Source organism: Pituophis catenifer, unplaced genomic scaffold (assembly GCF_029215685.1).
Source record: "Pituophis catenifer annectens isolate HBS135680 unplaced genomic scaffold, rPitCat1.0.hap2 SCAF_2, whole genome shotgun sequence".
NCBI lineage: Eukaryota > Metazoa > Chordata > Lepidosauria > Squamata > Colubridae > Pituophis > Pituophis catenifer.
In genome coordinates this window covers 186352988-186422370 of record NW_027256882.1, presented here as the reverse complement: position 1 = coordinate 186422370, position 69383 = coordinate 186352988, and the positions used below count along the sequence as shown (strand labels likewise).

The 69383-nt window shown below is 42.7% G+C and overlaps 1 protein-coding gene across 1 annotated transcript; it reads left to right on the top strand.

The window, feature by feature from the left end:
- Nucleotides 1-8758: 8758 nt before the first annotated feature.
- Nucleotides 8759-40333, top strand: GABARAPL1 (GABA type A receptor associated protein like 1). The gene is made up of 4 exons (XM_070938330.1): nucleotides 8759-9053; nucleotides 15101-15179; nucleotides 36283-36401; nucleotides 38531-40333. Exons 1-4 carry the CDS (start codon nucleotides 8964-8966, stop codon nucleotides 38594-38596), a joined length of 354 nt encoding a protein of 117 aa, XP_070794431.1. The 5' UTR covers nucleotides 8759-8963; the 3' UTR covers nucleotides 38597-40333.
- Nucleotides 40334-69383: the final 29050 nt, after the last annotated feature.

Genomic DNA, 69383 nt, shown 5'->3' with positions numbered 1-69383 from the left:
GAAGCCGGACTGGAACGAGTCTAGATAGACAGCTTCAACCAGGTACTGTGGGAACTGTCGTGCCACCACACTTTTGACAACCTTCGCTAAAAAGCGAAGGTTGGAGACTGGACGGTAGTTTGCTAAAACAGCCGGATCCAGAGAGGGCTTCTTAAGGAGGGGTCTCACCAACGCCTCTTTCAAGGCGGGAGGTAAGAATCCCTCGCTCAGAGAAGTGTTAATAATTCTCTGGAGCCAGCTACGTGTAACCTCCCGGGTAGCCAGCACTAGCCAGGAAGGGCACGGGTCCAATAAACATGTGGTCGCTATTATTATTATTCATGACTATTGAATAGCTCATATGCTAACTATTTATAATCAGGCTTTTAGTTTTGTCTTCCATTCCTTGAAGTAAGGATCGAATTCTTAGGTGATTGAAATTTTGCATTATTATTTTAGAATCCTATGAAGTGACACCCACTATTTATGATTGGTGAATTTTGGATAGTGAATTACCTCTGGGAGCCAAAATCCTATCCAGAATCCCAGAATAGTGATGGGAGTGTCCCGACGCGCTCATGTTACACCCCTCCTGCGCGACCTGCATTGGTTACCAGTTGCCCTCCGTGTGAGATTCAAGGTGTTGGTGATTACCTATAAAGCCCTATGTGGCTTAGGACCGGGGTATTTGGCGGACTTTCTGCGGCCAGCAACAGCTCCCCATCGCCCGGTGCGTTCCCACAGAGAGGGCCTATTTGGGGTGCCGTCAGCCAGACAGTGTCAGCTGGTGACCCCGAGAGAGCGGGCCTTCTCTGTGGGCGCACCTACCCTCTGGAATCAGCTCCCCCTGGAGCTCCGGATGGCCCCCGACCTTCGCTCTTTCCGCCGCAAACTAAAAATGTGGCTATTTCGCCTGGCCGGCCTGGACTGATGGGGGTTTTTAAAATGGATTTTAATTGATTTTAGGGATTTTATTTGTAACTTTTAACCCGAAGTTTTTGTTTTATTTTTCTGTTTTATTGTTGTGAGCTGCCTTGAGTACTCTCGGAGAAAGGGCAGCATAATAAATGAATGAATGAATGAATGAATGAATGAATGAATAAAGTTTTAGGTGTGGCAGAGTAATTTCTAGGCCTGATCCAGAGTCCATCCATTTATTGCATGTTCTGCATTGCCTATTACTATATCTTGTTACCATATCTTATTAAGCCACTTCAATAAAAGAAAAATAGCTGACAAAAACTAAAAATATACTATCAAATCAACCAAAAAATCATGAAAATATCAACACATGCATCCACATATCAGAAACAGAAATGCCATAATATTTATAAGGCTATGAATTCTTTATTAATGGATGACTTACACTACAGATATTTCCTCTTTATGAATGTATGCTTAAATATTAATGTTAAAGTTAAGACTGTTTGTCTCTCTGTGCCTGAGAAGATGGAAAGAAAAAGACAGATGAATTGCCAACGATTCCTATAAATCTTTTAATTCTATCTCAATTTCTAAGAGAATAAACATTTAGAATAATTCTGCTGTTTGAGTCAGGCTTTATGGTATGATTAGGAATATTTGGAGAGTCAGAAGAAACTCACCCATTTGCTCTAATGAATACTTTCAAAGGTTAAATGCTGTATCACAAATGTAATATACTTTTCTTTTATGTTGGGACAACTGTGGTGGTTTATGTGAGCAGAAGTCCAATATACCTGGAATGTCAGATCTGCCAACAAACAGCTTCAGTGCTGCTTCATTTTGCTTTGATGGCAGCTTGCCATAAAATGCGGGGAGGTGAATTGGGAAAGTAGGGAGGGGACATGACAGGAATCAGAGGTGCCATCCAGAGACAATGGTTGAAAAATCCAAAGACACAGCCTGGGAATGGAATGCAAAATGCCCATTCAAAGAGGCGCCAAAATGTGGAACTATTATCAAAACACCTAATTGGAACTTTATGGGACACAACCAAGATGACCAAGAGGAGAGGGCATGGGAGAAGGAAAAATTACCAGGGTTACACGGGAAAGCCTCAGATCTGGCTTTGCTATGTTGTAACCAATTGGCTTCAGTAAAAATTATACTTTTCCCTACAAATGGAGTTGGTTTTTCCAAGCTAGGACAGGCCTGACATGGAGGGTGCTAGCCTCGATAAGACAGAAGTAATATAAAATACTGTACAAAAAATACAAAATATCGACACATTTCATTTATATAGCATTGCACATTATTGGGTTCATATAGTCTTCGACTTACAAGCACAATTGAAAATTTCTATTGTTAAGCAAGACAGTTGTTAAATGTTTTGTCCATTTTACAATCTTTCTTGTCACAGTTGCTAAGTGAATTACTGCAGTTAAGTTAGTAACATAATTGTTAAGTGGCTTCCCCATTGACTTTTCTCATCAGAAGTTTGCAAAAGGTGATCACATATCCCTGGGACACTGCCATAAATATGAGCCAGTTGCCAAAAATCCAAATTTGGTCACATAACCATAGGAACGCTGCAACAGTTCTGAGTGTGAAAAATGGTTGTTAGTTTGTCAGTGTAATTATGAGCTGGGATAGCCATAACAACAAGTCAGCCAATGGGAACTGTCTGGTGACTGAGAGTCAGGTCAGACAGCTTGGAACCTGGGCGTGGCTTGGCTTCACTGGACTGTATATATATATAAGGATTTTATTGCTTTAGTGATTATATAGATTCTGTGCTTCTGGATTCTGATTTCTGGTTCTGGCTTCTGCTGCATGGTTATTGTATACATGCATCATGATTTATATTATTGTATATAAATTGTATATAAACAAGTTTCTTCTATAAATGAATCCTGCTGAATTATCTACTTGTGTGTTGGTTGGATTGCTGCAAACTCTAACAAAGTTACTTTTTTCAGTGCTCTTGTAACTTTGAACAGTCACTAAATGAATAGTTGGAAGTCAACCAACCATCTGTCTCGGGGCGGAGAGAAAGTTGCGCATCTCCCCAAGTCTGAGATGCGTGCAACACCAACAAGGCCACTGACACTGGCCAGGCCCGGCTGCAGCTGATGCTCCACATTGTAATGGGCTCCAGGAGGAGCAGGGGGATGCCGTCTCCCCCATTGTGAAGCGCACTAAAATTAAGTATGTTGTGCAAGGCGCTGCAAGAGCAGCGAGCAGGCCATGGAGGCAGCAAGAACACCAGTGTCAGCAGCAGCTGGGCCGGGCCAGTGTCTTGGGGCAGAGAGAAAGTTGTGCATCTCCCCAAGCGACCAAGGTGTGTGCAGTACCAACAAGAAGAGGCAAGTACAGGGCCGCTTCGCTCCTGCTCTGGAATATGGAGCAAGTCTCCATCCACCGCCATCGCCCTTACCTTCTCAAGCGAGGAGTGACTGGGAGGATGAGGGGCGGGGCCAGCCAGTGGTGAGTTCAGCTGGCAGAAAGCCACAGCAGGGGGACAAAAGAGCTTCATTTATCTGGGAACCTGAAATGACTCTTGATTTAAATCATATGGTAAAAAACATCCAAAGAAGAAAGAACAACATCAGCAAAACAAAAAAACAAACAAACCCTCACCTGTTTTTGGAAATGGTTCAAGAGGGAACACACAGACACACACACACATAAGAAAAAGACAGAAAGAGATGAGAGAGAAAGAGAAAGACAGAGACAGAGATGAGATAGCGATGTGAGAGAATGAGAGAGATGAGAGAAATAGATGAGAGAGAGAGAGAGAGAGAGAGAGAGAGACCCGTTTCCCACAGAAAACACTGGGAGCCACAAGTGTGGCTGGGGGGTGTGTGTCATGTGACTGGGTGGGAGTGAGTGTTGTTGAGTTGGCCACGCCCATCCAGGTTTTGTGGCTCCCGGTGTTTCCTTTTCTGTGTGAAATGGGTCCAAATGGCTCTTTGAATGTTTAAGGTTGCAGACCCCTGATCTAGAATTACCTGTACATCTTTCATCCAAATAAGCTTGAATTTACTCATTTGCTGAGGAGAAGGCGAATAATGGATTCATGGACATAAAAATCCAAGAATAGAAACAAACCTTTCCAGTTTCAGTTAACCATCACTCATCTCTACGTGATATATACCCAAGCCTACTACACATAGGATTGTATATATATCTACTTGATATATACACAGCCTACACATAGGCTTTGGTTGTGTCCCAAAGTGGTTGTATGTTCATTCCAATTTTCCCTTGTGTTTGAGTGGTTGTATGTTCATTCCAATTTTCCCTTAGGAAAAACACTAGTTCTTTTTCTACATATTGGACATAGTTCTTTTCTTTCACAACTCTCTGGTTCATGGTCCTTTCCTATTTGCTTCTCCTTTTGATTTAACTATTAATGGGTTGTGGTCCGCCCAGATATTTGGTGCTATTTCTATTTCTGCTATATCTTTCTCCATTTCCAGGTCCATTCACACTATATCAATCCTGGACCATGAATTGTGAGGGTTGGAAAGAAAGTATATTGGTTCTTCTGTGGGTTGACTTCTCTCCATACGTCTTTTAGGTTTAATTCTTGGGTCATTTCAAAAAATGTGTTTGGTAATGTTCTCCTTTCATGATTTATTTTTGCCTGTTTTATAATCTTTCTTTGGATCTACTACCGCATTGAAGTCCCCTAGTAAACATACATTGTTCAACTCTAATTCTGCTATCTGTTTGTTTAATTTACTGTAGTATTCTATCTGATTTGTATTTGGTGCGTATATTAATACTCTTTTTTTTGATACTTCAATTAATAATGTTCTTCCCTCTTCATCTGTGTATAATTGTTTAGGTTTTAGCCATTCCCCTTTTCTTTGTTTCAGCCAAGGCTAGCTTGGGAAATTCCAGGATACCACCTTTTCCTTTTTTGATGTGAATCTCCTGTAGGCATGTGATGTCCATATTTTGTTTTTGGAGTTTGAAATTGTTTGTCTTCTTTTTATAGGTGAGTTTAGTTCATTTATATTAACCGATATTAATTTCACTTCTTCCTCCATTCTATTACTTGTTTGTTGCCCCTGTTCCTCTCCTTGATTTTATTTCCCTTTGGTTTCTTGTCCTCGCTCCTTCTCTTTCCTGGTCTTCTGTATCTGTCCTCTCTCTCACTTCTTGGTTCCTCAGTCTGTTGCTCCTCTTGGCTTTTAGTTTCTAACTCTCTGCTGTCCAATTCTTCCCCTATGTAATGTTCATAAAATTCCTGGGCTTTATCTATAGTGTCAACTTTTATTTTCTTATCTTGCCATGATATTAGCATGCCTTCAGATATCAACCAACAGAACATTATTTGATTTTTTATCAATTGTGAGGAGAGAAATTGCTCTTCTTTGCTCTCTAATTCTCATCGGTAACTGTTTGAGGGTTATGACTTCTTTTCCTTTATAGATCAACTGGTCATCTCTTGTTCTTTCGTAGATTTCATCTCTGACGACTTTTTTTGCAAGTCTTACATGTATTTCACGGGGTAATCTATATTGTCGTGAATAATTGGAATGCACTTTGTATATTTCATCAATGTTGTTCCTCAGTTCACATTTATCCATTTATTATTTGCAATGAGTCCGCTAACAATTCCGTCATAAATTTTGGTAGATCCTCTTCTTTAGTCTCTGTTATGTTTTAGAATCTCAAGTAAAATGAGGATCTTTCTAATTCTAGATGGATTATTGCCTCCTCAAGATCTCTGTTCGCTGCTGTCAGCCTTTCTTCCATTGCATCGTCTCTTTTCAGTTTGTTCTGTTATTGCTTCTACCATTTTTATCTTCTGCTCATTTTTGGCTATTGTTTCCTGAATCTTCCCTATTCTATCGTCCAATTTCTTTATATCTTCTTTCACTTCACCTAGTTCACCTTTCATTTCCTCATGGTTGTTGTTTATTGATTCTTGTATTTTCATCATAACCTCCTGAATCATATGTAATGTGGCTTGCATGTTTTGTAGGGTAAGTGCAGATCCTGGTTTTTCGCTGCTTGACATGTCTGTTGTTGACTTTTGACCTGCTGGAGAGGCTATTGTTGGCATTGTTTTCTTTACAGTTTTGGGAACTGTAGATGTGTTTGACATCTTTAGCTTTTTGAAGAGTTTATTCCCCAATACCATAAGTTTCTAATCTTTCACTCCAATAGGTCTTTTCCTAGTCACTACCCCTGCTTATATCCCTTTTTGTAACTGATAATTAACAATAGAAATGTAATATAATTCACTGATTAGGTCCAACAATTAATATCAATTTTCTATATAGTTTTATATATGTCACAGTTATAAATTACTATATTTATAATTACTATTGTTATAAATTTAATATGAATTGTCCTGACTTAACTATATTAAAAGGAAAGAAAAAAGAAGTAAATATATATAAGTTATTGAATAATCTATTACAGTTTTTTTGCTATATAAATCTATATTAAGTATATGTAAAATGTAAATATATATAAAATATTAAATTTGTAAAGCTAAAGATTCTATATAAATATCACAATAATAAATATCTCTAGATTATATAAAAAACTATAAAAAGTATTTGAGTAATCTTCTGATTACTGATTATAGATGAGTCCAATACAAAGTCCTTCATCGGAATCACCAAAGTTTTTTATTCTTCGATCTGTCTACTTCCTCTGCAACTTCCCTGTTCTCCACATTCAAGATGACAGCTTCCCTCAATTTGCACAGTCACTGTCCCCTCTCTTCACTTTTCTCTGTCTCTGTAACTAAGAAGACCCTTTCTTTTCTTCTTTTTCCAGTCCGTTCACCACCTACACAAACTCTCAACACATATCCCACAACTTCAGTATCAGAGATCTATATGAGTTTCCAACACAACAGTCGTTCGAATCACTGCTCGCAATCGCTTTCACTCTGCCAATTCTGTGCTGACTCCGTCTTCTTTTTCCACTCCTACCACTAAGGCGCGGCTCTTCCCACTTTGGAGACTCACTTGATTACTCGTTTGTAAATTCCACCAATTTAGAGAAGTAACTCGGTATCTCACTTTATTTTGGCAGTCTCCACTGATACTTCTTGCTGTTTCTCATGTTTTGCTTCCTCCGCCATTCAATCAGGCCGTCATGCCTCTGGACCTAACCATGACAGCTGGTCTCTTCCATGCAGGATTTCAGAGATTCCACCCTCTGCAACGGGGGGATCGCTCTTTTCCCTGTCACCCTTGGATTATCCCCTCTCTATCGTTGACCTCTCCAAGGTCCAACTTTGCCGTTGCTGGCCTCCAGACACAAATATCAGACAGAAAGAGCGGAGTCCTGTTCTCCTGTACAGCACCACCGTGACGTCACCCCAGAAGAATGGATTTCTATCTGCAATATTTGCGTTGCCTATAAATAGAGCTATCTAGATACTTGTCTTCCTCTTTCAATAAACTCTTTATCTCTTAAGTGCAGACATCTGCTGCAGGCTATTAAGGAAAGTGGGGGCTGCTTTCTGCCTAACAAAAACATGTTTCTCCATTTCTCCCTTTGGGGAAATATAATAATTCTGCTTTTTTTAAATATTTCCCAAAATATTTCATTCTTCGGGGGGGGGTGACTTTCTACACCATTTTTTCTTTAAGAAAGCAAAAGAAGCAACCAGGCCCTATCAGCAATTGAACTGCTGCTGATTTTTTATCTGTTTGGGCAATCAAGGGAGGACAGATGTTTTCTGCTACAAAGAAAAAAAAGAGGTGAAAAAGGCCTACTTCCCCTCAGATGCAAATGGTACTTTCATCTTCTGCCCCCAAGTGCTGGATGAACTGCTGTGTTACTGCTGCTAGCTACACTAACCAACAATGTTCTACAGTGGTGGGTTGCCCCTGATTCGCACCGGTTCTATAGAACCAGTAGTAAAAGTGGCGGGAGGCCCTGCCCACTGACCCTGACGTCATGAAAACGCTTCTGCGCATGCCCCATTGTGAACCGGTAGTAAAGGTAAGTAGAACCCACCCCTGATGTTCCATTGCCAAATACAGTCAGAATCCCACACAATCATAGTTACAACTGTGACTAAATTCTACTGAAAGTAATTTAAATTATTCTCTAATAAGTTTGTAAAACATCAGACAAACTCTAGGTGTTTGTGAGGAAGGGGTAGAAGGAGTTCTTATGTACAGTGTTTTATCTGGAAAAGAGGATCACACTCTTACCACTATAGAGGGCAGCATACAAAAACTTGTTGCCATTAATTCCGCTTTACTTCTGGCAACCAATTACTGGGGAAGATAGTACTGACTATTGGTAATCACGTGCACATTAGAACAGGCAGTCCGGCTGTTAAGCTGCAGGGGGTGGAGTTCCTCAGGAATGGCGTCCCAGTTCTGTTCTCGTTGAGATTGCCAAACTAAAGCAAATCCTATAAACTGAGTAATTCATACTGCTCTTTGAATTAGGAAAAATGTAACATGTACGATATAATGTGGCTTGAAATATTAATTTGATTCTTTTCATTGATTTATAATTAGTTTATATTTTAATAGTATGTTTAGACATAGTCTAAACTAAAGTCATTGTACAGAACGAGTAAATAAATAACTTCCTGATTCGGTCCTATATAAAATTACATTTTTATTGGAGTCAATATTTTCTTACTTCCTTCTATTATTCCTATGAAACGCAGAACGATTTGTAAAGTTTAAAAAACAACAAGAGTAATCTCAATCTTGCCTTTCCATCCGCAAAGATTTCGTCACTAACTGCAGCGTTCCATTAATCATCTGAATAACGATCTCAAATATGTCGCTTTTTGTCTTTCCCCACAAGTTGAAGTGGTGCAGTCTACGAAACAGGCGGGGGCGGATACTGATTTTACCCAGAGTGACGTCACAATGCACGTCTTGGACTGTGCGTGTTTATTGTGTATCCTTTGATCAGCTGGTCTAGAAGCAAGCGAATCGTTCCGAAAGTTGCAGTTCCCTGCAGCTGCGTTTTCTCATCGCGATTGTTAAGAGCGTTGGAACGGTCGATTAAGGAGACAGGGATAGTAGAAGACGCTGTCCGTATCTGCTCAAGCCATGAAATTCCAGTATAAGGAAGACCATCCTTTTGAATACAGAAAAAAAGAAGGAGAGAAAATCCGAAAGAAATACCCGGACCGAGTTCCTGTGAGTAGGGAGGCGTAAAAATCGCGCTTTTGTCGATAGAACGAATGGACCTTTGACGCGCCTTATTAGTCGGGGTGTTGAATCTTGTTGCCTGATTTTTTTCAGACCATAGGATCACTTCTTGATCCTTTCAACCTGTTAATATTGTGATACTGTAGCAGAGGTAGAGACTGGTGTATGTGTGTATATATATGTGTGTGTGACTGTGTGTCTGTGTGTGTAAAGTACATAGATACATTACATACATGTGTGTGTAATGTATGTAATGTAATATATCTTGATACTGTGTTGGTCAGTACTTAAAAAAAATGTAATCAGTGACACGATTAATAGAAATGTGAATGTATGGTAGACAAACAGCTGGGTTTTTCAAGCTTGTGAATTTTTTCAGGCATTTTTCTTCTACTAAATTATAAAAATACTGAAAGTGTCAGCATTCTCTAGATTTCTGCTAAGATTGTTCTTGTACAAGAGAAAAATCCTATGTTTGAACCAGACAAATTGCAAAATATGTAATTATGGTGCTGGGTTAATAAGCAACACTAGTCAACTTAATGTACAGGTCCTATGGTTGAATTAGAGCAATATTGCCAATGAGCAATATTGACCTTCCTGGTCAAGAAAGGAAATACTAGAACAGGAAACAATTTTGAGACTTTAATTATTTATTTAGCATATGGCACATGTTAGCCAGGGATCACCAAGGTGGCTGACTGCCTATGAAAGGAATTTTTTTCAGGCGGTGTTACCTTTACCTGCGGGACACTTGAATCAGGGGAGGCTCCTTTCTTGTCCCTCCATGGTTTGTTTGCTCATGGGAATCAAGCTGCCAAGTTGTCAACCTTAGCGGCGCGCAGACCTAGCGTCTTACCACATGAGCCACCGCGGCCCCATTTTGAGTGAGATAGGTTGAGGGCTTCAAGAATACAGCCATTTGTTTAGTGACCATGGGACAGAAAAAAATGGACTTATGATCAGTCTTCACACTTACAGCAGTATCCCATAGTCATGCATTCAAAATTTGTGCTTGGCTATGTATTTATGACAATATACAGGTAGTCCTCAAATTATGACCACAATTGAGCCCAAAATTTCTGTTGCTAAGCAAGATAGTTGTTAACTGAATTTTGCCCCATTTAATGAATTTTTTGCAACAGTTAAATAAGGTAGTAACACGGTTGTTAAGTGACTAGCTTCTCCATTGACTTCGTTTGTCAGAAAGTTGTAAAAAGGATCACATGAGCCTAGGAACAGGCAACAGTCATAAATATGAGTCAGTTGCCAAGCACCTGAATTTTGATTATGTGACTATGAGGATGCTGCAATGGTCGTAAGTTATAAATCACTTTTTTCAGTGCTGTTGTAACTTCAAACTGTCACTAACTGAACAGTTGTAAATCGAGGATTACCTGAACTGTTGTAGGATCATGTGATTGCCATTTGTGACCTTCCCTGCCAACAAACAAAGTCAATGGGGATTCAGATTTGCTTAATGTCTGCATGATTCACTTAGCAACTGCAGTGATTTGCTTAACAGCTGTGGCAAAAAAGGTTATAAAATGGGAGAAATTCGCTTAACAACTGCCTTGCTTAGCCACAGAAAGTTTGGGCTCAATTGTGGTGGTAAATTAAGGATTACATGTACAAAGTTGTCATGGGAACAGACTGATGGTTGAACTGGAGAGCAATGGGATAGCAGGGATTTTATATCTATTATATTTATTCTACCAGATCATTCTGTGATAGGATGAGTAGATAGATGGAGGTCATCTATGTGTTTATTGCTTTAGGTATAATGTTTAACACTCTCTGTAGCTAGAAGGGAAAGAGCCTGGTGCCTTTGAATATTTCATCTTCAGAAAAGTATATAAGCTTATAAGCTTAATGGGGCATATAATTTGCATTTCATGTACATTTTTAATATATAATATTTAGATGCTAGGTTAAGAAATGTTGGAGAAACTACAGTATTTTCTTAGGTCATCTTCCCCTGTTAATCCCTGTGAATGCAAAAGATTTGATTAATGTTATCATTATTGGTAATAAAACTGGTAGAACTACATTCTACCAATCACATGTAAGCGATAGGATGATTTACAAAGAATAATCACACTAATATCAGTTAGAATTTATCTATATAAAATAACAAAATAAATTATGCATTAGGTTCTCCCATAAAATATATTTAATATAGCCAATGCTGTTGGATTGTTTTCTGTTTTCTCTTACTGCTATTTTTTTCTTGTTCTACTTTATTAAATAAATAAAGGTATCAGACCTAGCAAGCCACCAGATGGCAGCAGAGACTTCCATCAAGGAGCTGCCATCTAGTGGCAGCCAGAATCTTTGCAATTCAAATTTGGTAGCCCTAATTTGGTGGAATTGATGAGTCTCAATAAAGACAAAACCAATTGCATAGCATGTCCTTCTAATCAATAGCAATTACATCTGTAAAATCTATCCTATGCACCCATCCCAGTAAGGGAGAGGCCTTGAGGCCTCTACCATGAGTTCCAGTCTGAAATTATATAAAGAGGAAAATCAATTGTTACATTAAGATAACCTTTCATTGACGGTTCAGAATGTGAACCAGGGGACACTGAACATGATTAGGAATCTGAAGGCTAAACCTCTCAATTCTTTGCTCCAGAGCCTGGGACACTTCAGGTGCCAAGGGCCCCGCCTCACGGATATATTGTTAACAGGCCAGGTGTCTTACTGTCATACCTGCCCCAACTTGATCCTTTAGGAAAGAACTTCATTTGGGTTGAAAGTATATTTTACTAAAAGCCAAGTGGAATACAGTATAGCAAAGCCAGAGCTGAAGTTTGTGCGTCAAAATTTTCCAGTTAATTTTCCCCGTTTAGATCCTCTCCTCAGCTGGTGGAAGAAAAAGAAATTATACAAATTGTTTTACTAGTCAGCTGTAAAATATAATTCTTCTCTAATGCTTTCTCAAAATGGACATTGGTTTATGAGATCAAATTATATACAGGTAGTCCTGTCAGATCCCTATCGTGATACTGCCATTCAAGTGAGGAAGGGACCCCAGATTCTTTTACTCACTTATTGCTCTCATCCTGTTTTCCTATGTATCCTGTAATTCCCTAGTTTATAACTTTTACCCTGTCACCTATTCTGCCCTGTGCTTTGATTTACCTTGGAGGATGTACAAGGGGGTAGGGCCATCTGTTTTCTTTCAGTTTGGAAGCCTCACAGAAGAAACGCATGGGAACAAATCCTTATCTCTTTTGCAGGAGGACCGTTTCCACAACATCTTCGCACCTGTGGATTGGCTCATTCAACATCAAACAGAGAGGAGTGGTTTCTAACCACTTTATCCTAACGGAATTGCCTGGGGGAAACTCAGACCCTGCTTTGCATTGTCTTGCATTCACTTCCTTTCAAAACTTTCCTTTTTAAATGCTAAAGTTTCAAGACTCCATGCTTTCTTGAACAGGAGGGAGAGGCAGGACCTTACAGTCCTCAACTTACAACCACAATTGAGCCTACAATTTATGTTGCTAAGTGAGAAATTTGCCTCATTTCATTACTTTTTTTGCTACATTTGTTTTTTTTTGTTTGTTTTTTTTAAATTGTAATTTTATTATAACATATATATGACGTTCACATAACATATAACATATACATATCTTATCTCTTTTAAACATTGTTTCTTCGTGGTCTTTCTGTTATTTTATCTTTCTTCCCCTATGTCTTCATTTCTTTCTTCTATTTTTTTCCCCCCATTGTCCATTTTTTCCCCCTAACAAAAAAAATGTTTTTTAGCTTTAACAAGCTTAACTTTATACATTTCTCTACAATTATTATATACATATTTTAATTATATCTTTAATATTATACATTTCTATATTCTTGTTATATCTTGTTCTATATTTTTCTTTTTTTATTTATACTACTTGGTTTTGTCCGTACCAATACATTTTTATTTCACTCCATACATTTGTTATGCATATATTTTATACTTCTAATTTTCTCCCCTGATAGTTATTATTCTTTATTTCTCGCCTTAAGCCATTTATACCATTTATTCCATATTCTATAATAATCTGTCTCTTCTTTTTCTTTAATTTATTTTGTTAATCTGTCCATCTCAGCACATTCTAAAATCTTATCTATCAATTCTTCCTCAGTTGGAATTCTTTCCTGTTTCCAGTTTTTTGCATATACTATTCATGCTGCTGTTAAGATGTGTAGCATCAAATATTTTATTTCCTTGGAATATGGTCTTGTAAAAATTCCTAACAGGAATGTTTCTGGTTTTCTTTCTATTTGTTGGTCTGTTATTTATTCTATCCACTTCTTAATATTTGCCCAATTTTTTTTTTGCTGCCGGGCATGTCCACCATAGATGGCAATATGTTCCTTGGGATTTCTTGCATTTCCAACATGTTGAGCTATTGTTTGAGTACATCTTTGCAAGTCTTGTCGGTGGCAAATGCCATCTATAAAACATCTTCAACTGGTTTTACTTGTATGCCGCCGATAATGTTAGTTTTGCGCTTACTTGCCACATTGTTTCCCATCTCTCCAGATCTATTGCATAATTAAAGTTTTGCGCCCATTTAATCATTGTATTCTTCACTATCTCTTCCTCCATTTTATATTGTAATAGAAATTTATAAATTTTGCTAATTAGCTTCTCTTCTGATCCTAATATAATTTTGTCTAATTTGTGTTTCTCTCTTTGTGTTTCGTATGTTTTTGTCTCTGCCTTATATTTAGATTGGATTTGTATGTACGTCCACCAATCAATTTCTCTATTTTTTTGCTACATTTGTTAAGTGAATCACTGCAGTTTTTTCAGTGCCATTGTAACTTCAAATAGTCACTAAATGAACTGTTGTGAGTTTATTAATACTTGAACTTCATCTAAATTAATGAATATACCTTTAAAGGTTTGTATCAGTTCATGACCATTGATTTTTTTCTTTCAAATATTAAAGTAATATTTTTCATATGCATATGTCATTTATCTGTTCAAAAAGATGGGGGAACATAGTGATAATGGGAGAGACTTGAATGCAAAGGTGCTATTCAGCAGGTTCTGATAGATCCTGGAGAATTGGTAGCAGAAATTTTGAGTAGTTCAGAGAACTGGCAAATGCCACCTGTGGCTGACCCCAGAGTGGGGTGGGAATGGAGATTTTGCAATATCCTTCCCCTGGAGTGGGGAGGAAATGGAGATTTTGCAGTATCCTTCCCCTGGAGTGGGGTTGTTCTGTCTCCTCCCACGAGTGGCCTTGCAGAAGCTCAAATAGCCCGGCACTAACAAACGCAGGCTAGAGAGATTGAAGCTAGCCCTTTAATAAACAGTTCTCTTTCAAAAGTATATCAGTTCAGTAATTACCAGCAATGTTCCAGAGGTCTTGGCAGGCGGCCAGCAAGCTAATGCAGGAATGCAGACTCCTTTTCAAAACTCAAAACTAGCAGTTCTAAACTCCACTACATCCAAAACGCCAACAAATTGTTCACTACGCTTTTCCAGCCCAGCCACACCCCTTTTATACTTTGTAGGGTGTGGCCCTACGTCTCCTGACCACACCTCTTGGGACGTGGCAATAGCTGTTCTCTATGACGTCTCCTATGTCTCTCTCTTGCATCCAATAGGGGCTCCCTCTCCTTGTTACCGGCCTCTGTTTCCTCCTCAATTTGGCTGGGGTCCAGAGCCACGTCAGCAGCTGTCAGTTCTTGCTGACTCACCAGTGAAGACGGCCCCTCCGGCACATAGCTCATGTCAGCTTCTTCCATATCATCCTCCGACCCAGCATGCGAAGATAAATCAGCCTCCAGGGCCAGAGTCACAACAGGGGTGGAAATGGAGATTTTGTAGTATCCTTCCCCTGCCACACCCACCAAGCCACACCACACCCACTAAGCCATGCCCACAGAACCAATAGTAAAAAATTTTGAATTCCACCACTGCTTGAATGGTTTACAACATTGTGATGAGAAGTCTCACACTTGTTTTATAAGGATATGGTCCCTTCAAAAGAAATTTATTTATTTTTTGTTCCTTTCTCTAGGTTATAGTAGAAAAGGCACCCAAAGCTAGAGTACCTGATCTGGACAAGAGGAAGTACCTTGTTCCATCAGATCTCACTGGTAAGAATATCTTGTTTCATACACTTTAACTATATTACCTGCTAAGTAGTTGGATTACCGCTTTCAGCTGAGCGGCAGCGATGCAGGGGGTAATGTTCCCGGCTTTTGGGGGGTTCTGGGGGCCGGGCCAACTAGCTACACCCCATGACCGGTGAGGGGAGCTTCTTACCAATCTTTTGAGATCTTGAGAGCTTTGCTGCTCTCCAGGACGCGATGATCAGGATGCGGATGGTGGCGACGACGTTGGCGGTACTGCCCCTTGTCGGGGCTCCGGGGGAAGCCGTGAGGGCAGCAGGAGATTCTTGCGGGACCCAACAGTGGATGGAGACGATTTCGGGGGGCTGGCGACGTCGATGTTGGCTGTGACGCCAGGACGAGCAGCTGCGGGGGATGACATCAGAGACGGCGAAGAGAGGCAGGAGGCCTCCATTGGGAGAGCGAGGGGCACTTTCGACCACTATACTAAATATGCTACCAGCGTTTATAACTGGAACTGCCTGGTCCGGCCATGGGGGGGAGACCCACCTGGAGAGGGCCCACCCCTGGTCGTCCCAGAGGCTCTCCCCTCCCCCCATATGGATGGGGGGTGAGCTAGAGGCATTATTGATCCCATTGGCCATGAAAGAGGGCCAGGTTTTTTGTTTCTTTGTGTGGTCTACTGGCCTCTGTATGGCTATTTATCATCTGTAGGTGGCCTCTGAACAATGTGACATCTGCCTCCCATGGACTTTTATATGGTCTCCTTGATTCGCCTAAGGTGCAGTCACCGTAGTCTGTCCTGGCCCTTGATCCTGTGGATTGGTGGTTGTCATCAATGCTTTCCAACTGTAGAGGGATATACCCTGGATCTCAAGCCTGGTATGGAGTCGGACTAAGACTGCTGTTCCTTGGCCCTTCCCAGCTTTCGTGAGAGGGTGGCTGGTGCTGACATCTGGCCTCAAAATGGCTTAAGACTCCACCCACTGCTGTGAGAGGGCAGTGGAGTTTATTGACTTGGACCTAAATGGGTATCCGTCCTTCCGGAATTTGGATCAACTTGATGGACCCCCTGGCCATGGGCTTCTCCCGATTATTAGATGTATTCGCCGGCGGAGCTTCTTATTCTGCGAGATTTCCCCCTCTTGCAGGTGTGGCCCTCCATTCTATCGAGGGCCTACCTTTATGACGGGTTTTGGAACCCCGAGAGGTGGCATGTCGCAAAAAGAGGATTGAGGGGTTTTTTGGGGAAATTTTTAGATAGACTTTTAAGGGGTTCTGGGGGGGAGGGTTGTGTGAAACGTCTGAGGTGGCTTTGGAGTTCATGGCTTCCATGACGGCCATGGACCTGACTCAGTTAATTCATGGCCCTACTCACATGGGCAGGCACACTCTGGACTTAGTTTTTGTCTCTGGTCAGTGGTCGAGTGGCCTTGATACAGGGGATATAGTCATTGAACCCTTGTCATGGTCTGACCGCTCACTCCTTCGACTTGACTTTCTAACCGCTACACCGCCGCAGGAGCCGACTAGGTGGTTCCTCCCCAGGCGCCTGATGGATCCTGATAGGTTCCAGATGGAGCTTGGGCCATTTCCTGAGACTCTGGCTCATGACTCGGCTGAAGACTTGGTGGCCGCCTGGGATAGTGAGGCCGCTGGGGCTTTGGACCGCGTCGTGCCTTTGCGGTCTCTGACCCGGCACCGAACTCACCTAGCTCCTTGGTTCTCCGAGGAACTGAGGGAGATGAAGCATTGGAAAAGACGCCTGGAGAGCGGTTGGAGGACCAGCCGTTCCGAATCTGACTGAACACTGGTGAAGTGTCATATTAAGACCTGCCTAGTGGCGATAAAAGCGGCAAAATCTAGCTATTTTTCCGCTCTTTTTTTTTAAAAAAGTTTTACAAATACATTTTCCCCCGGTTTCCCCCCCCCAAACCCTCCCTAACCCTCCCCTCCCCCCATGACTTCCTCAAGATGAAATCCAAATCAAAATCACATTTTATAATACTATAACCCCTAACTATTCCACCCCCTGTGTGCTATTCATTTCTTCGTAAATAACATTGTTATTCTATCCCTATATAATACATTCAGCTAAAAGCTATCTGATATTTCCTAGTTTGATATTTATTCTGTACATAATCTATCCACTTCTTCCACTCCCATACATAAGTCTCTTGAGTCCGATCTTTTAGATATGCTGATATCTTCGCCATCTCTGCAAAACTGGCCTCTTCAAAGTCCATTCTTGAATTGTAGGCATAACATCCCTTTTCCAATATTGACCAATCAGTAACCTAGCTGCTGTCACCATATACAATATCAATTTTGTTTCACCCACTGAAAAGCCCTTAACTATACCCAGTAAAAACAATTGAGGAGAAAATTGAATTTTTTTTCTTCAAAACATTTTGCATAACCCACCAAATTTTTATCCAAAAAGCCTTCACTTTCTTGCAAGTCCACCATATATGATAATATGTAGCATCTAAACAATCACATCTCCAACATTTTGGTTGAACATTAGGATACATGCACGACAGTTTCTTAGGATCTAAATGCCACCTATAGAACATTTTATAAAAATTTTCCCTCAAATTCTGCGACTGTGTAAATTTGACATTCTGGACCCATATTTTTTCCCATGTTTCCAACATAACTGGTTCTGCAAAATTTTGCGCCCACTTTATCATGCAATCTATTTTTCCGCTCTTATCACATCAGCAGATAACCGCCCAGCCGCCCTGTTTAGGGTGACCTGCTCCCTCCTCCATCTGGGAGCGTGGGATGATCCCTTGCAGGGTCGAGCTGAGGATTTTGTCCAGTATCTGCATGATAAAATCGCTCAGATTCGGGAAGGCTTGGCCTCTGACTGGGTAGGTTCAGACGGGATGATTGAGGCAGGTCTTGAGAGTGTTATCTGGGAGGAGTTTGATCCTGTGGCTCCCAAGGACGTGGACAGGATTCTGGGACAGCTGAATGCGACCACATGTTTATTGGACCCGTGTCCCTCCTGGTTGGTAGTGGCTTCCCGGGAGGTTACACGAGGCTGGCTCCAGAGGATTATTAACGCTTCCTTGAGTGAGAGTGTCTTGCCGGCCGCCTTGAAAGAAGCGGTGGTGAGGCCCCTCCTCAAGAAGCCCTCTCTGGATCCGGCTGTTTTGGCTAACTATCGTCCAGTCTCCAACCTTCGTTTTGTCATGAAGGTTGTTGAGAGTGTGGTGGTGCGGCAGCTTCCGCGGTACCTAGATGAAGCTGTCTATCTAGATCCGCTCCAGTCCGGCTTCAGGCCTGGGCACAGCACAGAAAAGGCATTGGTCGCGTTGGTGGATGATCTCTGGAGGGCTCGGGGTAGGGGTTGCTCCTCTATCCTGGTCCTGTTAGATCTCTCAGTGGCTTTTGATACCATCGACCATGGTATCATGTTGCGCCGGTTGGAGGGGTGGGGGGTGGGGGGCACCATTTTGCAGTGGTTCTCCTCCTATCTCTCTGACAGGTCGCAATCTGTGATGGCAGGGGGGCAGCGGTCGACCCCGAGGCACCTTGTTTGTGGGGTGCCACAGGGGTTGGTCCTCTCGCTCCTCCTGTTCAACATTTATGTGAAGCCGCTGGGTGAGATCATCCGTGGCTTGGGGTGGAGTTCCATCAGTATGCTGATGACACTCAGCTGTACATCTCCACCCCAGGCCACCCCAATGATGTCTTTGAAGTGATGTCCTGGTGCCTGGAGGCGGTGCGGGTCTGGATGGGGAGAAACAGGCTCTGACTCAACCCTTCCAAGACCAAGTGGCTGTGGCTTCCGTTGTCCTGATATAGCCAGCTGGTGCCATCGCTGGTTATTGGGGGCGAGTCATTGGCTCCCACGGAGAGGGCTCGCAACTTGGGCATCCTCCTGGACACACAGCTGTCTTTAGAAGAGCATATGACTGCTGTGGCCAGGGGGGCTTTTTACCAGGTTCGCCTGATACGCCAGTTGTGTCCCTTTCTGGATCGGGAATCCTTACGCATGGTCACAAGCACTCGTCACTTCTCACCTGGACTACTGCAATGCTCTCTACATGGGGCTCCCCCTGAGGTGCACCCGGAAGCTCCAACTGGTCCAGAATGCGGCCGCGGGGAGGATTATGGGAGCGACAGGGCGCTCCCATGTGACACCTCTCCTGCGCGAGCTGCACTAGCTCCCAGTGGTCTTCCGGTGCGCTTCAAGGTGTTGTATTTTAAAGTGCTCCATGGCTTAGGGGCTAGTATTTACGAGACCACCTTCTGCCGCCAATAGCCTCCCACCGGCCAATACGCTCGCACAGAGAGGGGCTCCTTAGGGTGCCGTCGGCCAGACAATATCGGCTGGCGGCCCCCAGGGAGAGAGCCTTCTCTGTGGCGGCACCCGCCCTCTGGAACGACCTACCCCCAGAGATACGTATGATCCCGGACCTCCGGACTTTTCGTTGGGCCCTTAAAACTCACTTATTTCATCTAGCCAGGCTGGCTTGATCCCATTTTTCAGTTTTAATTTGTAATTGATTTTATTGGGGTATTTTTAAATTGTGGGCCGCAATTATTTAATATCTTTTTAAATTGTTTTAAATTTTGTATGCTATGTTTTACCTTGGCTGTTCACCGCCCTGAGTCCTGCTGGAGAAAGGCGGTATAAAAATCAAATCAAATAAATAAATAAATAAATAAATTCAATTTCCATCTTGGCAGTTTACTTGATGACTTTGGGACAATCACCCTTTCTTTTAGCTCAGCCAAACTGATAAGGGGTTCAAATCAAATCTTTATTACTCAAAAGCATAAAAATGCAATAAAATTAAATTAAATATATAACAGCAAAAAAGTGTAAGAACAAAAATCTAAAAAGAATCTTTAAAAGGGGCCTAGAAGGAGGGTTAAGAGCAATGACTGGAGATAGGGGAACATGACAAACTAAATCTATTGTAATACTAAGCACTCTGTAATGATAACCTAGGTGCTCATTAAAACTGGTTTGTGGCACAGATCGTTTTCTGACAAATTTCAAATGCAACTACACAGAACCTGACAACATTTTATGTTAAGACAGTTTTAGTATCTGGGAGCAGCAGGGAGGTGTAGAATCTGTATTAATGACTATTTCTGTAATATGTTCTATACTACATATTTTATAGTTTCCATGTGTCCAAAGTCACAGGGACATTGATTTTTTAGGTAGGGGATCTTTTTGTATTGACCTTCAAGGACATTCAATTCAATTTTCAATTCAATTCAATTTATATGCCGCCCCTCTCTGAAGACTCAGGGCGACTCACAATACATTTAAAATCCTAATAAAAAACATTTTAAAATTAAAAACATTAAAACATTAAAACTCATTCATACCATTCATGGCTGGATCTCGCCAGAGTGAGATCAACGGCCCCAGGCCTGCCAGAAAAGCCAGGTCTTCACCACTTTTCGGAAGGCCAATAGGGTGGGGATGGCCCGGACCTCAGGAGGTAACTGGTTCCAGAGAGCTGGGGCAGCCACAGAGAAGGTCCTTCCCTGCGGGCCCGCCAGCCAGCATTGTTTAGCTGACAGGACACGGAGGAGACCAACTCTGTGGGATCTTACCGGTCACTGGGAGCTATGCGGTAGAAGGCGGTCTTGAAGATACCCTGGCCCTGAGCTATGTAGGGCTTTAAAGGTAATAACCAACACCTTGAATTGTGATGGAGACCAATAGGGAGCCAGTACAGTTCGTGGAGAATTGGTGTAATGTGGGTGTACCTAGGTGCACCCACGACACTCGTGCAGCTGCGTTCTGGACCAACTGTAGTCTCCGAATACTTTTCACCCTCCATTGTGGGGAGGGTGTGACCCTTCAGTGATCAGGTACTTCAAGATTGGTTAAGGAGAGGCAGAGAACCTATAAGGTTCCCTGTCAATAAAGTTTGCAGTCCTAGCTAGATTTAGTTAGCACTCTTCATTAGCTGTTTAATGAGAGCTTTGGCTTGATATGCTGAATAGAAGACCTGGAGAGAAGCCCAAGAATGAGATTTTAGTTTTTGCTATCTTTTTCCATGTGGACTGAAAACCGTCCCTCATAGTTAGTGGGGCAAGGCCAAAGGGCCATAAGGATGGTATAAGGACTGCCTCTCCTTCCAATTTAAGAAAGTAAAAACTCTTGAAACGTAGTATTTCAAAAGGAACCTTTTATTAAGCAGAAGTGACAGCAACAGATTCAAAGCAACGTCTGAATACCCAGGCTATTTTCTGTAAGAATCGGGTTTTCCCCTGACGTCTTTTTGCTGTTGCACAGATGGGGCAAAAGAAGCTGGCTCTCCCCCTGCTATTGACCCATGTAGTTGGCAGAAAGCAATGTGTTTTTTCAGCTTTCTTAAATTAATCCCTAACTTCCCTACTAAGGTTGGGCTGATCAAAGAGCGGGTGCACTAAAGCGGAGATATTTATCTCCCTGACCCTGTTTGGGATAAATAGTCTTAAGGGGAGGGTAAGCGGTTTAATTGGTTTGCTTACCAGTGGTTCATCTTCTGGATCGCTTCCGAATGAGTGTGATTCCTCCTGCTGAGATATCAGGGTTTTCTCCCCAAAGGGAGGGTGGTGGAAATTCTACAATCTCCCTGCTCCTCAGGGCCGTCTCCTTCCAGCACTAACCAGATTTCACAAGTTTCCCCCCGGTGGGTGTTTCCGGGCGGGTGTTCGCGAACAACACTCTGCAGCTTGGTGCCCCTCTTTTCCACACTTGAAACAGGCTGAGGATTTCGGAGAAAATGCGGTTTGTGGTTTGAGGGGCTCCTGCTTCCATTGGGGTGGGGATTTCTTCCATACTCGCCCCGCTCAGTACTGGTTTCTGGCCATATTGATCTCAGCTTCTTCGGTGGTGATATACCACTCGTGTAGGTGATTTGGTGCACCTTGGGCCACACAGGCATTGCATAGATCACTCAGCCCGTCCTTGAAACAGCTCATCAAAATATCCTCTGGCCAGTTCACACGACACATGAGGTTCCGGAATTCTTCAGTATACTCTGCTACTGGCCATCGCCCCTGCGATCACGTGCTTTGCGATCTGGTAGGAGATCCTCAAACCATCGTCGCAGGGCCATCATGAAACAGTTGAAATCCCGCAATTCTGGTGCATCTGAGTTATGAAGGGTCACCATCCATCTGGCAGCGGCACTCTCCTCACAACTCATACTCGGGATACTTGGGTTTAGAAATCACACCCGTACTCTTGCATATAGGTGAGCACGTGTGCCACAAAGAATCCTAATTATTGTGGATCCCCATCAAGGGCCTCCCCTGGCCTCATCTGCAGCTGCTGCCCTTTCCGCGCTCCTTGGCTGTCGTCCTGGCTCTCCTCGAATATTGAGATTTTCCAAAGTTTCCATCACCAATTGGGTTATATGCCTCTTCAGACAATCTTCCCTCAGTGGTGCTTCGGTTAGTTCCCCCTGGTCAGCGAGGGCTTCTAGTTCCATTTTCCACCCCGGTTTTCGGTTACTGCGGCTGAGGGTGACTCCTCTGGTTCTCTCATCCCAGCTATATTTCTTCCCAATGCCAATGGACCAGCGGAACTTTTTGGGATTCTCCAGGGTTACCTCATCCTCTCCAATGGGGTGTACAAAACAGGCATCCGGCTGGATGGTAGTTGATGTCTCCCCCCAGCTTCTCCCAGTTCCCTGCTTCGTTCAGACATGGTTTGCAAGATCCCCTCAGTAGACCAAAGATTGCTTCTCTGGGTTGACCGTTTTGCAGACATTGCTTTCGGTAAGGACTGCCTCTCCTTCCAATTTAAGAAAGTTAAAACTCTTGAAACGTAGTATTTCAAAAGGAACCTTTTATTAAGCAGAAGTAACAGCAATAGATTCAAAGTAACGTCTGAATACCCTTAGGCAAACAAGTAGGATTAAAGCAGTAGAGACCCCTCCCTTTAGCCAGAATGTAGATTTTAGCCAATATACAAGTGTGAAGATGTTTTCTTTACCAGCTGCCCTGAGAAACGGATAAGCATGTATTCCCATCATTATCCTCCATTATCCTTTAAAGCAGGGGTCCTCAAACTTTTTAAGCAGGGGGCCGATTCACAGTCCCTCAGACTGTTGGGGGCCCAAACTGGCTGGGTGGGCGTGGCTAGGTGGTCATGTGATTGGGTGGGCATGGGCAATTTAACTGTTCATTTTATACCTTTCTTCTCCTTAAACTGTATTTGCTCAAGCCAAGGAATCTATTTACTTAATAAGATCCATCCCCCCCCCAAAGGGAAAAAGAGCACAAACTTTCTTGCCACTTACCTAACTTCATTACAACAGCAGCTTCAGGCTCCTTAAAATAGGCCATTGAAAAAGGAATAAAACAAACAGGATTTCCTTCAAAATAACTCCTAATCATGTTTCAGATGACCACACAATAAACCAGACTGAGAACTGCAGCAATTAAGACTGCAACTAAAACCCCCAAAATGGGCATGAGAGACATTGGAAGCAGGCAGAAGGCGAGAATCAACACAACCCCCCACCCCCCACTCATAATGGTCCCTCAGACTGTTGGTCTGTTGGAGGCCAGACTATTGTTTGAAACAAATATGAACAAACTTCTATGAACATTGCACATATCTTTATTTGTAGTGCAAAAAAAGTTAAATAATACAATATTTAAAATGAAGAACGATTTTAACCAACAAAAATATACTAATTCAATGGGAAGTGTGGGCCTGCTTTTGGTTGATGAGAAAGTCAATGTCCGGTTTCATATTTGTCATTGCCAGTCGTAACAATTGATGCAAGTGTTCATCAGTTAGTCTGGATCTGGTTGGAAATTTCAGTTGTTTAATTCGGGAAAAAGTCTGTTCACAGATATAGGTGCTGCCAAAGATGCTTACCATTTTGAGTGCATGGTTCCTGAGATGAAGATATATCTCAGAGGGGAGAGATGCATAGAAATCCCCCTCTCGCAGGTTTGGCCCTCCACTCTATTGAGGGCCTACCTTGATGACGGGTTTTGGAACCCTGAGAGGTGGCATTGCGAGAAGGGGGTTCAGGGGCTTTGGAACCCTGAGAGGTGGCCTTGCGAGAAGGGGGTTCAGGGGCTTTTTGATTAAGGTTTTAGACAGTATTTTAAGGGGTTCTGGGAGGGATAACCCAGGGGGCTAGGGACTAGCCCGGCAAGGGGTGACGTTACTGGGGGCGCGAGGTCCGGGGCTAAGGAGGGGGCTAGTTTTCATACTGTGGAGTGTTGTTCCATCGGTACTGTGGGTGGGAGGGGCAGATATGGTGGGAGCAGGGGGCCACATGTTAGCGGAGTGCGCACTCACTGTCTCCAAGTGATTGTGCGCTCCGGCCCCCAAGGCTCTTCTTGTTCCCTGGGTAGCTCAGACCCTCAGGGCCCGGATTTTCGGCTGATGTTGTGCAATGCCAGGTCCATGGTAAATAAAGCCCCCCTCATTTGTGATCTTATACTGGAGGGGGGTGCGGACCTGGCGGGTGTTACAGAGACCTGGTTGGGGCAGGAGGGGGGGTCCCCCTCGTTGAACTGTGCCCACCAGATTTCTGCGCATTTCATCAGCCGAGGGCTGAGGAAAGGGACGGTGGGGTGGCGGTTACCGTTAAAGAAGATCTTGGTACGAGGGAGGCCACTATTCCTCAGATAGCTGGATGTGAGTCCCTCCTTATGAAGTGGGGACGTGGGGTTCAGATGGGCCTGCTGACTGCGTACCTGGCTCCCTGCCACGTAGTGGCGGCCCTGCCCAAGCTGCTCAACATGATAGCCAGGGTGGCGGTGGATACCCCCAGACTTATGGTCATGGGGGATTTTAACCTGCCATCTGTCGGCGAGACGTTGGAAGCGGCTCAGGAGTTCATGGCTTCCATGACAGCTATGTTCATGGAAGGTTCATGGCCCTACTCACATGGGGGCACACTCTGGACTTGATTTTTGTCTCAGGTCAGTGGCTGAATGATCTAGATATAGGGGATTTAGTCATCGAACCCTTGTCATAGTCTGATCGTTCGCTCCTCTGACTGGACTTCTGTACTGCTGGCCCCCACCGCAGGGAGGCGGAACCGGTTAGGTGATTCCGCCCCAGGCGCCTGATGGATCCAGATGGATTCCAGAGGGAGCTTGGGCCATTCCCTGAGGTTCTGGCTCACGACTCGACTGAAGACCTGATGGCTGCCTGGGATAGGGTGGCCGTCAGAGCCTTTGATCACGTTGTGCCTTTGCGGCCTCTGACCCGGTGCCGATCCCATGTAGCTCCCTGGTTCTCCAAGGAGTTGAGGAAAATGAAGCACCGGAAAAGACGCCAAGAGAGCGGTTGGAGGGCCAGCCGATCTGAATACGACCGGACACTGGTGAGGTCTCATATTAAGACCTACCTAGTGGCGATAAAAGCAGCAAAATCTGACTATTTTCCCACTCTTATCACATCAGCAGATAACCGCCCAGCCGCCCTGTTTAGGGTGACCCGTTCCCTGCTTCATCTGGGAGCGAGGGAAGACCCCTTACAGGGTAGAGCTGAGGACTTTGTGAAATATCTACATGACACAATCGCTCAGATTCGGGAAGGATTGGACTCTGACTGGGTAGTTTCAGGCGGGGTGACTGAGGTGGGCCTTGAGAATGTTATCTGGGAGGAGTTTGATCCGGTGGCTCCCAAGGACATGGACAGGATTCTGGGACGGCTTAGTGCGACCACAAGTTTATTGGACCCATGTCCCTCCTGGTTGGTGCTGGCCTCCCAGGAGGTTACACAAGCTGGCTCCTGGGGATTATTAACGCTTCTTTGAGTGAGGGTTACTTCCCCGCCGCCTTGAAGGAGGCGGTGGTGAGGTCCCTCCTTAAGAAGCCTTCCCTGGACCCGGCTGTATTAGCAAATTATCGTCCAGTCTCCAACCTTCGCTTTGTGGCGAACGTTGTTGAGAGTGTGGTGGCATGACAGCTCCCCCGGTACCTGGAAGAAACAGTCTATCTAGATCTGTTCCAGTTGGGTTTCAGGCCTGGGTACAGCACGGAAACGGCATTGGTCACGTTGGTGGATGATCTCTGGAGGGCTCGGGACAGGGGCTGTTCCTCTATCCTGGTCCTATTAGATCTCTCAGCGGCTTTTGATACCATTGACCATAGTATCATGCTGCGCCGATTGCAGGGGTTGGAGGTAGGAGGCACCGTGTTGCGGTGGTTCTCCTCCTTCCTTTCTGATCGGTCGCAGTTCGTGTTGACGGGGGGACAGAGATCAACCTCAAGGCGCCTTGTGTGTGGGGTGCCGCAAGGGTCGGTTCTCTCGCACCTTTTGTTCAACATTTATGTGAAGCCACTGGGTGAGATCATCCGTGGTTTCGGGGTGAAGTGCCATCTGTACGCTGATGACACTCAGCTGTACATCTCCACCCCGGACCACCCCAATGATGCCCTTGATATGATGTCCCTGGTGCCTGGAGGCCATGCGGATCTGGATGGGGAGAAACGGGCTCAGGTTCAACCTGTCCAAGACCGAGTGGCTGTGGCTTCCGGCATCCCGATATAGTCAGTTGGTGCTATCGCTGACTATTGGGGGCGAGTCATTGGCCCCCACAGAGAGGGCTCGCAACTTGGGTATCCTCCTGGATACATGGCTGTCTTTAAAAGAGCATATGATGGCTGTGGCCAGGGGGTCTTTTTATCAGGTTCGCCTAATCTACCAGTTGCGTCCCTTTCTGGATTGGGATGCCTTACGCATGGTCACTCATGCTCGTGTCACGTCCCGCCTGGGCTACTGTAATGCTCTCTACATGGGGCTCCCCTTGAAGAGCACCCGAAGGCTCTAACTGGTCCACAATGCGGCTGCGTGGGTGGTTATGGGGGCGACTCGGTGCTCCCATGTAACATCTCTCCTGCACGAGCTGCACTGGCTCCCGGTGGTCTTCCGGGTGCGCATCAAGGTATTGGTTACCACCTTTAGAGGACTCCATGGCTTAGGACCCGGGTATTTACAAGACCGCCTTCTGCCAACGATAGCCTCCCACCGACCAGTACGCTCCCACAGAGAGGGGCTCCTCAGGGTGCCGTCAGTCAAACAATGCCGACTGGAGGCCCCCAGGGGGAGAGCCTTCTCTGTGGGGGCACCGACCCTCTGGAATGAGCTGCCCCCGGAGATATGGCGGATCCCAGATCTACGCACCTTTCGCCGTGCCCTAAAGACGTTTTTATTCCAACAAGCCAGGCTGGCCTTACTCTTTTAAATTGTTTTAATTTTTAAACTGTTTAATTATGGGTTTTAATACAGGAGTGCTTTTAATTGTGGGCCAAATTAATTTAATCAGATTTTAATACTGTTTTTAAATTTTGTATTTTTTGTGTTTTATCTGTTGGCTGTTTACCGCCCCGAGTCCTTCGGGAGAAGGGCAGTATATAAATATAAACAATAAATAAATAATAAATAAATAATGAGGCAGTATTTTTTTAAGCTTTTCATATCACCCCTCACTGGCCCTCCCCCACACCCTTCGGCCTTACCTTCAGCGGCAGCTGCGTGATCAGAAGTGCAGCTCAACCAGTGAAAGAAGTGTGGCTGGAGTGGATGCTCGCTGGAAGATAAAGCCGAGGGTAAAGGGGCAGGGTTTAATCCCACCATTCCGCGGGTTGGATGCTTTGCATTGGCGGGCCGTATCTGGCCCACGGGCTGTAGTTTGAGGATCCTTGCTTTAAAGTGAAACAACTCACATGGCCATCATAAACATTCCCCAAAGTTAAGGGGATCTCAGGGCGCATTGGCGCCAGGATATAGGTTGTAAAATATCTGTTGATACAGGCAATGCTATTAAATCGAATCCAAGCCCCCTCGCCCCCACTTCTCCCAACTGAATGGCAGTATCACTTATAGGGATCTGACAGATAGTATGAACCTAATTCATACTATCTTCATACTGGTGTAAGAAGGTCACACAGACCTTCAACAACATGAAAAGTATCAACAATGATGCTTGGAAGATCTGCACGAAATACCATTTGTCTGCAAGCTAGAATGGGTGGGACCATAAAATAGCAAAAGTAATAGAAAATGAAGAAGCTAAAGTGCTCTGGGAGTTTAAACTTGAAATAGATAGGCACCTGTCACATAACATCCCAGGCTTAACAACTATCGATAAGAAAGAAAAAAATGTCTGGATAGCGGACGTGACAGTATCTGGAGACAGCAGAATAGAAGAGAAAGAACTGGAGAAGGTAACTAAATACGAAGACATGCAAATAGAAATACAATGACTGTGGCAAAGGAAAGCTAGTATTAATAGCTTTCTTTTACCCTTATATCTTTTTTACTTAAATATATTTACCCATCGGTGCTATTTTTTGTATAGCTGAGCACGCCTATCTCATTCATCCTCAAACACGGGTGAAATGCTCTCGGTTTGGACTGGATCGCCCGATCTGGTAGCGACGGTGGCGGGTGATTCGGAGAACCGGTAGCAAAAATCCCTGCCCCCCCATGCCCAACTGAGCCGCGCAATCATCAGAGGCTTTTCTTTTTAATTTTTAAAAGCATTTTTTCTGCAACCTCTTCGGCCAAAATAATGCTTTTAAAAGAAAAAAAAAGCCTCTGATGATCACACGGCTCAGCTGGGATCATCAGAGACTTTTAAAAGTATTTTTTCTACAACCTCTTCGGCCAAAGAGGTTGTAGAAAAAATGCTTTTAAAAGCCTCTGACGGTCCCAGCTGAGTTTGTCTGATTGTCAGAGGCTTTTAAAAGCATTTTTTCTACAACCTCTTCGGCCAAAGAGATTGTAGAAAAAATGGTTTTAAAAGTAAAAAAAAAATGTTGGCCACACCCACCCTTGTACATTACCCCACCACCACCAAGCCACACCCACAGAACCGGTAGTAACAAATCTTACATTTCACCACTGTCCTCAAGGTGCTTTTTCAGTTGTGAGATTTCCTGAAGCCGGTCGGATTGTGTGTTGTTCAAACTTGGCAGACCTGGGTAAAGTGTTGCAGCTGTTGCAGGTGGAGCAGTTGCCTGCTTTATTACCTTGTGACAATCTCAAGTGTCACGAAGATTAGTAAATCATGGTTGTCAATCTTTTTTCCAGCTTTATTTCTAGTCATTCTGAGATCGTTCCATCTTGGGGGCGTTTTTTTCAGGCTGCTCGATGCAGACTGTGTGGACATCCCCAAAGGAATAGTTTCCAATGTTTACAGAGGCTAGGAGCGTGGAGGGGGCTCCATCAATCATGTTACCAGTGGTATTAATCTGCTCCAAGTTGATCCTGAGCAATTTATTTGTGGCAAAGTTGACAGGACAATCTCTGATATATACTCGAGTGTCAAGCCATTGGCCACCCATTGGCCACCGAAACTGCTCAAGGTGGAGAAGTATTCAGTACCTGTCGGGTGATCAACCCAAAGGTTGAGAAGATTTCCCATTCACTGGCGACAGTCAAGATGATCAGCCCATTAACTTTACTCACCGTCAGCTCTGCAGAAGACCTAGCCTCCTCAATGATGTCTTACAACTGTGTAAAGCTGTATAGGCCAAAGGGGATGAGTATAGTGTTGGTTGTACCACCAACGCACCTGTACGAGAATGATTCACCGATCTTGATGTTGAACCATCCCACAGTAAAGGTTATTGAGTGGAGGCCAACGAGCAGACATCCGTCACAGTTGTCAACATATTGCTGGAGGCCTATAGCCTCTCCCCTTTGGACATTTGATAGAGTCTGGAACCTTCCCTATGGACATCAAAGTGTTTGCCTTCAATATAGATGCAAAATATCGGCCTGGAGCACAATCAGCGGCATCATTACTCAGCAGTTTCTTCGAAACAATCACTATCCAGGTCCAGGCACTTGCCCTGTAAGCAGGAGGAGGGTTTGAAGCCAAATTCCCAGGTGTGTTCCACAACTATCATGTACCCATTGTGTCCTCAGATAACCTTATCCAAGCCTGGAACTCCAACCCCATGCAATTCTGGCAGAACCAGCTCAACTTTGCCATTTTACTGTGGTGTTTTGGCGAAAGACCACTTGACCAACAAAGACCCCCTGCTGTATCGCTTTCATATATACTACCAGATGAGGCATATCCTGGGGGAGATTCAGACGCCACTACCCCAGGACCAGGCCTGGGATGCCATCAACAACCCGTACGACCGCCGGATATATGAAATTTATGCCAAGTTCAGCCTTCAGCCTGGACAACATTCATCCTTGACAAATCAGAGGGCTTTACCCGCCCCAGGGTTGAACGACTGAATGACAGCATCCGAACATATGTCTGGGCAATCCCCAGAGCCCAGGCACAGACATTCACTGGGCATCTGAACATATGTCTGGGCTCTGGGACAGCATTTGATGCACAGAAGCAGTTCTTGGTGGGTTGGCGTGCTGCTTTGGCTGCCAAGTTCACTCATCTCGTGAGCAAGATGGTCCCCAAGGTCTATGAAACGTTGGCCTAAGCACACACGTATGCGGCCCCAGAGATAGAGGTGTTCCCACTGACTGTGGAGGCTGTCCAGCATCTTTACACCTCGCTGGAGTACTTTGCAAGCCTCAGATCCTCAGAGTGAACTCCGCCAGCACAGCTTTCCGGTGAAGCTGTCACACCCCACAACCCCTTTTAGAATAACGCAAATAAAGCTTTATCTTGAGATAATGCAGCTGCTTCTCCAGCTTGCAGCTTTGCTGCAGGCAGGTGAGGTCATCCATGGATACACTATCCTGAGTAGGACAACCTCGGCCACCCACTATGTGACAACTGGCCTGTTCCAGAAAAACCCCAACTCCAAGTATAGACTCTAAAGTAAGCATTTGTCAAAGTTCTATTTACTAGAATAGGTAAACTGGCACATCTGGGAAAACCCGAATCTGAGAGGTCAGCTCAGTAGCTGTAATGCAGCCACCATCTTCTTATGTCCTGACCAGGCCCAAGTTTACAATGGCCATTGCATGCCAGAATGGCTTATTCTCCACATGACGCCCTCAGGTATAACCGCCTCCTGAGGGAGGGGCGTGGCTTGTGACTGGCGGAACGACACAATCTCTGGAGCTCCAGAGTAAGTGTCGATATCTCAGCTGTTTTGGGGGTCCATAGGAGACCATAGCTGATCCATAGGATCACTGAAGAAAGAGGGCACAGGCTCGTGTGGACAGGGGATCCACAAGTTCCCTGTAGCACCAGCGAAGAGCCTTCAACTCTGCAATTGGGAAGACAGCCATTGAGAGCTGTCACAAAACCGGAGCAGTCACGAGTGAAGAGAAAGAAAGAGGAACGAGGCATTTCATCTGGGTGAGATAATTGCTGTCTTGGAATAAGACTTCTATCTTTTAAGATAGAAGTTATCTATGGTGAAAAAAATCTTTTTTTTTTCTTTTGGAAGTGTGGAATGCAACAAATGATTCATAATGATCAAACTGGTTTTATAAATGGTAGACAAATGAAAAGTAATGTAAGGCAAATTGTTAACCTATTCGAGTATTTGGGGAAGAACAACCAAATCCCTGCTGTGCTAATATTTCTTGATGCGGAGAAAGCATTTGATCGATTGAATTGGCATTTCTTATTGAAAATAATAGAAAAATGCAGTTTGGAGAATATTTTACACAATCTATTAAGGCAATCTATCAGAAACAAACAGCGCAAATAATAATTAATGGTAGTTTAACAGATACTTTTAATATAGAAAAAGGAACAAGACAAGGATGTCCCTTGTCTCCATTATTGTTTATCTTGACTTTGGAATTTTTGTTGAGTAAGATACGTGGGTCGGATAAAATAAATGGAATTAAAATTAGGCAGTATGACTACAGATTACGAGCATTTGCAGACGACTTGGTTGTTACTTTAACCCAACCATTACAGTCGGTTGTAGGTTTAATGGATATAATTAATCAATATGGACAAGTATCTGGATTTAAAATAAATGCAGGGAAAACGAAGATAATAACTAAAAACATGACTACAAATCAAAAAGATGAATTAGAAAGACTAACAGGATTTGAAATAGTAAAAAAAGTTAAGTATTTAGGGGTTTATATTATGACATCAAATGCGAAATTATTTAAGCATAATTATGATCCGTTGTGGCAAAAAATAGAGAGAGAGATGGAAAATTGGAAAAAATTACAATTATCTTTGTTAGGAAGAATAGCAGCAGTAAAAATGAATGTTCTGCCTAAGTTTTTGTTTCTTTTTCAAATGATACCAATACTTTAAAAAGATGAAAATTTGAAGATATGGCAGAAGGGTATTATTAATTTTGTCTGGGCAGGGAAGAGACCGAGAATAAAACAAAAAATAATGCAGGATATACGTGAAAGAGGAGGTCTCAAAATGCCCAATTTAAGATTATATTATGAGGCAGCTGCTCTGTCAGTAATTAGTGACTGGATGAATTCAACAGAAGAAAGAATATTGAATATTGAGGGATATGATTTGGTTTACGGTTGGCATGCTTATTATATGATAAGAAAGTGGACAAGACTTTCAAAAGTCATATATTAAGAAATCCTTTACGGCGTGTCTGGAAAAAATATCAGTATAAATTAAACGACAAGTTACCAATGTGGGCAATACCCAGACACGCGATAGAGAATATAAATGTAGAGCAAAAACAAGATGAAATTACTTATAAAGAGCTTCTTAATAAGGAAGGAGGTATATTACAACTAAAATCTTTGAATCAATTAAGAGAAGAAAGGATAATTCAAACATGGTTTCAGTATGGACAGCTGCAAGCTAGATGGAGAGAAGATCAGAAAATTAGAGACCAAAGTCAAATGCATATGAAAAGGTTGTATAATGCATTGATAGAAATAGATTCAGAAACATAGCTAGTTAAGGATTGTATGATAAAATGGGCACAAAATATTGAAGAACCAATAATGATGGAAATGTGGGGAAAAATATGGGTTAGAAATGTAAAGTTTACGCAAGCCCAAAACTTAAGAGAGAATTTTTATTAAATGTTTTATAGATGGCATCTAGATCCTAAAAAGCTAGCCTGTATGTATCCAAGTTTGCAACCTAAGTGTTGGAGATGTGAATGTGATGATGCTATGTATTATCATATATGATGGACATGTAAAAAAATTAAGGCATTTTGGAAAAAAATATGGTGGATTATTCAAAACATTCTCAAAAAGAAGATAAAATTTACTCCACAGTTTTTTTTTTTGTTTTTTTTTTAATTTGATTTATATGCCGCCCTTCTCCGAAGACTCAGGGCGGCTTACAAAGTGCTCAGCAATATTTTTGTTCTTTTTGTTAGGTATAATTACAGATTGTATGGTCATAGAGACTAAATTGATTTTAAATTTAATAACAGCAGCCAGACTTTTGGTGGCGCAGTATTGGAAGAAGGAAGATTTACCTACTATTGAAGAATGGACATTAAAAGTAGTGAATTTAGCAGAGATGGCAAAAATTTCGGCATACTTGAAGGACCATTCAAATGAAAGATATATATCGGAATGGAGAAGATGGATTGACTATATTCAAAACAAATATTGGACTAAAAAGTTTCAAATAGCTTATGAATGAAACCAACATTTTCTTTTTGAATTATGTTTTGGTAGTTGAAAGGGGAGTTAAAGAGCAAGAGGGAGTTTGGAGCCTACAGAAAGTTAGCATATTATAGTTTATGTTTGTTAAATGTTATACCCTGTATTTGCTCTGGGAAGTCCGGGGTTGGAGGGATAAGGGGGATGAGGGATGTGGGGTGGGAGGAGGAGGGAAGGGGGGGAGGAGAGATGGGAAAAAATTGTTGTAATACTTGATAAAACTTTTTAATAAAAAAAAACGGGGGGTAAGACACCCCTAATGCCCCTCAGTGTGTGTGTGTGTTCCAGCATAACTCTGGAATGCCTCAAGCAATTTCAACCAAATTTGATACACAGATGACTTACTCTCTGGAGACAAATTATTGTTGGGGTAAGTCACCCGTAACACCTCTCAGTTTGTGTGTGTGTTGCAGCATAACTCTGGAACACCTTGAGCAATTTCAACCAAACTTGGTACACAGATGCCTTTCTCTCTGGAAAAAAATACTGTGGAGGGTAAGACATCCCTAACACCCTTCGGCACACAGAGCCCAGCTCAGCTCCACCGTGCATGCATGCTCACCTCCTGTCACCCAGCTGATATTCAGGTCTCTGCTGCACATGCGTGGGGGGCAGTGGGAGTGCAGGGAGGTGCGGTGTGAGCCCCCTTTTGGCTTCAGGGAAGCATACTAGGCCAAACACAGATGCGTGGGTGGGGTGGGGTGGTGGGGTGGCCCTCCCCTAGCCCGTTTTAGCTCACAGGAGGCTGCAGGGAGGCCTACTAGGCCCAAAATGGGCTCCGGGGGATTGCGTGCACATGCATGTGAGGCGGGGGGATTAGGATGAAAAAATACCCGGGCAGTGGGTGGAAGGAAGGAAGGAAGAGAAGAATAATAGTTAATACAGTCTTAGTAAATTATTTGACAGTGTTGTGGGAATTAGTTGTTAAGCAGAGTGATGGCATTCAGGAAAAAACTGCCCTTGTGTCTAGTTGTTTTGGTGTGCAGTGTCCTATAGCATCTTTTCGAGGGTAGAAGTTGAAACAATTTATGCCCAGGATGTGAGGGGTCTGTAGATATTTTCACAGCCCTCTTTTTGACTCGTGCAGTATACAGATCCTCAATGGAAGGCAGGTTGGTAGCAATTGCTTTTTCTGCAGTTCTAATTATCCATTGAAGTCTGTGTCTGTCTTTGGTTGCAGAGCCAAACCAGACAGTTATGGAGGTGCAGATGACAGACTCAATAATTCCTCTATAGAACTGAATCAGCAGCTCTTTGGGTAGTTTGAGCTTTCTGAGTTTGCGCAGAAAGAACATTCTTTGTTAAGCTTTTTTGATGTTTTTAATGTTAGGTGTCCATTTTAAGTCTTGAAATATGATAGAATCTAGAAACTTGAAGGACTCTACTGTTGATACTGTATTGTCTAGTATTGTAAGAGGTGGTAATATAGGAGGTTTTCTTCTAAAATCCACCACCATTTCTATGGTTTTGAGTGTATTTAGTTCAAGATTGTTCTGCTTGCATGACAAGGCTAGTTGTTCAACCTCCCGTCTATATGCAGATTCATCGTTGTCTTGAATGAGATCAATCACTGTTGTATCATCTGCAAACTTCACTATTTTAATAGAAGGATCTTTTGAGATGAATTCATTGGTGTATAGAGAGAAGAGAAGTGGAGAGAGCACACAGCCCTGGCAGACTTCTGTGCTAATTGTGCAGGTATCTGATGTGATTTTGCCTAACTTCACCTTTAACTATCTCTTTGTGTGTGTGTGTGCGCACACATGCGCACACACGCTTGTGTACAAATTTTCAATTCAGCCTTGATTCCTGGTGACTATCTGGAAAAGTCCCTGTATTTTCTTGGCAAGATTTTTCAGAAGTGAATTGTCATTGCCTGCTTCCTAGGGCTGAGATTAGCCCAAAGTTACCCAGCTGACTTCAATGGCTAAGGCATAATTAGAACTCAAAGTCTCCTGGTTTCTAGCCTGGTGCCTTACCACTACACCAATTTGACTTAGCTAATTTTAAGAGAGAATAATTTAAATACTTACATAGTACCAGAAAGACATCAGTGTTCCCATTATCTCATTTCAGGCAGAAAAGGCAATCAGACCAATTACTCCATGGAAGATTCCTGTGTGGGGGAAAATGATCTATCTGTCAGATCCACCAACTTCAGCTTGGTGCCTTGCCAGCAGTCTGCCATCAATCAGGGAAAGGGAGAGGGAGACAAATGGGCAATAAAGCTGTATACTTTTATTATAAGAAATCGGGAGGGGGAAATTGGCAGTTGAGGAAGAACAGAGCATTCTGGAATCCAGTTTGTACTGATGTGCTGGCATCTCCAAGGCCGTTTGCCCTGAGAGTGGAATTTCACCAACCCAAACACTTCAGCACTTTCCCAAACATTTTGGTGGTGCTGGATTGGCTACACACAGATGGACCACGCAGGCTAGGGGAAACCAGAGGTTCTGTATTGGTGCGTGGGAATTTTAAGATTTCACTTGACTTTACTGCAGCATCTCTTAGTAAAAGTGCCTTTTTGCATCAACCAAATGGAGTTGGGAGTTATCTACTATATATCTGATGCATTTTTTCTTTACTATTTCTTACCTCTTCTATCTTTTCTAGTTGGTCAATTCTATTTCTTGATTCGAAAGCGAATCCACTTGAGACCAGAAGATGCCTTGTTCTTCTTTGTCAACAACACTATTCCTCCTACCAGTGCTACTATGGGTCAGCTGTATGAGGTAAACACTAGCATTTTTTCTATTTTAATGGTGGAAATGATGGAATAGTGGATAGTAAATAACATAGCTTTGTTTATTTAGTACAATGCTTTTGCTTTCTAGATGAAACTTAATGCCACTTGCCCATTGTGCCATTGTATCTCAAAGCTTAATCTCTGAACCTTTTCTGTTTTTTTCTGAGGGACTTTCAAGTACCTATTATGAAGAGACTTATTCAGTCTGAAATCTAGAGATGCATGGCTCTTTATTTATTGTAATGTGCTCTTGACTCTGTTCTGAACGCTTCCCTTTCACCCAGGATGCCAGCACTTGCAAGCTTGCCATCTCTTGTGTGCCCGCCTGGAGGCGGGGCTGAGGTGGCAGGGCAGCCCCACGGGTCAGGTCTAAGGCTGGGCCCATGAACCAATGCCATCCATGGTGGCATTTGCTGCTCGCTCACATGCACCGTTCTTATTGTTTGAGAGCAGGAATGAAGCCTTCAACCAGACATGTCAAACACAAGTTCCAAATTTGGCCCATAGGGCCACCCCAGAGACTGAGGGAGTAGATGCTACTGCCACAGCCAACCCCCACCGGATGCCCCCCAGAGTTCTCATAGGAGGCAGTGAGCATGTGGGGGCTGATGGTGTCTGGCAGCAGCCCACTGGCCAAGGGGCTCCACAGCACGTGCAGTGCAGGTGGGTCTGGGTGCTGTGACCACCAAGCTGGCCCTTAAAACAGCAGGCAGAGGCATGGGAGGAAGCACGTGATCCAGCCCGTTGGAAGTGCCTGCATGCCCCATCCCCTGTCTGTTTTTGCTTGCCTGTGGCTGCCACAACTGGGATGGGGCAGGCGGGCAGGCAGCTGCCCAGCATATCTGGCAGGCTGGGTGATGTGCCTCCCCCCTGCGCCTCTACCTTCGCCTGTTTCCAGTGCCGCCACCACAAGGTGAGGGGAAGCAGGTGGCAGGGCGGGGTTGGAGCCATCCAACTTTGTATTCTAACTCTGCTGCACATGCAGTATGAGTCTTCTGCCCGCTGCTCCACTTGTGAAAACCCCAGCAAATAGGAAAGGTGGGGAGCCCCCATCCCCAAGAGGCAGCTTGGACTCAGCAGCACAGGTGGGTCTAAGCCCTGTGACTGCTGGTTGGTGCTCCAAGCAGCAGGCGGAGGCATACTATCCAACCTGCCAGATGCGCCAGGCGGCCACGTGATCTACCAGATGTGCTGGGCTGCTCTGCAGCCACCTGCTCTGTCCCAGCCACAGCAGCCATGGGCAAAAAGGTCTGCCAAAAAGTTTAGTAACTGTACTGTCACTTCCTCTACTCTATTATTCTTTTCTCCTGTCAATAGCAAATAATCTACATATTGAATAAGTGTCACGTGGAGGTTTCTGATATTCCTCCAGAATCTGTTCCAGAAATTGTTCAAATAAATTAGGTGATTCAGTATACCCTTTGGGTAATACCATCCACCTGAATTGTTTTCTACCTGTGTCTGGCACAATCCAGGCATTCAAAGGCAAAGATGTCTCGGCTTCCTGGGTCCAAAGGACAAGATGAAAAGGCATCCTTCAAGTACAGTACAGTATACCATTTCTCCTGGGAAGGTATTCTATCCAAGATGGTATAGGAATTGGGAACCACAGGAAACTTAGGCACCACTATGTCACTGATTTTTCTCATCCTGCATCTAGAATTAAGGGAAGTTCCTATTTGTCAGAACAATCAATGGAAGGCTTGCCAGCAGAAGTTGTGGATGTCTGGTTGTCTCTCTTTTAAGTCACTAATAACTCCAATCGGCTTTCGCAATCATGGTTGATCAGATACTGCCACCACTGGGATTTTAAGGAAAAAAGTTTTAATGTGATAAAAGTGTAAAAATAGTACACATTAGAACATTAAAATAAAAGTTTCCTCTCTTTTAGCCTTTGTTTTTGGTTGGAAATTTTTCTTATGGATATTTTCCTTATAGCTACTTCACTAAAGTGTTCCTGCTTTACCTTTCTTTAAAAAATAAAATACTTTTTAAAAGAACATTTTAAATTACTATAAGCTGTTACATGCTAAATCTGACATGCTGTCCCCCCTTCTATATATTTAGCTGATTATGACCTCTATTTCTCCCTACCCCATTTTTATCTTTTAATAGGATAATCATGAGGAAGATTATTTTCTCTATGTGGCTTACAGTGATGAAAGTGTTTATGGCCAGTGATTCTATGCATTACTAGCTTACAGATGGATTGGACTGAAAGAGTTATTATGGAAGGAATGTCCAACAAAAGCAGGAAACGGGAGAAAAAGCTGGACGGCAAACCATGTATTTCATGCTATCGTTTCTTGCACCTTTTAATAAAATACTATTTTGTTCAATCATAAGAAAAGAGCAAGTGTTTTAAAACCATCTGATGGTTGGTGCTTTGTCATATTCCATCAACTTGCATTCTCGTAACTGACATGTCAATAAGTTTACTATGTAAGGAAAAGACAGGAGTGGGCAAGAAATTCCTTAGCAATATAATCCATTCTTTTCCATGCCAAGTCAGTCAAAAGATTTAATAGCAAATTATTCAACCTCAATTGGCCTTTCCTTCAACACCCCACAATTAATGTTCTTTATTTTAATATATTTCTTTTCCTGACCTGTCTACCCATCAAATGCAGGAAAGAGGCATAACATCAATTATTGTTTTCTAACATCATTATAATCATTACAATTCCTTGTCCTTAATTCAGTACAGGTATTGCACTAGTAGTCTGGTTAACAATCATGTTAATGCTTCTTGTTATCAAGAAAATTGTGCATAAGTAGTTACCTAGTTAGTTCAATTGAACTTCAACAAGTATACAACATATTATTTCTCAATATAATCAGAATTTGGACCTTGGTATTCAATACTTAACACAGTTTCACTAAATGCATGAATGTTCTGTGATGTTCTCTGTCCTTGCTTTGTTAGTAAAGGCTATTCCCATCTAGGTTGCGGTTACAGCAGCTGAAACCTTCACTATGAAATTATGAATGAAACCCCCTGAAGTAAACTTTTACCCATAGCCTTGCTGAAATATATATTCTGCAACTTCTTATGAAATAATCTTTTTTATGATAACAATCCTCCATAAACTTCTCTACTTCTGCTTAATCATAATCTTTAAAAGTCTGAGAAAGATTTTACTCAACTAAGCAAAGCAGTTTCCAAAACAACTGATAGTTGTATTGCCTGTATTCTATAATGGCAAGTAAAAATAAAAAATAGGATAGTTTATGTTGAGTCTTATGTGTCTTAGTTTTAGGGCAACTTGGAGAATATTAAAAGATTATATCTATGTGTAAAATAGAAATTGACTCACTCTTAACTCACTCTCCTACTTCGAACAGTCGTTCTAATAATTTTTGAAATAGCAAAGGTATCCATGAAATGGACCATGAAATGATGTTTTAGGAGTGTGGCATAGCTCAGAGAACTTTTAGGATGAAAACTGCTAGAATGAATTACTGGAATATGCTACCCCAATAGCCAGACAATGAGGACTAAGCTTTTTTTGTTTGTTTGGAATAAAATAAAACTGGATACCACTTTTATAATTAATTCTGTTCTAATGCTCAACAGCAAAAACTGTTTGCTCATTATCTTTATCATTCAGAGAATGTTTAGGAGTGAATCATGTCCAGAATTTCTCATATGGGCTGATTGTATGTGCGTTGTATATGGACATTCCTTATACTGCTGCTAATCATTAAAGGATGTTAGTAAAATTTCAGTTTACTCATTTGATACATGTAAATTATTGTGTTTATAAGTTTTAACTGCTTTGTGACATTTTTCATCACTGTTTGCTTCAGCTTATAAAAGGTAGTGCTATGTATTCTTTTTCTGTTCTGAACCAAGACAGCTTTAGATTTTTGTAAGAGTTTTGTTAGTCAAATAAATACACACTTGAAAATCTGAAATGGAAGTCTGGAATGATGTTTAATAATCAGCTAACTTGGGCTACAACTATTTATACATTAAGTACATTAAAGAACACAGCACAATTTTTGTATATTTTTTCCTAAAACTGTTAGATTTGGACCATCCAGCACAGATGATTGATTGATTGATTCAATTTATATAACTACCCATCTTACCATAGCAACTCTGAGCAGCTAACAATATATAAAACAGCATACAAAATTACAACAAAAACAATCAATAGTTAAAAGTCTATAATAATAACTGAGGTAATATCCAATTCAATAAACTAAGAAAATCCTGTGGACTCCAATTAACCTTCTGAGCAGGTTGTATTCTCAGGAATACATCCAAATCTTTAAAACTTCAAAAAGATGGTATGGTCAGGACCAATCTAATCTCAGGATAAATGTTCCAAAGGATAGGGATTGCAATAGAAAGTCCCTTTTTCTGGTTCCCACAAGATGCACCTGTAAATGTCCGTCTTGCTACGTTTTGGACCAACAGGAGCTTCCAGACATTTTTCAAGGATAGTCATAAATAGAACATGTTGCAGTAATACCACTTGGAATGTGACCAACACATTCCTCCCGATCTTGAAAAGGACCCAACCTGACACACAAGACAAAGTTGTGCAAATATTCTTTTAGCTACAGCTGTCACCTGTTCCTTGAATAGGAGTTAGGATTCCAAGAGGTCTCCAAATTGTTCACTGGATCCAGTGGTGAGATTCAAATTTTTAACAACTGGTTCTGTGGGTGTGGCATATTTGGGGGTGTGGCTTGGTGGGCATGCGACCAGGTGGGCATGGCTAGCTGGTCATGTGATTGGGTGGCCGTGGCTATGTGCATAGGGACTACTCAGAGGGCTGAAAAAAGTGGTTTCTGACCGGTCCTCGCACTTTTGATCGGTCCTCACACTTATGACCATCCTCACATTTATGATGGTTGCAGCATTCTTAACAATCATGTCATCCATTTCACATTTGCGGTGCTTCATGTGACCTAGTGGGCATTGCCAGGTGGTCACGTGACTGGGCGGGTGTGACCAACTCAACATCGCTTCTTTGCCCTAATGACAGTTTACTGCAATGGACGTAAATATGAAAAATAGTTATAAGCAGCGCTGGGTTCTACTTACCTTTAATCCATATCTCAGAATTGGCAGGAGGACTCAATCAGCCAGAAAACTGAACTTTTGACAGAGAGCTCAGATTTGCAAATGAAACTCACCTTCATGTTCCCCATGATCTGAAAAGCCCAAAAACACATTCAATTTTCAAATATGAGCTTTCCCTGAGGAGTTAGACCAAAGCTGTATTTCAGAACTGGACTCAATTCACCCACAAAAAAACTTTTGACACAGAGTTAAGATTTGCAAATGAAACACATATTCATGTTTTTCAAGGTATGAAAAGACAAAAACACATTCAATTTTCAAATCCGAGCTTACCCTGAGGAATTAGACAAGGCTGTATCAGAATTGACAGGAGGATTCAATTCAACCAGAACACTTAACTTTTGACACAGAGCTCAGATTTGCAAAGGAAACACATATTCATGTTCCCTACGGACTGAAAAGCTGAAAAACACATACAATTTTCAAATACGAGCTTTGCCTGACGAGTTAGACCAATCTCTATCTCAAAATTGGCAGTACGACTCAATTGAGTCAGAAAACTTAACTTTTGACACAGAGCTCAAATTTGCAAAAGAAAAACATTCATGTTCCCCACGGACTGAAAAGCCCAAAACACATTCAATTTTCAAATGGAAGCTTTCCCTGAGGAGTTAGACCAAGCTGTATCTCCGAATTGTCAGGAGGACTCAATTCAACATAACTTTTGACACAGAGCTCAGATTGGCAAATGGAATTTATATTCAGGTTCCCTAAGGTCTGAAAAACCCAAAACACATTCAATTTTCAAATGGAAGCTTTCCCTGAGGAGTTAGACCAAGCTGTATCACAGAATTAGCAGTAAACTCAATTCAGCCAGAAAACTCAACTTTTTTTTTATTAAAAAGTTTTACAAAAGGTTTACATATTTATTCTCCCCCTTCCCTACCACCCCCACCCCCTCCCCTCCCTTACCCCCCCCCACCCTGCCACCCCTCCCCATCCGCCCACCTCTCCCCCTCTTCCCAGAACAAATTACAGGGTATAACATTCAACAAACATAATCCATCCTAATCTAAGTAATTCTTATCAATATTGGGGTCCATTACTCCATTCCAATCCCCCATCAGGATGCATGAATTATAGTCCCAGTGTAATAATTTTGTATGTATCAACATAAAACTTCTCTTGTTGTTGGTTAGGTGCATATATCCCCATGAGGAAACACAAATCAAGATTGATAAAACAGAAGCTGAAGTCATGTTGACACAATATAAGATGATGGAATTTGCTGTAAGAATAAGAGGCTTGAAAGAAGATCCCAAAGACAACTTGAAACAGATCTTTGTGGAAACCCTGGCACAATTTACAGGAGAGTCCAGAGGAGAACTTGAATGGCAAATTGATCGGACCTATCGCATTAACTCATGGACAAAGGAAATTACCAAGAGATGTTGTAATCTATTTTATTACCAGAAGGATTAGAAATGAGAGTTTACAAGCCTCTTACAAAAACAAGTTGCAAGTGGCAGGACAAGAAGTGGCAGTATTCAAAGAAATACCACCTAAAATGTTGAAAGACAAGAAAGAGTATGCATTTCTGGCAGATGAACTTAGAAATCAACAGATACAATGCAGATAGGAAGTTCCAGTCGGATTAGTGGTGAACTATGAAGGAGAGCGATATTGCCTTAATACAATTTGGAAAGCAAATTGTATTAAATTCAATTTCCAAACATGAGCTTCCCTTAGGAGTTAGACCAAAGCTGTATTTCTGGACTCAATTCACCAGAAAATAACTTTTGACACAGAGCTCAGATTTGCAAATGGAACTCATATTCATGTTCTCCACGGTCTGAAAAGCCAAAAAACACATTCAATTTTCAAATGGAAGCTTTCCCTGAGGAATTAGACCAAGCTGTATGTCACAATTGGCAGGAGGACTCAATTCAACCAGAAAACATAACTTTTGACACAGAGCTCAGATTGGCAAACGAAAGACATATTCATATTCCTCACGGACTGAAAAGCCGAAAAACACATTCAATTTTCAAATAAGAGCTTTTCCTGATGAGTTAGACCAATCTCTATCTCACAATTGGCAGTAGGACTCATTTCAACGTAACTTTTGACACAGACCTCCGATTTGCAAATGAAACACATATTCATGTTTCTCAATTTTCAAATACGATCATTCCCTGAGAGGTTAGGCCAAGCTGTATCTCAGAATTGGCAAAGGAGTCAATTCACCCAGAAATGTCAACTTTTGACAGAGAGCTGAGATTTGCAAAGGAAAAACATATTCAGGTTCCCTAAGGTCTGAAAAGCCCAAAAACACATTCAATTTTCAAATACGAGCTTTTCCTGACGAGTTAGACCAACCTCTATCTCACAATTGGCAGTAGGACTCAATTCAGCCAGAAAACCTAACTTTTGACACAGAGCTCCGATTTGCAAATGAAACACATATTCATGTTTCCCAAGGTCTGAAAAGCCCAAAACATATTCAATTTTCGAATGGGAGCTTTTCCCCACGGACTGAAAAGCCCAAAAATACAGTTTTCAAATATGAGCTTTTCCTGAGGAGTTAGACCAAGCGGTATCTCAGAATTGGCAGGAGGACTCTTTTCAATGTAACTTTTGACATAGAGCTCAGATTGGCAAATGGTACTCATATTCATGTTCTCCACGGTCTGAAAAGCCAAAAAACACATTCAATTTTCAAATGGAAGCTTTCCCTGAGGAATTAGGCAAAGCTGTATCTCAGAATTGGCAGGAGGACTCAATTCAGCCAGAAAACCTAACTTTTGACACAGTGCTCCGATTTGCAAATGAAACACATATTCATGTTTCCCAAGGTCTGAAAAGCCCAAAACACATTCAATTTTCAAATATGAACTTTTCCTGACGAGTTAGACCAATCTCTATCTCACAATTTTCAATAGGACTCAATTCAGATGCCAATTCTGAGATACAGCTTGGTCTAACTCCTCAGGGAAACCATTCATTTGCAAATTGATTGTGTTTTGGGCCTTTCACACCGTGAGGAATAAGAATATCAGTTCCATTTGCCAATCTGAGCTCTGTGTCAAAAGTTATGTTGAAATGAGTCCTTCTGCCAATTCTGAGATACTTATGCCAATCTGAGCTCTTTGTCAAAAGTTAGGTTTTCTGGCTGAATTGAGTCCTACTGCCAATTCTGAGATACAGCTTGGTCTAACTCCTCAGGGAAACCATTCATTTGCAAATTGATTGTGTTTTGGGCTTTTCACACCGTGAGGAATAAGAATATCAGTTCCATTTGCCAATCTGAGCTCTGTGTCAAAAGTTATGTTGAAATGAGTCCTTCTGCCAATTCTGAGATACTTATGCCAATCTGAGCTCTTTGTCAAAAGTTAGGTTTTCTGGCTGAATTGAGTCCTACTGCCAATTCTGAGATACAGCTTGGTCTAACTCCTCAGGGAAACCATTCATTTGCAAATTGATTGTGTTTTGGGCTTTTCACACCGTGAGGAACATAAATATCAGTTCCATTTGCCAATCTGAGCTCTGTGTCAAAAGTTACGTTGAAATGAGTCCTTCTGCCAATTCTGAGATACAGCTTGGTTTAACTCCTCAGGAAAAGCTTCCATTTGAAAATTGAATGTGTTTTGGGCTTTTCAGACCGTGGGGAAATTGAATATGCGTTTCGTTTGCAAATCTGAGCTGTGTGTCAAAAGTTACGTTTTCTGGCTGAATTGAGTCCTACTGCCAATTCTGAGATACAGCTTGGCCTAACTCCTCAGGGAAAGCTTCCATTTGAAAATTGAAGGTGTTTTGGGCGAGTTAGGCCAAGCTGTATCTCAGAATTGGCAGTAGGACTCAATTCAGCCAGAAAACGTAACTTTTGACACAGAGCTCCGATTTGCAAATGAAACACATATTCATGTTTCCCAAGGTCTGAAAAGCCCAAAACACATTCAATTTTCAAATACGATCATTCCCTGAGAGGTTAGGCCAAGCTGTATCTCAGCTTGTATCTATGTATGGCTTATAACTCGGCAGACCTGCTTGCGCTGTGAGATGCCCCCCCTCTCGCGGCGATGGCCTTCCACGTTATCAAAGGCCTATCTTAAGGACGTTCTTTGGAGCCCTGAGAGGTGGCATGTTTCAAAGCGGGGATTAAGGGGTTTTTTAATTAGGGTTTTTAATAATTTTTTAACAGAACCGGGAGGACGACCAAAGGGGATGGGGGGGGGGTTAATCCACCAAGGTCAGAGCCGAGCCCGGCATGGGGTAACGGTTTGGAGGACATTGGACGAGGGAATGGGGAGGGGGCGGAGGGCTATCCCAATGAGGGAAATACCATCAGCCCGGTGGTTGGGAGGGGCAGATATGGCGGGAGCAGGGGGCCACATCATGTGTTGGGGAGCGCACTCGCTGTTTGAGAGCAATTGCACACCCCGGCCCCCAAGGCTCCTCTCGGATACTAGGTGGCTTAGATACTCAGGACCTGGGCCTGCGGCTGATGCTGTGCAATGCCAGGTCTGTGGTAAATAAGGCCCCCCTCATTCACGATCTTATCCAGGAGGGGAGAGCAGACCTGGCAGGTATCACAGAGACCTGGTTGGGACCGGAGGGAGGAGTCCCTCTGGTTGAGATGTGCCCACCAGGTTTCAGAGCGCACCATCAACCAAGAGTGCAGGGGAGGGGCGGGGGGGGTGGCGGTTATTATTAAAGAAGGTTTTGGTTCGAGGGAGACCACTGTGCCTCAGATTGCTGGATGTGAGTCCCTCTTCGTGAGATGGGGTCATGGGGTTCAGATGGGCTTGCTGCTTGCGTACCTGGCTCCCTGCCGCGTGGCAGCAGCCCTGCCTGAGCTACTCAACGTGATAGCCACGGTGGCAGTTGATACACCCAGGCTTATGGTCATGGATGATTTCAACTTGCCATCCGTTGGTGAAATGTCTGGGGTGGCTCGGGAGTTCATGGCTTCCATGACGGCCATGGACCTGACCCAGTTAGTTCATGGCCCCACTCACGGGGGGGGGACACACTCTAGACTTGATTTTTGTCTCTAGCCAGTGGTTGAGTGATCTTATTATAGGGGATATAGACATGGAACCCTTGTCATGGTCAGATCACTCACTCCTTCGTCTGGACCTTCGTACTGTTACACCCTGCCGCAGGGAGGGTCCGCCCCAGGCGCCTGATGGATCCTGATAGGTTCCAGATGGAGCTTGGGCCAATTCCTGATGATATGGCACACGACTCGGCCGAGGACCTGGTAGCTGCCTGGGATCGGGCGGCTGGTGGGGCCTTGGATCGAGTCGTGCCTTTGCGGCCTCTGACCTGGTGTCGATCCCTCGCAGCTCCTTGGTACACCGAGGAGCTGAGGGAGATGAAACGCTGGAAAAGACGCCTAGAGAGCGGTTGGAGGGCCAGTCACGCTGAATCTGACCGAACACTGGTAAGGTCGCATATTAAGACCTACCTAGTGGCGATAAAGACGGCAAAGTTTAATTACTTTTCCGCCTCTATTGCATCATCAGGGAATCGTCCGGCTGCCCTGTTCAGGGTAACCTGCTCCCTGCTCCACCTGGGAGCGCGGGAGGATCCCTTGGAAGGCAGGGCGGAGGATTTCGGACAATACCTGCATGACAAAATCGCACAGATCCGGGGGGACTTGGACTCTGACTGGGTAGATCAGGGCAGGGTGACGAGGAATAGTCTTGAGAATGTTATCTGGGAGGAGTTTGATGCTGTGACTCCCGATGATGTGGACAGGATTTGGGGGAGGCTTAGTGCGGCCACATGTTTATTGGACCCGTGTCCCTCCTGGTTGGTACTGGCTTCCCGGGAGGTTACACGAGGCTGGCTCCAGGGTGTTAGCAATGTTTCATTGAGTGAGGGTCACTTCCCCGCGGCCTTGAAAGAGGCGGTGGTGAGGCCTCTCCTCAAGAAGCCGTCCCTGGATCCAGCAATATTGGCCAACTACAGTCCTGTCTCCAACCTTCGCTTTCTGGCGAAGGTTGTTGAGAGTGTGGTCGTGCAACAGTTTCCGCAATTCCTGGAGGAAACATCCTATCTGGATCCATTCCAGTCTGGTTTCAGGCCTGGGCACAGCACGGAAACGGCATTGGTCGCGTTGGTTGATGATCTCTGGAGGGCTCGGGACAGGGGTTGCTCCTCTGTTCTGGTCCTGTTAGACCTCTCAGCGGCTTTTGATACCATCGACCATGGTATCATGCTGCACCGGTTGGAAGAGTTGGGGATGGGGGGCACTGTGTTACGGTGGTTCTCCTCCTTTCTCTCCGACCGGTCGCAGTTCATGTTGGCAGGGGGGCAGAGGTCGACCTTGAGGCCTCTTATATGTGGGGTGCCTCAGGGGTCGGTCCTCTCGCCCCTCCTGTTCAACATTTATGTGAAGCCACTGGGCGAGATCATCCGTGGCTTTGGGGTGAGATACCATCAGTACGCTGATGACACTCAGCTGTACATCTCCACCCCAGGCCACCCCAACGATGCCCTTGAAGTGATGTCCCAGTGCCTGGAGGCTGTACGGATCTGGATGGGGAGGAACAGGCTCAAGCTCAACCCTTCCAAGACTGAGTGGCTGTGGTTCCCGGCATCCCGATATAGTCAGTTGACTCCATCACTCACTATTGGGGGCGAGTCTTTGGCCCCCACAGAGAGGGCTCGCAATCTCGGAGTCCTCCTGGATATGCAGCTGTCCTTGGAGGAACATCTGATGGCTGTAACCAGGGGGACCTTTTGTCAGGTTCGCCTGATCCGCCAGTTGCGGCCCTTTCTTGATCGGGATTCCCTGTGCACAGTCACTCATGCCCTCGTAACCTCTCGCCTTGATTACTGCAACGCTCTCTACATGGGGCTCCCCTTGAAGAGCACCCGGAGGCTCCAACTGGTCCAGAACGCAGCAGCGCGGGTAGTGACGGGAGCAGCATGGTGCTCCCATGTAACACCACTCCTGTGTGAACTGCACTGGCTCCCAGTGGTCTTCCGGGTGCGCTTCAAGGTGTTGGTTATCACCTTTAAAGCGCTCCATGGCATAGGGCCTAGCTATCTTCGAGACCACCTACTGCCACTGACGACCTCCCATTGACCCGTGCGCTCCCACAGAGAGGGCCTCCTCGGGGTGCCATCAGCCAAACAATGCAGGCAGGTGACCCCCAGGGGGAGGGCCTTCTCTGTGGGGGCACCCACCCTCTGGAATCAGTTGCCCCCAGAGATAAGGAGAATCCATGACCTCAGTGCCTTCCGCCGTGCCCTTAAAACCTTCTTTTTCCAACAAGCTGGGCTGGCCTAATTCTTTTTAAGTGTTTTTAATTGTTTTGTTTATCGTTTTAATTAATGGGGCCAAATTTATATATATTTTTTAACTGTATTTTAATATTTGTATTTGATGTTTTTATTTGGCTGTTCACCGCCCTGAGTCCTCAGGGAGAATGGCGGTATACAATAATAAAATTTTATTCAAAATAAAATAAAATAAAATAAAATAAAATAAAGAATTGGCAGTAGGACTCAATTCACCCAGAAATGTCAACTTTTGACACAGAGCGCAGATTTGCAAAGGAAAAACATATTCAGGTTCCCTAAGGTCTGAAAAGCCCAAAACACATTCAATTTTCAAATACGATCATTCCCTGAGAGGTTAGGCCAAGCTGTATCTCAGAATTGGCAGGAGGACTCAATTCAACCAGAAAACGTAACTTTTGACACAGAGCTCAGATTGGCAAACGAAAGACATATTCATGTTCCCTGGGTACTGAAAAGCCAAAAAACATATTCAATTTTCAAATACGAGCTTTTTCTGAGGAGTTAGACCAAGCTGTATCTCAGAATTGGCAGGAGGACTCATTTCAACGTAATTTTTGACACAGAGCTCAGATTGGCAAAAGAAAGACATTTTCATGTTCCCCAAGGTCTGAAAAGCCCAAAACATATTCAATTTTCAAATGGAAGCTTTTCCTGAGGAGTTAGACCAAGCTGTATCTCAGAATTGGCAGGAGGACTAATTTCAACGTAATTTTTGACACAGAGCTCAGATTGGCAAAAGAAAGACATTTTCATGTTCCCCACGGACTGAAAAGCCAAAAAAACACATTCAATTTTCGAATGGAAGCTTTTCCTGAGGAGTTAGACCAAGCTGTATCTCAGAATTGGCAGGAGGACTCATTTCAATGTAACTTTTGACATAGAGCTCAGATTGGCAAAAGGTACTCATATTCATGTTCTCCACGGTCTGAAAAGCCAAAAAACACATTCAATTTTCAAATGGAAGCTTTCCCTGAGGAATTAGGCCAAGCTGTATGTCAGAATTGGCAGGAGGACTCAATTCACCCAGAAATGTCAACTTTAGACACAGAGCTCAGATTTGCAAAGGAAAAACATATTCAGGTTCCCTAAGGTCTGAAAAGCCCAAAAACACATTCAGTTTTCAAATACGAGCTTTTCCTGACGAGTTAGACTAATCTCTATCTCACAATTGGCAGTAGGACTCAATTCAGGCAGAAAACGTAACTTTTGACACAGAGCTCAGATTGGCAAAGGGAACTGATATTCATGTTCCCATGGTCTGAAAAGCCCAAAACACCTTCAATTTTCATTTCATTTCATTTCATTTCATTTCATTTCATTTTATTAGATTTCTATACCGCCCTACTCCCGAAGGACTCAGGGCGGTGCACAGCCAAACAATAAAAACACATACAATACAAAATTTAAAAAATAGAATAAAATCAAATTAAATAATTTTGGCCCCGACAAATTTAAAACCTCAAACTTTTAAAACCAATTTAAAATTGAATATATAAAATACTAAAAGATATTTAAAATTTTAAAAATCTTTTATAAAAGAGGGGGAAAATTAGGCCAGGCCGGCCTGGTGAAATAGTAAGGTCTTTAAGGCGCGGCGGAAGGTGCGCAGATCCGGGATCCTCCGTATCTCTGGGGGGAGCTCGTTCCAGATAGTAGGTGCCCCCACAGAGAAGGCTCTCCCCCAGGGGCCGCCAGTCGGCATTTTTTGGCTGACGGCACCTGGAGGAGCCCCTCTCTATGGGAGCATACCGGCCGGTGGGAGGCTATTGGTGGTAATAGGCGGTCCCGCAAGTACCTGGGTCCTAAGCCATGGAGCGCTTTAAAGGTGGTAACCAGAACCTTGAAGCGCACCCGGAAGACCACCGGGAGCCAGTGCAGCTCGCGCAGGAGGGGTGTTACATGGGAACGCAATGTCGCTCCCATTACCACCCGCGCGGCCGCACTCTGCGCCAGTTGGAGCCTCCGGGTGCTCCTCAAGGGGAGCCCCATGTAGAGAGCGTTGCAATAGTCCAGGCAGGAGGTGACAAGGGCATGAGTGACCGTGCGTAATGAGTCCTGATCCAGAAAGGGACGCAACTGGCGAATCAGGCGAACCTGATGAAAAATCCTCCCGGTCACGGCCGTCAAGTGCTCTTCTAAAGACAGCCGTGAATCCAGGAGGATGCCCAAGTTGCGAGCCCTCTCCATGGGGGCCAATGATTCGCCCCCAATAGTCAGTGATGGCGTCAACTGACTATATCGGGACGTTGGAAACCACAGCCACTCAGTCTTGGATGGGTTGAGCCTGAGCCTGTTCCTCCCCATCCAGATCCGTACGGCCTCCAGGCACTGGGACATCACTTCAAGGGCATCGTTGGGGTGATCCAGGGTGGAGATGTACAGCTGGGTGTCGTCAGCGTACTGATGGTACCCCACCCCGAAACCACGGATGATCTCGCCCAGCAGCCTCACATAAATGTTGAACAGGAGAGGCGAGAGGACCGACCCTTGCGGCACCCCACATATGAGGGGCCTCGGGGTCGACCTCTGTCCCCCTGTCAACACAGACTGCGACCGGTCAGAGAGAAAGGAGGAGAACCACCGCAACACAGTGCCTCCAACCCCCATCTCTTCCAACCGGTGCAGCATGATACCCTGTTCGATGGTATCAAAAGCCGCTGAGAGATCTAACAGGACCAGGACAGAGGAGCACCCCCTGTCCTGAGCCCTCCAGAGATCATCAACCAACGCGACCAATGCCGTTTCCGTGCTGTACCCGGGCCTGAAGCCCGACTGGAACGGATCCAGATACGTCGTTTCATCCAGGTGCTGGGGGAGCTGTTGCGCGGACCACACTCTCAACAACCTTCGCAACAAAGCGAAGGTTGGAGACCGGACGATAATTTACCAACATTGCCAGGTCCAGGGAAGGCTTCTTGAGGAGAGGCCTCACCACCGCCTCTTTCAAGGCGGCGGGAAAGTCACCCTCACTCAGCGAAACATTTATAATCCCCTGGAGCCAGCCTCGTGTCACTTCCCGGGAAGCCAGTACTAACCAGGAAGGACACGGGTCCAATGAACAAGTGGTCGCGTTCAGTCTACCCAGAATCCTGTCCATGTCCTCAGGGGTCACAGGATCAAACTCATCCCAGATAACATTCTCAAGACCTGCCCCTGTCTCTCCCCCTGAGACTACCCAGTCAGAGTCCAAATCTTCCCGAATCTGAGTGATTTTGTCATACAGATACTGAACAAAATCCTCGGCTCTACCCTCCAAGGGGTCCTCCCGCACTTCCTGGTGGAGCAGGGAGCGGGTCACCCTAAAGAGGGCAGCCGGGCGATTATCTGATGACGCAATAAGAGCAGCAAAATAACTACATTTCGCTGCTTTTATCGCTACTAAGTAATTCCTTTTTTTTATTGCAAAAGTTTTACAATTACATTTTCACCCCTTCCCCCCCCCCCACCCCGCCCCCAAACTTCCCAACCTCCCTAACCCTCCCTAACCCTCCCGTCCCCCCAGACTTTCCTATAATATACTCATAACTGGTAAAGAAAGATAAAAAAAAACACACAAAAAAAACCCTTAATATGACACTTATGTAAAAACTTGAACCCCTCCCTCCCCTATATAATTTTTCTTTTTACCCTCATTACATTAAAATATTTCTAATACATTATTTTCAAATAAAAGCTATTTGATACTTTCTAGTTTGATATTTGTTCTGAACATATTCTATCCACCTTTTCCATTCCCATTCATAAGTCTCTTGTGAACAATCTTTTAAGTATGCTGAAATCTTCGCCATCTCTGCAAAACTGGCCATCTTCAAAGTCCATTCCTCAATAGTGGGCAAAGCTTCATTTTTCCAATATTTACCTATCAACAATCTTGCTGCTGTTATCATATACAATATCAATTTTGTTTCACCCGATGTAAAACCCTTAACTATACCCAATAAAAACAATTGTGGAGAGAATTGAATTTTTTTCTTCAAAACATTCTGCATGACCCACCAAATTTTTATCCAAAAAGCCTTAACTTTCCTACAGGTCCACCAAACATGATAATACGTAGCATCCAAACATTCACATCTCCAACATTTTGGCTGAACATTAGGGTACATACATGACAACTTTTTGGGATCTAAATGCCATCTATAAAACATTTTATAGAAATTTTCCCTCAGGTTCTGCGACTGTGTAAATTTAACATTCTGAACCCAATTTTTTTCCCATGTTTCCAACATCACTGGTTCTTCAAAATTTTGTGCCCACTTAATCATACAATCTTTAACTAGTTCAGTTTCTGAATCCCTTTCTAGCAAAACATTATAAAGCCTTTTGATATGCATTGGACCTTTCTCTTTTATATGTCTAACCAATTCTTCCTCATGCAACATAATACCAGTTTTTTGGTCCTCTTTCCATCTCAATTGTAATTGATTATATTGTAACCAAGTTAAATTAATCCCTTCGTCCAACAGTGTCTGCAATGTCTTCAGCTGCCATCTGCCCGCATCTGTAAAAAGAACCTCTTTGTATAAAAACCCCCCGAGTGACATTATATTTGTATTCCACAAGGTATGACCAAGATCCAGCCATAGCGGTATTTTATAATCCCATTTGAGTCGGTGCTTCTTCCAAACTCTCATCAAAGAGTCTCTAAGTATATGACTTTTAAATACTTTATCAACTTTGTCATCATAAAATAAGTAAGCATGCCATCCAAATTCAAGATCAAAACTTTCTGCATTCAATATTCCAGCCTTTTTACTTCCAAACCAATCACTTGTTAAAGTTAAAGCTGCTGCATCGTAATATAACTGTAGGTTTGGAAGTTTAAGACCTCCTCTTTCTGGAACATCTTGCATAATTTTCAATTTCACTCTTGGCTTTTTCTCGTTCCAGACAAACTTATTGAGTCCAGTTTGCCAGACTTTCAATTGTTTATCACTTTTAAGCACCAGAATCATTTGAAACAAAAAAAGAAATCTTGGCAAAATGTTCATCTTAACTGCTGCTATTCTTCCAAGTAAAGACAGCTGCAGTTTTTTCCAAGTCTCCATGTCTTTCTGCACCTCTCGCCACAACACCTAATAGTTATTTTGAAACAATTTCATATTTGATTCTGCAACCTGAACTCCTAGATATTTTACCTTAGGTACAGTCTCAAAACCTGCCCTCCTTTCAAGCTCATGTTTACAATCTTGTGTCATGTTTTTAGCTATCATTTTAGTCTTTTTTGGATTCAGTCTAAAACCTGAAACTTTACCATAGTCTTGTATAATGTCCTTCATCAGGATTATTGATTCCATTGGTTGTGATAGGGTAACAACCAGATCATCTGCAAATGCCTTTATTCTGTAATCCTCTTGCCTAATCATTATACCTTTCAAGATATTAGAGTCCCGTATTGTATTTAGCAAGACTTCTAGTGTTAGAATAAATAAAAGTGGGGACAACGGACATCCCTGTCTTGTTCCTTTTTCAATTTTAAACTCTGTTGTCAAACTTCCATTAATAATGATCTGTGCCTTTTGCTCTTGGTAAATTGCTGAAATCGCCTGTATAAATTGATCCCCAAAATCCATCTTTTTTAAAGTCTTTAGTAGAAAATTCCAATCCACTCTATCAAAGGCCTTCTCTGCATCCAAAAAAACCAGCACTGCAGGAATCTGTTTATTCTTCTCAAGATATTCCAATAAATCTATTACTTGCCTTACATTATCCTTCATGTGTCTACCCTCGATAAATCCCGGTTGATCATCATGAATCACCTTTTGGATTACTGGCATCAACCTGTTGGCTAATACTTTCGCATAGATTTTATAATCTGTATTCAAAAGAGATATTGGTCTATAGTTCTCTGGTTTTTTAGGACCGACTTGTTCTTTTGGTATCAAAGATATGTAAGCTGTTGTCCATGATGGGGGTATTTTACCCCCTTGTTGAATATTGCAAAATAAATCTCTAAGTTGTTCCACCATTTCAGCTTGCAAAGTTTTGTAATACACTGCGGTCAAACCATCCGTGCCAGGAGCTTTGGCTGTTTTTAACTGTTTAATTGCTACTATTATCTCCTCCTCTGTTATAGGATAATTCATTCTTTCCTTTTGTTGATCAGTAATTTTTGTAACTCTTTTATCGTTTAAATATTTTTCTATAAGTCCATTCTGCACCTCCTCTTTGGCATATAGTTTGGTATAATAGTCCACAAATGCTTCTTTAATTAATTTTTGTTGAAAAATTTCTTTCCCTCCAATATCAATACTATCAATAGTCCGTATACTTTGTTTTTTCCTCAATGTGTAAGACAACCATCTGCCCGGTTTATTAGCGTTACAAAATGTATTGTGCTTCACATATTGTAAGTTTGTTGCAACTTGTTCCGCCATAAGCATTTGAAATTGGTCTTTCAAAAGTTTTATAGCACCGCATATTCTTTCATCCGTTGGATTTTTAATAAGTAACTGTTCTTTATTCTTTATTTCTATTTCCAATTCAGATCTTTTCTTTTGTCGAAACAGTCTATGTTTAGAGTTCATGTAGATAAGTACCCCTCTCATATAAGCTTTACTTGCGTCCCACACAATTTCTATTGGGGTACCTTTATTCAAATTTATTTCAAAAAACTCTTTCAAATGCTTTTTAAGTTCTGTTGTGTTTTTTTCATATCTGAACAAGTTCTCATTTAATCTCCAAGAACGTCTCTCAACCTTATCCATCTCAATTTCTATCCATACTGGGCTATGGTCAGTCAAAGTTCTTGGAAAAATCTTTGTTCTTTTTGTCTTGACAAGTAGATCATCTGACAACAAAATAAAATCAATCCTAGAGAAGGATCTATGTCTATCTTTCCCTCCATAAAAAGTATAATAAAAATAATATAAAAAGTATAATCCAGTTCTTTTGGATTATGTATTCTCCAAATATCTTTTAGTTCCAAATCTTCTTTCATATCGAAAAAGGTCTGAGGTAACCTAATCCTAGATTTCGCTGAACTCCTTTTGTCTAATTTAGAGTCTATTACTCCATTCCAGTCTCCCATAATTAAAATAGATCTATAGTCCCATTGTAGTATTTTAGTATGTAACATTTTATAGAAATAATCCTGTTGTTGGTTGGGAGCATAAATTCCTATCAAAAGAATTTGGCCATATGTTGTAAGTAATTCAATTGCTACAAACCTACCATCTTCATCTGTTTCTATAACTTTAGCCGTAAATTTGTTATTTACATAGATAACCACACCATTCTTTTTTTGCAACGTTGAAGATATAAAATGTGTTCCTAGTTTGGAATTTATCAAGTATTTTTGATCTTGAACTGTAATATGCGTTTCTTGTAAACAAATTATATCATTATTAAATTGTTTCAAATATGTAAATAGTTTCTTCCTTTTCTGTGCTGAATTCAACCCATTCACATTCCAAGATAAACACTTAAGCGTCATCTTCATCTTTCTGGAGCAAAGAGCAGAATAATCGAATGTCATCCGAAAGCTTCGATCTTGCTCCCCCCATGGCTCCAATCTCTTGTGCAGTACTCTTAACTGCCTTCTTGTCTTGTCTTTCCTGTTGTTGTTGTTGCTTTTGTTTAAGTAACTTAGATTGAGCTCGAGTTATACGTTGATCCTTAACTTCGATCATCCGAACTGGGTCCAAGATTGGAGAAGATTCCAGCAAAGGCTCATCCAGAAAACCTTCTTCTGCACCTTGCATTTCCTCTAGTTCCTGCTTAGACTGTTCTTGCAATTCTCGTTGAGGTTGCTTCTCTTCACTCTCCTTAATCTCCAAAACTGTAGATGTACGTGGGGATGGTGTTCTTTCCTTAAGAATAGTAGTGTAAAAGTGCTCTGCCTTCTCCACGGTATTCAAACGATATCTTTCTCCCTTGTATCTGAAAATTATACCAACTGGGGCGTCCCACCGAAATGGTATCTGTAGATTTTGCAATTCCTTAACAAGAAAGCCAAATTCTTTTCTGGTTTTCAGCATTTTAGGAGGTAATTCTTTATAAATTCCAATTCGTGAGCCCCCCACTTGCACAGAGGTGTAAAAGGATTTTTGCAGGATGTCATTTCTTATTTCTCTATCTGTAAAATATATGACCACATCTCTGGGCAATTGTCTTTGTCTGGCCACCCAAGAATTCACTCTGTAAATTTTATCTATTTTGTGAAAAACCACATCAGGATTAACTTGTAGAATCTTGGCCATCTCAGAACAAACCTGTCTCAAATCCTGTCTTTCCTCTTCTCGAATTCCTCGAAGCCGTATGGCAAACTCCATTGCCCTGAATTGTACCATCACAATCTCATTTTCAACTCTTTGCATTTTATTGTCAACATCAGCAATTTTATAATCATTGTCTTTCATCTTAACATTAACTTCTGATTTAAGTTCTTCAACTTTAGAATCAACTTTCATAATGAATTCTGCCAGGCCAGACGCCACTTCTGATATTTTTTTGGTCACCTTGTTTTGGTTCTGTTTCACCATATCTTTAACTTCATTAATTTCCTGCATAAATTCCTGATGTGATTTTTGTAGTTTATCATCTATCTCCTGTTGAGATTTTTGAAATTTATCATCCAAAGTTTTAGAAATAAATTCTTTTAAATCTCCCACATCAAAATCTTTTTTCTGAGTCTGTATCTGTTGTGCAGGGGGAGGCTGTGCTTTATGTGTGGGAGATCCACCTCCTGTTGCCTTCGCTTCCTGCTTCTTTGAGGCCATCCTACCACGTAGGCTGGTTTTACTAAAAAGGGAAGTTCTTCTTCCTCTCCCGCCTCCACAAAGACTTCTGAAAAAGTCCCCCAGATTTAATCAAATAAGAACCAAAGTAAAGCAAAGTCCAGTATTGAAAAAGGAGAAATTTCTCTCTTATTTCTCTTGTTACAAGCGAAGCAACTTCGTAGCAGTTTAGAAACTTTGTAACAAAGCAAGATGAGTTCAGCAATCCACACTCGCCGGCTCATTAACTCTAAGGCTAAGCGCCATGTTTTTACAGTTCACTTTCACTCATCCGCATTTTTTCACTCAGATTAAAAAGCCAAGAAAACTCTAATACTTGCGATTCCGAGTTTCAGGGTTCAAGTAACAGTATGCTGCTTATTAAGGTTGGTTCCTTTTCTTTCAGTTTGAAGTTTCCTGTAGCCGGCTTGTTCTGCAAAAGCAGACTTGTCCCACGCCGCCCGGAGTTCCAGCAGGTTGAATGGGAGCCGCTCCTGTTCCCTCCCCAGAAACTATTCCCTGGGGGGGTTGCAGGGGCTCAACCTGTGCCCTGCGATCTCTCTTCAAAAATCCTAAAGATTTTTGAAGTTTTCGAGCCGCTTCTTAGTCGCAAAGCGGCTCTACAAGCGGCGGGGCTGGTGGAGCTTCAAAAGGCACCGCCGCCGCCGAAGACGAGGAAACCGGAAGTCGCTACTAAGTAATTCCTAATGTGGGATCTTACTAGTGTCCGGTCAGATTCAGAAAGACTGGCCCTCCAACTACTCTCTAGGCATCTTTTCCAGCGCTTCAACTCCCTCAGCTCCTCGGTAAACCAAGGAGCCAATTGAGATCGGCACCGGGTCAGAGGCCGCAAAGGCACGACCCGATCCAGAGCACCAGCAGCCGCCCTATCCCAGGCGGCCACCAGGTCTCCAGTCGAGGCGTGTGCCAGAACCTCAGGAAATGGCCCAAGCTCCGTCTGGAATCTGTCAGGTTCCATCAGGCACCTGGGGCGGAACCATCTTACCGGCTCCGCCTCCCTGTGGCGGGGTGCAGCGGTTCGAAAGTCGAGACGAAGGAGAGAGTGATCTGACCATGACAAGGGTTCAGTACCTATATCCCCTATATCAAGATCCCTCAACCACTGTCCAGAGACAAAAACCAGATCCAGCGTGTTTCCCCCTGTGTGGGTAGGGCCATGAATTAACTGGGTCAGGTCCATAGCTGTCATGGAAGCCATGAACTCCCGAGCCATCTCTGACGTCTCACCCACAGACGGCAGGTTGAAATCCCCCATGATCATAAGTTTAGGAGTATCAACCGCCACCGCAGCGATGACGTTGAGTAGCTCGGGCAGGGCTGTTGCCACGTGGCAGGGAGACATGTACGTGATCAGCAAACCCATCTGAACCCGTCTGAGGAACAGTGGCCTCCCTCGGTCTCAGACCTTCTTTAATGATAACTGCTACCCCCCCGCCCCTCCCCTGTTACCTCGGCTGATGTAATGCTTGGAAACCTGGCAGGCACATCTCAACAAGGGGAACCGCCCCCTCCTGGCCCAACCAGGTCTCCGTAATACCTGCCAGGTCCGCACCCCCCTCCTGAACAAGATCACAGATGAGGGGGGCTTTATTTACTACAGACATGGCATTGCACAGCATCAGCCGAAGGCCTGGGTCCTGAGGGTCTATGCAACCTGAGGAGCGAGTAGAGCCTTGGGGGCCGGAGCACGCCACCGCTCGTAGACAGCGAGTGTGCACTCCCCTAACACAATATGGCCCCCTGCTCCAATCTCCTTAAAGATTGGTCTAACTCGTCAGGAAAAGCTCGTATTTGAAAATTGAATATATTTTTTGGCTTTTCAGTACGTGGGGAACATGAATATGTCTTTCATTTGCAAATCTGAGCTCTTTGTCAAAAGTTACGTTGAAATGAGTCCTTCTGCCAATTCTGAGATACACCTTGGTTTAAGTACTCATTAAAAGCTTCCATTTGAAAATTAAATGTGTTTTGGGCTTTTCAGACCGTGGGGAAATTGAATATGCGTTTCCTTTGCAAATCTGAGCTGTGTGTAAAAAGTCCCATTTCCTGGCTGAATTGAGTCCTACTGCCAATTCTGAGATACAGCTTGGCCTAACTCCTCAGGGAAGGCTTCCGTTTGAAAATTGAAGGTGTTTTGGGCTTTTCAGTACGTGGGGAACATGAATAAGTCTTTCATTTGCAAATCTGAGCTCTGTGTCAAAAGTTACGTTGAAATGAGTCCTCCTGCCAATTCTGAGATACAGCTTGGTCTAACTCCTCAGGAAAAGCTTCCATTTAAAAATTGAATGTTTTGGGCTTTTCAGACCTTGGGAAACATGAATATGTGTTTCATTTGCAAATCGGAGCTCTGTGTCAAAAGTTACGTTTTCTAGCTGAATTGAGTCCTACTGCCAATTGTGAGATAGAGATTGGTCTAACTCGTCAGGAAAAGCTCGTATTTGAAAATTGGATATGTTTTTTGGCTTTTCCTGAGGAGTTAGACCAAGCTGTATCATAGAATTGGCAGGAGGACTCATTTCAACGTAACTTTTGACACAGAGCTCAGATTGGCAAAGGGAACTGATATTCATGTTCCCCACGGTCTGAAAAGCCCAAAACACATTCAATTTTCAAATACGATCATTCCCTGAGAGGTTAGGCCAAGCTGTATCTCAGAATTGGCAGGAGGACTCAATTCAACCAGAAAACTTAACTTTTGACACAGAGCTCAGATTGGCAAAAGATAGACATTTTCATGTTCCCCACGGACTGAAAAGCCCAAAAATACATTCAGTTTTCAAATACGAGCTTTTCCTGAGGAGTTAGACCAAGCTGTATCTCAGAATTGGCAGTAGGACTCAATTCAGCCAGAAAACGTAACTTTTGACAAAGAGCTCCGATTTGCAAATGAAACACATATTCATGTTTCCCAAGGTCTGAAAAGCCCAAAACATTCAATTTTTAAATGGAAGCTTTTCCTGAGGAGTTAGACCAAGCTGTATCTCAAAACTTTTTCTAGCTGAAATGAGTCGTCCTGCCAATTCTGAGATACAGCTTGGTCTAACTCCTCAGGAAAAGCTTTCATTTGAAAATTGAATGTTTTGGGCTTTTCAGACCTTGGGAAACATGAATATGTGTTTCATTTGCAAATCGGAGCTCTGTGTCAAAAGTTAAGTTTTCTGGTTGAATTGAGTCCTCCTGGCAATTCTGACATACAGCTTGGTCTAACTCGTCAGGAAAAGCTCGTATTTGAAAATTGGATATGTTTTTTGGCTTTTCAGTACCCGGGGAACATGAATATGTCTTTCATTTGCCAATCTGAGTTCTGTGTCAAAAGTTAAGTTTTCTGGTTGAATTGAGTCCTCCTGGCAATTCTGACATACAGCTTGGTCTAACTCCTCAGGGAAACCATTCATTTGCAAATTGATTGTGTTTTGGGCTTTTGACACCGTGAGGAACATGAATATCAGTTCCATTTGCCAATCTGAGCTCTGTGTCAAACGTTACGTTAAAATGAGTCGTCCTTCCAATTCTGAGATACAGCTTGGTCTAACTCCGCAGGAAAAGCTTTCATTTGAAAATTGAATGTTTTGGGCTTTTCAGACCTTGGGAAACATGAATATGTGTTTCATTTGCAAATCGGAGCTCTGTGTCAAAAGTTAAGTTTTCTGGTTGAATTGAGTCCTCCTGGCAATTCTGACATAGAGCTTGGTCTAACTCCTCAGGGAAACCATTCATTTGCAAATTGATTGTGTTTTGGGCTTTTCAAACCGTGAGGAACATGAATATCAGTTCCATTTGCCAATCTGAGCTCTGTGAATTGAGTCCTACTGCCAATTTTGAGATAGAGATTGGTCTAACTCATCAGGAGGAGCTCGTGTTTGGAAATTGGATATGTTTTTTGGCTTTTCAGTGGGGAACATGAATATGTCTTTCATTTGCAAATCGGAGCTCTGTGTGAAAAGTTACGTTTTCTGGCTGAATTGAGTCCTACTGCCAATTGTGAGATAGAGATTGGTATAACTCGTCAGGAAAATCTCGTATTTGAAAACTCAATGTGTTTTGGGGCTTTTCAGACCTTAGGGAACCTGAATATGTGTTTCATTTGCAAATCGGAGCTCTGTGTCAAAAGTTACGTTTTCTAGCTGAATTGAGTCCTACTGCCAATTGTGAGATAGAGATTGGTCTAACTCATCAGGAGGAGCTCGTGTTTGAAAATTGGAGATGTTTTTTGGCTTTTCAGTGGGGAACATGAATATGTGTTTCATTTGCAAATCAGAGCTCTGTGTCAAAAGTTACGTTTTCTGGCTGAATTGAGTCGTCCTGCCAATTCTGAGATTAAGCTTGGTCTAACTCATCAGGAAAAGCTTCCATTTGAAAATTGAATGTTTTGGGCTTTTCAGACCTTGGGAAACATGAATATGTGTTTGTTTGCAAATCGGAGCTGTGTGTCAAAAGTTAGGTTTTCTTGCTGAATTGAGTCCTACTGCCAATTCTGAGATAGAGATTGGTCTAACTCGTCAGGAGGAGCTCGTGTTTGAAAATTGAATATGTTTTTTGGCTTTTCAGTGGGGAACATGAATATGTCTTTCATTTGTAAATCTGAGCTCTGTGTCAAAAGTTACGTTAAAATGAGTCCTCCTGCCAATTCTGAGATTAAGCTTGGTCTAACTCCTCAGGAAAAGCTTCCATTTGAAAATTGAATGTTTTGGGCTTTTCAGACCTTAGGGAACCTGAATATGTGTTTCATTTAAAAATCAGAGCTCTGTGTCAAAAGTTACGTTTTCTAGCTGAATTGATTCCTATTGCCAATTGTGAGATAGAGATTGGTCTAACTCGTCAGGAGGAGCTCGTGTTTGAAAATTGGATATGTTTTTTGGCTTTTCAGTGGGGAACATGAATATGTCTTTCATTTGCAAATCTGAGCTCTGTGTCAAAAGTTACGTTAAAATGAGTCCTCCTGCCAATTGTGAGATAGAGATTGGTCTAACTCGTCAGGAAAAGCTCGTATTTGAAAACTGAATGTGTTTTTGGGCTTTTCAGACTTTAGGGAACCTGAATATGTGTTTCATTTGAAAATCGGAGCTCTGTGTCAAAAGTTACGTTTTCTAGCTGAATTGAGTCCTACTGCCAATTGTGAGATAGAGATTGGTCTAACTCGTCAGGAGGAGCTCGTGTTTGAAAATTGGATATGTTTTTCGGCTTTTCAGTACCCGGGGAACTTGAATATCAGTTCCCTTTGCCAATCTGAGCTCTGTGTCAAAAGTTACGTTGAAATGAGTCCTCCTGCCAATTCTGAGTTACAGCTTGGTCTAACTCCTCAGGGAAACCATTCATTTGCAAATTGATTGTATTTTGGGCTTTTCACACCGTGAGGAACATGAATATCAGTTCCATTTGCCAATATGAGCTCTGTGTCAAACGTTACGTTGAAATGAGTCCTCCTGCCAATTCTGAGATACAGCTTGGTCTAACTCCTCAGGAGAAGCTTCCATTTGAAAATTGAATGTTTTGGGCTTTTCAGACCTTGGGAAACATGAATATGTGTTTCATTTGCAAATCGGAGCTCTGTGTCAAAAGTTAAGTTTTCTGGTTGAATTACGTCCTCCTGCAATTCTGACATACAGCTTGGTCTAACTCCTCAGGGAAACCATTCATTTGCAAATTGATTGTGTTTTGGGCTTTTCAAACCGTGAGGAACATGAATATCAGTTCCATTTGCCAATCTAAGCTCTGTGAATTGAGTCCTACTGCCAATTTTGAGATAGAGATTGGTCTAACTCATCAGGAGGAGCTCGTGTTTGGAAATTGGATATGTTTTTTGGCTTTTCAGTGGGGAACATGAATATGTCTTTCATTTGCAAATCGGAGCTCTGTGTCAAAAGTTACGTTTTCTGGCTGAATTGAGTCGTCCTGCCAATTCTGAGATTAAGCTTGGTCTAACTCATCAGGAAAAGCTTCCATTTGAAAATTGAATGTTTTGGGCTTTTCAGACCTTGGGAAACATGAATATGTGTTTGTTTGCAAATCGGAGCTGTGTGTCAAAAGTTAGGTTTTCTGGCTGAATTGAGTCCTACTGCCAATTCTGAGATAGAGATTGGTCTAACTCGTCAGGAGGAGCTCGTGTTTGAAAATTGAATATGTTTTTTGGCTTTTCAGTGGGGAACATGAATATGTCTTTCATTTGTAAATCTGAGCTCTGTGTCAAAAGTTACGTTAAAATGAGTCCTCCTGCCAATTCTGAGATTAAGCTTGGTCTAACTCCTCAGGAAAAGCTTCCATTTGAAAATTGAATGTTTTGGGCTTTTCAGACCTTAGGGAACCTGAATATGTGTTTCATTTGCAAATCAGAGCTCTGTGTCAAAAGTTACGTTTTCTAGCTGAATTGATTCCTACTGCCAATTGTGAGATAGAGATTGGTCTAACTCGTCAGGAGGAGCTCGTGTTTGAAAATTGAATATGTTTTTTGGCTTTTCAGTGGGGAACATGAATATCAGTTCCCTTTGCCAATCTGAGCTTTGTGTCAAAAGTTACATTGAAATGAGTCCTCCTGCCAATTCTGAGATACAGCTTGGTCTAACTCCTCAGGAAAAGCTTCCATTTGAAAATTGAATGTTTTGGGCTTTTCAGACCGTGGGGAAATTGAACATGTGTTTCATTTGCAAATCAGAGCTCGGTGTCAAAAGTTACGTTTTCTGGCTGAATTGAGTCCTTCTGCCAATTCTGAGATACAGCTTGGTTTAACTCCTCATGAAGAGCTTCCATTTGAAAATTGAATGTGTTTTGGGCTTTTCAGACCGTGTGGAAATTGAATATGTCTTTCATTTGCAAATCGGAGCTCTGTGTCAAAAGTTACGTTTTCTGGCTGAATTGAGTCCTGCTGCCAATTGTGAGATAGAGATTGGTCTAACTCGTCAGGAAAAGCTCGTATTTGAAAACTGAATGTGTTTTTGGGCTTTTCAGACCTTAGGGAACCTGAATATGTGTTTCATTTGAAAATCGGAGCTCTGTGTCAAAAGTTACGTTTTCTAGCTGAATTGAGTCCTACTGCCAATTGTGAGATAGAGATTGGTCTAACTCCTCAGGGAAACCATTCATTTGCAAATTGATTGTGTTTTGGGCTTTTCAAACCGTGAGGAACATGAATATCAGTTCCATTTGCCAATCTGAGCTCTGTGAATTGAGTCCTACTGCCAATTTTGAGATAGAGATTGGTCTAACTCATCAGGAGGAGCTCGTGTTTGGAAATTGGATATGTTTTTTGGCTTTTCAGTGGGGAACATGAATATGTCTTTCATTTGCAAATCGGAGCTCTGTGTGAAAAGTTACGTTTTCTGGCTGAATTGAGTCCTACTGCCAATTGTGAGATAGAGATTGGTATAACTCGTCAGGAAAATCTCGTATTTGAAAACTCAATGTGTTTTGGGGCTTTTCAGACCTTAGGGAACCTGAATATGTGTTTCATTTGCAAATCGGAGCTCTGTGTCAAAAGTTACGTTTTCTAGCTGAATTGAGTCCTACTGCCAATTGTGAGATAGAGATTGGTCTAACTCATCAGGAGGAGCTCGTGTTTGAAAATTGGAGATGTTTTTTGGCTTTTCAGTGGGGAACATGAATATGTCTTTCATTTGCAAATCAGAGCTCTGTGTCAAAAGTTACGTTTTCTGGCTGAATTGAGTCGTCCTGCCAATTCTGAGATTAAGCTTGGTCTAACTCATCAGGAAAAGCTTCCATTTGAAAATTGAATGTTTTGGGCTTTTCAGACCTTGGGAAACATGAATATGTGTTTGTTTGCAAATCGGAGCTGTGTGTCAAAAGTTAGGTTTTCTTGCTGAATTGAGTCCTACTGCCAATTCTGAGATAGAGATTGGTCTAACTCGTCAGGAGGAGCTCGTGTTTGAAAATTGAATATGTTTTTTGGCTTTTCAGTGGGGAACATGAATACGTCTTTCATTTGTAAATCTGAGCTCTGTGTCAAAAGTTACGTTAAAATGAGTCCTCCTGCCAATTCTGAGATTAAGCTTGGTCTAACTCCTCAGGAAAAGCTTCCATTTGAAAATTGAATGTTTTGGGCTTTTCAGACCTTAGGGAACCTGAATATGTGTTTCATTTAAAAATCAGAGCTCTGTGTCAAAAGTTACGTTTTCTAGCTGAATTGATTCCTACTGCCAATTGTGAGATAGAGATTGGTCTAACTCGTCAGGAGGAGCTCGTGTTTGAAAATTGGATATGTTTTTTGGCTTTTCAGTGGGGAACATGAATATGTCTTTCATTTGCAAATCTGAGCTCTGTGTCAAAAGTTACGTTAAAATGAGTCCTCCTGCCAATTGTGAGATAGAGATTGGTCTAACTCGTCAGGAAAAGCTCGTATTTGAAAACTGAATGTGTTTTTGGGCTTTTCAGACTTTAGGGAACCTGAATATGTGTTTCATTTGAAAATCGGAGCTCTGTGTCAAAAGTTACGTTTTCTAGCTGAATTGAGTCCTACTGCCAATTGTGAGATAGAGATTGGTCTAACTCGTCAGGAGGAGCTCGTGTTTGAAAATTGGATATGTTTTTCGGCTTTTCAGTACCCGGGGAACTTGAATATCAGTTCCCTTTGCCAATCTGAGCTCTGTGTCAAAAGTTACGTTGAAATGAGTCCTCCTGCCAATTCTGAGATACAGCTTGGTCTAACTCCTCAGGGAAACCATTCATTTGCAAATTGATTGTATTTTGGGCTTTTCACACCGTGAGGAACATGAATATCAGTTCCATTTGCCAATATGAGCTCTGTGTCAAACGTTACGTTGAAATGAGTCCTCCTGCCAATTCTGAGATACAGCTTGGTCTAACTCCTCAGGAGAAGCTTCCATTTGAAAATTGAATGTTTTGGGCTTTTCAGACCTTGGGAAACATGAATATGTGTTTCATTTGCAAATCGGAGCTCTGTGTCAAAAGTTAAGTTTTCTGGTTGAATTACGTCCTCCTGCAATTCTGACATACAGCTTGGTCTAACTCCTCAGGGAAACCATTCATTTGCAAATTGATTGTGTTTTGGGCTTTTCAAACCGTGAGGAACATGAATATCAGTTCCATTTGCCAATCTGAGCTCTGTGAATTGAGTCCTACTGCCAATTTTGAGATAGAGATTGGTCTAACTCATCAGGAGGAGCTCGTGTTTGGAAATTGGATATGTTTTTTGGCTTTTCAGTGGGGAACATGAATATGTCTTTCATTTGCAAATCGGAGCTCTGTGTCAAAAGTTACGTTTTCTGGCTGAATTGAGTCGTCCTGCCAATTCTGAGATTAAGCTTGGTCTAACTCATCAGGAAAAGCTTCCATTTGAAAATTGAATGTTTTGGGCTTTTCAGACCTTGGGAAACATGAATATGTGTTTGTTTGCAAATCGGAGCTGTGTGTCAAAAGTTAGGTTTTCTGGCTGAATTGAGTCCTACTGCCAATTCTGAGATAGAGATTGGTCTAACTCGTCAGGAGGAGCTCGTGTTTGAAAATTGAATATGTTTTTTGGCTTTTCAGTGGGGAACATGAATATGTCTTTCATTTGTAAATCTGAGCTCTGTGTCAAAAGTTACGTTAAAATGAGTCCTCCTGCCAATTCTGAGATTAAGCTTGGTCTAACTCCTCAGGAAAAGCTTCCATTTGAAAATTGAATGTTTTGGGCTTTTCAGACCTTAGGGAACCTGAATATGTGTTTCATTTGCAAATCAGAGCTCTGTGTCAAAAGTTATGTTTTCTAGCTGAATTGATTCCTACTGCCAATTGTGAGATAGAGATTGGTCTAACTCGTCAGGAGGAGCTCGTGTTTGAAAATTGAATATGTTTTTTGGCTTTTCAGTGGGGAACATGAATATGTCTTTCATTTGTAAATCTGAGCTTTGTGTCAAAAGTTACGTTGAAATGAGTCCTCCTGCCAATTCTGAGATACAGCTTGGTCTAACTCCTCAGGAAAAGCTTCCATTTGAAAATTGAATGTTTTGGGCTTTTCAGACCGTGGGGAAATTGAACATGTGTTTCATTTGCAAATCGGAGCTCTGTGTCAAAAGTTACGTTTTCTGGCTGAATTGAGTCCTTCTGCCAATTCTGAGATACAGCTTGGTTTAACTCCTCATGAAGAGCTTCCATTTGAAAATTGAATGTGTTTTGGGCTTTTCAGACCGTGTGGAAATTGAATATGTCTTTCATTTGCAAATCGGAGCTCTGTGTCAAAAGTTACGTTTTCTGGCTGAATTGAGTCCTGCTGCCAATTGTGAGATAGAGATTGGTCTAACTCGTCAGGAAAAGCTCGTATTTGAAAACTGAATGTGTTTTTGGGCTTTTCAGACCTTAGGGAACCTGAATATGTGTTTCATTTGAAAATCGGAGCTCTGTGTCAAAAGTTACGTTTTCTAGCTGAATTGAGTCCTACTGCCAATTGTGAGATAGAGATTGGTCTAACTCGTCAGGAGGAGCTCGTGTTTGAAAATTGAATATGTTTTTTGGCTTTTCAGTGGGGAACATGAATATGTCTTTCATTTGCAAATCTTAGCTCTGTGTCAAAAGTTACGTTAAAATGAGTCCTCCTGTCAATTCTGAGATACAGCTTGGTCTAACTCCTCAGGAAAAGCTTCCATTTGAAAATTGAATGTGTTTTGGGCTTTTCAGACCGTAGGGAACATAAGTATGTGTTTCGTTTGCAAATCGGAGCTGTGTGTCAAAAGTTACGTTTTCTGGCTGAATTGAGTCCTACTGCCAATTGTGAGAGATTGGTCTAACTCATCAGGAGGAGCTCGTGTTTGAAAATTGGATATGTTTTTCGGCTTTTCAGTACCCGGGGAACTTGAATATCAGTTCCCTTTGCCAATCTGAGCTCTGTGTCAAAAGTTACGTTGAAATGAGTCCTCCTGCCAATTCTGAGATTAAGCTTGGTCTAACTCCTCAGGAAAAGCTTCCATTTGAAAATTGAATGTTTTGGGCTTTTCAGACCTTAGGGAACCTGAATATGTGTTTCATTTGCAAATCGGAGCTCTGTGTCAAAAGTTACGTTTTCTAGCTGAATTGATTCCTACTGCCAATTGTGAGATAGAGATTGGTCTAACTCGTAAGGAAAAGCTCGTATTTGAAAACTCAATGTGTTTTTGGGCTTTTCAGACCTTAGGGAACCTGAATATGTGTTTCGTTTGCAAATCAGAGCTGTGTGTCAAAAGTTACGTTTTCTGGCTGAATTGAGTCCTACTGCCAATTGTGAGAGATTGGTCTAACTCGTCAGGAGGAGCTCGTGTTTGAAAATTGGATATGTTTTTTGGCTTTTCAGTACCCGGGGAACATGAATATGTCTTTCATTTGCAAATCGGAGCTCTGTGTCAAAAGTTACGTTAAAATGAGTCCTCCTCCCAATTCTGAGATACAGCTTGGTCTAACTCCTCAGGAAAAGCTTCCATTTGAAAATTGAATGTGTTTTGGGCTTTTCAGACCGTAGGGAACATGAGTATGTGTTTCGTTTGCAAATCAGAGCTGTGTGTCAAAAGTTACGTTTTCTGGCTGAATTGAGTCCTACTGCCAATTGTGAGAGATTGGTCTAACTCGTCAGGAGGAGCTCGTGTTTGAAAATTGGATATGTTTTTTGGCTTTTCAGTACCCGGGGAACATGAATATGTGTTTCATTTGCAAATCGGAGCTCTGTGTCAAAAGTTACGTTTTCTGGCTGAATTGAGTCCTACTGCCAATTGTGAGATAGAGATTGGTCTAACTCGTCAGGAAAAGCTCGTATTTGAAAACTGAATGCGTTTTTGGGCTTTTCAGTGGGGAACATGAATATGTCTTTCATTTGCAAATCTGAGCTCTGTGTCAAAAGTTACGTTAAAATGAGTTCTCCTGCCAATTCTGAGATACAGCTTGGTCTATCTCCTCAGGAAAA

What these genes read in the sequence shown, in the direction of transcription:
- GABARAPL1 (XM_070938330.1), top strand. Translation starts at nt 8,964, where the DNA reads ATGAAATTCCAGTATAAGGAAGACCATCCTTTTGAATACAGAAAAAAA. An exon ending in AATACCCGGACCGAGTTCCT is followed by an intron (nt 9,054 to 15,100) that starts GTGAGTAGGGAG and finishes TCCTTTCTCTAG; the next exon opens with GTTATAGTAGAAAAGGCACC. An exon ending in CTATGGGTCAGCTGTATGAG is followed by an intron (nt 36,402 to 38,530) that starts GTAAACACTAGC and finishes ATCTTTTAATAG; the next exon opens with GATAATCATGAGGAAGATTA.